The sequence below is a fragment of the Saimiri boliviensis genome, chromosome X (genome assembly GCF_048565385.1).
Source record: "Saimiri boliviensis isolate mSaiBol1 chromosome X, mSaiBol1.pri, whole genome shotgun sequence".
Lineage (NCBI taxonomy): Eukaryota > Metazoa > Chordata > Mammalia > Primates > Cebidae > Saimiri > Saimiri boliviensis.
The window spans coordinates 84,856,985-84,926,574 of NC_133470.1; the positions used below are offsets into that span (position 1 = coordinate 84,856,985).

A 69,590-nucleotide genomic window follows, 5' to 3' on the forward strand; every position below is an offset into this window, starting at 1 on the left:
GGCAGGAGAATCACTTGAACCTGGGAGGCAGGGATTGCAGCGAGCCAAGATTGTGCCACTGCACTCCAGCCTGGGTGACAGAGTGAGACTTGGTCTCAAAAAAAAAAAAAAAAAAAAAAAAGAAAATGGGGTTTTGGCAAGGGGTGGTGGCTTACGACTGTAATCCCAACACTTTGAGAGGCCGAGGCAGGTGGATCACCTGAGGTAAGGAGTTCGAGACCAGCCTGGCCAACATGGTGAAAACCCATCTCTACTAAAAATGCAAAAAATTAGCTGGTGTGGTGGCAGGCACCTGTAATCCAAGCTACTTGGGAGGCTGAGGCAGGAGAATTGCTTGAACCTGGGAGGCAGAGGTTGCAGTGAGCTGAGATTGCAGCACTGCACTCCAGCCTGGGCGACAGCAAGACTCTGTCTCAAACAACAAAGGAAAAACTAACCAACCCAAAACCATGATTCATTGATTTGAAACAATAACTGTGCTACCACTGTTTACAGGAGGCCAGGGGCATCTGAGTCACCGCATAGACTGAAGCCTGACCGCTGGCTCTTCCTTCCCAGGCCCGCCCCTCAGCGAGTTCTCCTTGTGCCATCTTTGTCCAGTTGCTCACACCACCACACTTCTCCAGGGCACAGAAATATGTATATTTCTATTTCTTTTTATAACCCAGGGCCATGTTGTAGAACTCTGCTCATGTTTCTTCTGGCTTGAGCAAAGCACCGTTGGCATATTAGATGTTCTGGGGAATTTTCCGTAGGTATCTGTAAACAAACAGCACTTCTTGCTGCCACGAGAAGGGGCTCACCCTCAGTTCCATTCCTGTTTTTCTGTTATAGATGTCTGTCCCAGGAAGCCCCGTTCACATAGATGAGCCGGTGGGACTTCCCGGGAGCTCCTGAGCGCCCGGGAAGGGGTGACTGGGAAAGGCCAGGACCCTTGTCAGCTTTCCCAGTTCTTATGCAGAGTACATATGGGAGTTGAGGTCTGGAAAAATGATTTTTAAAAAAGTTTTCCTGCCCCACAGACTCTCTTGAAGACTGTATCATGCCAGGGGCCCACGGGTCACTGTGAAGACTGGACCCTGTCACTTGACAGACCCCCGTGATGCTGGCCTGCAGGACTGTGGAGCACAGACCCTTGGGAGATACCAGAACCTCATGGGGCTGGATGGGGCAGTGAGGGGGTGCAGTAAGTGTTGACTGAGAATTGAATTCAGTCACCCCGCACTTGGTAAGCTCGTCTTGGCTTGGTCCACAGACATACATTCGGAGCAGACGCTTTGGTGAGGAAGACCAGGCGAAGAAGGTGAGTTTTTGGTTGGACGTTCTGAAGACAGGCAGGGTTATGCCCGGAGAATTGGCAGGGTCAGGGCGGAGGAGGCCCGTTTGAGGAGAGGACATCTGAGCCGAGATCTGATGGAGTGAGGAGCCAAGGCGGGCAGATATCTGAGCGAAGAACATTTAGGGGAGCAAATGTGGTGTGGCTTAGGGCCAGTCAGGTGGCCCGTGTGACTGGGGAAGGGATGGAGGAGGAGGGGCCAGAGCAGTGGTTAGGCTACCTCCTAAGGACTCATGCCTTGACTTGGATTGACATGGAGAGCCGCGGGAGGGTGACATGATCTCAATAAAAGGAGTGCTCTGGGTGCTGGGTAGAGGAAGAGAGTGAGGGTGAGGGGTTAACGGTGGAGTCAGAGGGAGCCCAGTGAGTGCCAGGAGCCCAGGGTGGCAGAGCCTCAGTGCAGGGTTGCAGGGTCCCGGAGCTAGGGATGGAGGCCGTTGCAGGGCAAGTGGCCTGGTCGGCCTCTCCTCGGAGAGGCGGTGAAAGCAGAGACTGGAAGGCAGAGAGCCTCGCCGACCTGTGGCCTAAGAGCTCTCCGGAGGCAGCCGCCGGTGGTGCAAAGGCCCTGGGGCCGGCCCAATCAGGCTGCGCGGAGGCCGGAGCTCCGGGAGGCGGCACCAGCGAGCAGAGGGCCGGGCGGTGGCGGCCGGCGCCGAGCCGGAGCGGGCCGATTACCTTACAAGGTGCCCTGCGGCGCCGCGGCCGCGTTGGGCCACTGCGTGCTCCGGCGGCCCGCGGGGGCGCGCGCGGAGGGGGCGGGGCCGGCGGGGCGCGGGCGGGGGGCTCAGCGCCGCGGCCACTGCGCGGAGCGACGCTGCGGCACCCGCTCCAGGTCCGCACCTGCTCCGGGGTGCGGGGACGCGCGAGGCGGGGGCGCACCGGGTCCGGTCCACGACCGCCGCAGCCCTGCGCGACCGCAGCACACCTGTCACGCCCGGCGCGTCCCCCACCCGCACGCGCTCCGTCCACGCAGCTCGGGACGCGGGCGGCCCAGGCAGCCAGGTCCCCCCGCTCCGCGGCTCCGAGGTCCGGGCTGCGTCTGCAGCCGCGTGGGTGGCCGTGGTCTTGGCAGGTGGCGGCGCGGGGGTCGCAGGTGCATCCCGGGCGGCTTGGTGGCTTGGGCGGCGGGTGCCTGTGGGCGCTGTGCCACGGGTGGCAGGTCTAGGCGGGGGTGGGGGCGTGGGCGCTGTGGTTGGGGGAGGGAACGGCGTGGGTGAGCATGGAGCCTTCTAGAAATCGGCCGGCTGTGTGGAGGCAGAGAGGCGGCGTCCAGGTGCTGGTCGTGTCGGGGTGCAGGGCTGGGGGGACGTGGGACGGCAGCTGTGGGCCTGGGATGTGGAGGCGTGTGTGTGGTGGCCTCGCCTCTGTGGGAGGAGATGTCTGGGGGTGTGGACCTGGATGGGGGCAGGGACGTTTGAGCGCTGCCCGAAGCTGAGGTCTGCCTGGAAAGGGGTGGAGGAGGAAGCTGCCCTGCCCGGGGCCCCCATCACCTCTCCCCTGCCTCTGCAGACATGCTGCTGCTGAAGAAACAGACGGAGGACATCAGCAGCATCTATGACATCCGAGAGCGGCTCGGCTCGTGAGTGTGCTCACATGTGTGATTGTGTGTGAATACCTGTGTGAGATGGAATGTGTGTGTGACTACGGCAGTGGGTGTGAGATGGTGTGTGTGAATATGTAGGGGTGTGTGAGTGTCTGAGTGAATGAGGTGGCATGTGTGAGTGGTGGGGGTGTGTGGCGCAGGGCCAGGCAGGGCCTCCTCATCTCCTTCACGGGGGGCCTCCCCGCTGCCCTCCCTCTCCCTCCTGCCTCTCCTCTCTTTTCCCTCATTTTCACCTTTCCCAATTCCTTCCTGCCTCCCACCGCCCGTCTCTGCCTCTGCGGCAGGGGTGCCTTCTCCGAGGTGGTGCTGGCCCAGGAGCGGGGCTCTGCACGTCTCGTGGCCCTCAAGTGCATCCCCAAGAAGGCCCTCCGGGGCAAGGAGGCCCTGGTGGAGAACGAGATCGCAGTGCTCCGTAGGTGCGCACCTCATGGGGCCCTGGGCTGGGGCATAGGTTGATGCGGGGTGAGGTGGGGGTGCAAGGACACCCTGGCTCTAGTCCAGGCCTGGCCACCAACCTTGGGGAGGCCTGGGGCAGTTCTCCTCCTCTCTCTGGGCCTGTACATCTGTGTGGCAAAGGGAGCGGGTTGATATTGATCTGTGTTTTTCCAAATGGGCTTTAGAAATCTGTCTCCCAAGGAAGGCCAAGGCTCAGCCTGGGGCTCTGCCTTCCTGGACTGGGCAGGGGTGGCATGTGGTAGGCAATGGGCACAGGGGTGAGAGGAATAAAAGAGGAAGGAGGCTTTCCCTGGGGCCCCACAGGAGCCTCCTTGCCGTTGCAGGATCAGTCATCCCAACATCGTGGCTCTGGAGGATGTACATGAGAGCCCTTCCCACCTCTACCTGGCCATGGAACTGTGAGGAAGACTTGAGCAGGCTGTGGGAGCTGGGCAGGGGCTGGGCAGTGAGTGGGGCTGAAGGCCAGGCTGAGTGCCTGGGTCAGCCAAACCCCTGGCGCCCCCAGGGTGACGGGTGGTGAGCTGTTTGACCGCATCATGGAGCGCGGCTCCTACACGGAGAAGGATGCCAGCCATCTGGTGGGTCAGGTCCTCGGCGCTGTCTCCTACCTGCACAGCCTGGGCATCGTGCACCGGGACCTCAAGGTGCCTGGCCGGGGCCTCCGAGCCCTGCTCTCCCACCTGCCCACCTGGCCCTGCCTTTGTTTCCCCGGGAACACAGCTGGGGGCTTTCTTGGACACCCTCTCCGCTAAGGCTCTGGGGAAACTGAGAGTGCCCAGTCCCCATCCTGTCCCAGCACCGGCACCGCGTCAGGACTGACCTGGCCCTTTTCCGGTGCCCATGTGTCACAGCCTGAAAACCTCCTCTATGCCACGCCCTTCGAGGACTCCAAGATCATGGTCTCCGACTTTGGGCTCTCCAAAATCCAAGCTGGCAACATGCTAGGCACTGCCTGCGGGACCCCTGGATATGTGGGTGAGGAACGGCATCCTGAGGCTTGCTGGGAGTGGGGAGCCTGGGGGATCCTAGACAGCCGGGAAGGCTGTTGTGCCCGCCGTCCCTGGGCTTGAGTGGGCCGAGCCAGCGGCACTGAGCGGCAGGGCTGCGTGTGTGCCTGTGCGTGCGTCTGTCTGTCTCTGGCCCCCAGCCCCGGAGCTCTTGGAGCAGAAACCCTACGGGAAGGCTGTAGATGTGTGGGCCCTGGGTGTCATCTCCTACATCCTGTGAGTGACCGCTGGGAAGCCTTGTCTCCTGTGTGCCTGCCCCTGCTGGGTTGGGGAGGGTGGAACAGCTGGGTGATTCATCTGTGGGTGCCAGGCTGTGTGGGTACCCCCCCTTCTATGACGAGAGCGACCCTGAGCTCTTCAGCCAGATCCTGAGGGCCAGCTATGAGTTTGACTCTCCTTTCTGGGATGACATCTCAGAATCAGGTGAGCTTGAGGCCGGCCCATGCTTGGGGGTGATGCAAGGGAGTGGGGACGCCACGGGCTGACCTGGCCTCCCTGCTCCAGCCAAAGACTTCATCCGGCACCTTCTGGAGCGAGACCCGCAGAAGAGGTTCACCTGCCAGCAGGCCCTGCAGCATCTTTGGTGAGTGGGAGCAGAGCTGTCTCAGGGCCAGGGTGACTGCACCCAAAGGGACGCCCACGCCACTGACCTTCAGCCTTTCCCCAGGATCTCTGGGGACACAGCCTTCGACAGGGACATCTTAGGCTCAGTCAGTGAGCAGATCCAGAAGAACTTTGCCCGGACGCACTGGAAGGTCAGTGTGGAGAGAGACCCAGTGCACCGCCGCACCCCACATGTAGCATGATCGCCACTGCTGTCCTCACAGTCTTGGGGCCTGGGCTTGGCCTGATCTCCCTCTCTTCTGGCAGCGAGCCTTCAATGCCACCTCATTCCTGCGCCACATCCGGAAGCTGGGCCAGAGCCCAGAGGGCGAGGGGGCCTCTGAGCAGGGCATGGCCCGCCACAGCCACTCAGGCCTCCGTGCTGGCCAGACCCCCAAGTGGTGATGCCCAGGTGCGTGTGGGTGGACCCTGCGCCCCCCAGGAGCTGGCTCCTTGGAGAGCTTAGAGGGTGGTGGCACTCCATGTGGCTAAGAACTAACTGGGGTGGCCCCCATGAGCCAGAGGGCTGAGGACAGAGGGCACAGAGGGAGGAGCCAGGGCCCCAGGAGAGGCGGAAGGACAGGGACAGCTAGTGGTGCCTGATGTTAGGCAAGGGTGTGCAGGGAGACCCTGAGAGCCTCTCAGAAGTCTGGGCCTTGATGGGGGCAGGGCTGGGGGCACAGGTCCGGCAGGTTGGCTCCTGACTACCCACTTTCCCTCTGCTTTTCCCCTTCAGGCAGATGTCAAGGCCAAGCGACTGACCCCCAGATTTCCTTCCCTTGGACGCTTTTGGTCCCCTCCCCCAACCTCTCCCCCTGGGGCTGGCCTGTGCTGGAGTTTGAATTCGAGGGTGTGGTGCATGGCGCTGGGGTGGGAATGGGGCACCCCCAAGTCTATCCCCAGGTTCTGCCCTGCCTGGGGACAGTGGCTCCCCTCTGTTGCCTCGCCCGCCCCTGCCACCACCCCACCGAAAGACGGGGAGGCGCTGGCAGGCGGGCCTCAGGGGTTGTCTTTCCTGCACGGCTGTTCTGTGCTTCGCTGAGTGTAAGTGATCCTGCTCGTGTCATGGTCGTGGCCTTCCAGCCCCCTCCAGTTTTCCCCAAACCAATAAAGACAGACAGAGCAATGGGCTCGTGGTGAGCTGGGGCCGCGGCGAGTGCGGAGGGGATCTGGTTACTTGTGGGAAGGAAACCAATGAGACCCTGCCGCCTGAACCTCTGCTCCCTCGCATCACGGCAGACAAGTTTCTGAATGCTCGGAAACTTCCTGTCCCCTCCCCTCAAAGCACCAACAAATGGCAGCCTAGCTGGGCAGCTCTGCCACCCCAGTGGTGTAACTGCCCAGCCTTGAGGTCCTGGGACAAAGTGGAGGCCGCACACGCCTGCTGGGCTGCCAGCAGGGGGCGCTGGCAGGAGGTTATGTGGCCGCTTGAGGAGTGCTGGCTCCAGACCGCCAGGGATGGGCTGCGGTGCCCCTGCCATGCACGGCTGGGCCTGGGTTGTCTCAGGCAGGTGCCCAGGGCTGGGAAGGGCTCACAGGTGCATGGAGGGGGACCAGATCCCATGACTGTCACCTTCCATCCTCCCTCCGTTCCCTTTCTTGTTAGCCAGAGGCCACCTCGTACAGAAGGGTAGGGAACCCCAGGGTGAGAGGGTGAGAGGAGTTCTTGTCCAGGATACGGCGATACCGGGGCCTTTTTCCCTTCGCCGTGCGTGGACTTTGAAACCCTCAGGCTTCAGGCTGGGGTGGACTGGTCTGGCAGCTGGGGCTCTGGGAGCAGTGGCGGCTTGGACATGACTGCTGAAGGGAAGAGCTGTGGCCCATCCTTTGCTCTGAGTGGCCCCGGCCCCTCCAGCCTCCATTCTGGAGGGGCCAGGGCTCCAGAGCCATGCGTTGCTGGGCCCCAAACCTCTGCTGGCCCCTCTAGGCCTTTCTCCCTGGGCTCCTCAGGGGAAGACCCCCAGAGCCACTCCTTGGCCCCAGCCAGAGTTCCAGGCAAGCTGGCTACCTGTCCCTCCCCTCTGAGAGTCTTGTTCCCTGCCAGCCCTCAGGGTGTGCGCCTGATGATGCCTGGCTTGATTGTCCAGAATAGTAGAGAAGACCAGTCTCCTTATTGAACTTTGGGCCCTAAAGCTAGGCAGTGAGGCCCAAACCAAGGCTGGCCTGGGTCTTGGGGCTGAAGGCTGCAGTGGTGTTCGGGCTTGGAGCCAGGGGGCCTGGCTTACACCAGGAACAGTGGGCTGGATGTGGGTGGGCAGCCTCCTCCTGCATCCCCACAGCCACTCCCAGGCCATCCTTTGCCCTAGGCTTTGGGCCCCACAGGGGACCTCAGTCAGCCGGTGCCTCAGCCTGCTCACCTCCAAGACCCGTCCCACCTCCCCTCACCTGTACTTGGGGCCCTGTTGCCTGCGGGCAGCCCTGCTGCGGGCACCCCTGCTGCGGGCTCCGCTTCCCATCTTCTCTGTGTTCACACTGGACTCACATGATACCTACTCGCTCTTGTTTTGGTCAGATGCTAACCGCGCCTCTACTCTGTGCCAGGCTCTGGGCACAACCTGGGCCTATCAGAAGAGGGGCTTGCCCTCCAGGAGGAGGGGTGGTTTTATGGGGATGATAAGAATGGTCTTCGTGGGTCTGGGAGCCGTGAGCAGGAGTGCCAGAGCCAGCCTTCTGGAAGAAACCAGCATTAGCTCAGGAACGCCAGCTCTTCCAGTCCAGGCACGTGGCCAGATAGCTTCAGCTTGGAGCTCAAGCCAGCTCTGGGCTGCCTTGACACAGGGTGCAACATAGCCTCCCGTCAGCAGGGGGAGCCACGGCCCCATCTTTAGACGTCCATTAGGCTCCCCTGGTTCCTTCAGCACCTGGGCAGACTTTCAAATCCATTCCTTCCCACCACTGCCCCCACCCCACACCCTGCAAATCCTGTCCTGGGAAAGTCCAACCTTAGGGGAGAGGTCCTGCCCCATCTGTGACAGGGGTGAGAGGGGGAGCCCCCAGGTCAAGCAGAGGCAGCATCCCTCCTTCATCCCTCCAAGACCCAACATGAGGAAGGCAGTTTGGGTCACTAGGCAGTGGGGTGGCAGGCTGGGAGAGAGAAGGGACTGGTTTAGCCAAAGGCAAAAGGTGGTGCGTATGTGAGGTGATGGCGAGGGAGCTGGGTCGGACGCGGCGAGGGCTTCTCAGGCTCAGGGCCGGTGCTGAGGCTGGTGGCAAGAGGAACAGGCCAGTCCAAGCCTGGTAGAGGAAGGAGCAGTGGGGAGCCATCGAAGGGGTTTTAGCCAGAGAGCATCCTCGTCCAGTGTGGGTTAGATGCTGAGCTGGGGCTGGCTGCTGGGAATCGGGGTGTCTGGAACCAGACCGGAATTGAGGGTGGGGGAAAGCCTGGTGGGCCTCACAAAAAGAAGATGTCTCTGCTTTTCTGGGCCACACAGGGTGAGTCACGTGCTCTGTCTTGAAGCAAACCTGTCGGAAGCAGAGTTTCAAGGGAAGCTCAACCTATGGCTCCATCCTAGGGACAGGGAGACGTGGAGGTGGTCGTAGGAGCTCTTTGGGAGTCAGGTGGTCTTGCTGATGGGCTGCAGGTGGGAAATGAAGGGGAGGATCCTGGTAGATCATGGTTCTGGCAGCAGAACATTCATCAAGAAGGGTTCAATGGGCATGACTTTGGGGGAGGAGTAATGAGATTGATTCTGGATGTGGTCAGTTCGAGGTGCCTGAGGGGCATGAAAATAGACTTACTTTTCACCCTTCTCTTTGCAAGTATATATCTAGCATCGAAACTGGTACTTCTGAAAGGCTTATCCCTTTTAATAAAAAGAACACTGATCCCTCAAGCCCAGGAGTTCGAGACTAGCCTGGGAAAGATGGCGAAAACTCATCTCTACAAAAAAAAAAAAAAAAAAAAAAAAAAAAAAAAAAGAATGCTGGTAACGGCTCTTTGTTGAAGAGGTTCAAACTTGAACCTCACCTATGAGATAGCTGCTGTCATGATAATCGTCCCCGCGGTGCACATGGCTAACAGCTTGTGCATTCTCCCACCGCCTCCTCTTGCTTGGGACATAATTGTGTGGGGAATTGAAGAAAACAAGGGGAATTCTTTCCCCACTTGTCTTTGTGAATGCAAACTTTGTGTGTCTGAAGGAAAGAGAAACTTGGGCTGGAGAAACCCATGCTGGATTTGAGTTTGGGTCTTGCAGATGGTTTGTGTTGCTTTTTTTTTTTTTTTTTTTTTTAAGAGATGGGGTCTCACTGTGCCGCCCAGGCTGGAGTGCAGTGGCTGTTCACAAGTGTGATCCCACTACTGATCAGCACACGAGTTTTGACCTACTCTGTTTCTGACCTGGGCTGGTTCGCCCCTCCGTAGGCAACCTAGTGGTCCTCTGCTCCTGGAATATTCATGCTGAACTTAGTACAGACACCTGATGGACATAGCACACTACAGCCCGGAACTCCTGGGCTCAAGGGATCCTCAGCTTCCCCAGTTGCTAGGACTACAGGTGTGAGCCACCATACCACCCGGCTTTTGTTGCCCCTGAGGTCCTCTGTGCCTCAATTTTATGTCCTGTTAAGTGAGAACCAGGGAGGTCTCTCCGCAGTGGTGGAAATGCGGCACGGGAGCTGGGCGTTACAAAGATCCCTCTGGAGCTTGGCACGTCAGGGCTGAGACAAGCATGAGCCATGTGGAGAACGAGGCAAGAGATGTAGAGAGCCTTCAGCCAGGGCGGCTGAGGTGGGATTGCTGGAAAGGTGCAGCTTGGCCAGGGACTCAATGGGGGTGGGGGATGGGGGGTTGTGAGGGAGTCAAGCATGCTGTCAGGGATCCCAGGAGAGCAGCAGGTCTGTTGAAGAGATGAAGGGACCAAGTCAGGCCCCCGGGCCGGGCAGTGGCTGATTTGGCACTATAAGCCACACGTTTCTTCCTGCCAGGCACTGTTTGGGCATGTGGTGACCGTGTTTTCCACTCCACGCCAGCTTCATCCAGGGATTCGTATTACCATCCCCAACAGCAGGTGGGCAAGATAAGAAGTATGGAGTGTTTCGGAAGCAACAAAGAACTCTGTCTGCTTGAGGGAGGTTGTGAGGGGAGGCTAGAGATCGGCCTGGAAAGTGAACTTTCTCAAGAGGGCACTGGGAGCCACTGACACTTTAAGCAGAACAAATGACAGGAACAGATTTTTGGTTTAAGAGACTCTTTCAATATTTCTCAACCCTATTATCTGCCTCCTTTTGAGAAATAGAAAAAGCTGACGCTTACTGTCACACTGGTCTTTAGAAAACAATAGCTCATGCCCAGCTCCCCGGAGAGCCTCCCTCACACCTCGTGGACATTTCCACAACTTACCTCTCCCCAGAGCCAAGTCTGGCCTCACATGGTGCTCTAAGTAGAGGCTCGACTGCTTTTTGCCAGTTTCTCCTTGTAGTTCTTTCAATTATTGCTTTATGTACTTGTAACTTATGTTATTCATTGTGTATGAGTTTAGAATTGCTGTATATTTTAAGTTGAATATTTGATCAAATGTAGTGATACACATTAATACTAGTAACGCTGTTCCCTTATAGTCTACTTGGTCTGATATTAACATAGCAACTATAAGGTTTTTTTTTTTTGTTAACCTTTTTTTTTTTTTTTTTTTTTTTGAGATGGAGTTTCGCTCTTGTTACCCAGGCTGGAATGCAATGGCGCGATCTCGGCTCACCGCAACCTCCGCCTCCTGGGTTCAGGCAATTCTCCTGCCTCAGCCTCCTGAGTAGCTGGGATTACAGGCACGCGCCACCATGCCCAGCTAATTTTTTGTATTTTTTAGTAGAGACGGGGTTTCACCGTGTTGACCAGGATGGTCTCGATCTCTCGACCTCGTGATCCACCCGCCTCGGCCTCCCAAAGTGCTGGGATTACAGGCTTGAGCCACCGTGCCCGGCCGTTAACCTTTGACTGGTATATCTTTTTCAATCCTTTTCCGTTCAATTTAAAATTTTGTTTTTATTGAGGTACAATTCACATACCACAAAAATCACCCTGTAAACGGTACAGTTCAGTGCTTTTTACTATATTTATAGTGTTTGCAGCCATCACCACTATCTAATTCCATGACATTTTTATCACCCCCCCCCAAAAAAAACTTGTCTGCATTTGCAGTAGCTCCCCATTTACACCTCCCCCAGTGCCTGGCAACCACTAATTGACTTTCTATCTGTGGATTTGCTTATTTCAATATTTCAAATAAATGTAATCATACCATACATGGGCTTTTGTGTCTGGCTTACCCTTACAATGATGTTTTCAGGGTTCATCCATATTGTAGCATGGATCAGCACTTCATTCCTTTTTATAGCTGAAGAATATTTCATTGTGTGGGTAGACCATATTTTGTTATCCATCAGTGGACAATTGCGTTGTTTCCACTTTTAGCTATTGTGAATAATGCTGCTATGAACAATTGTGTGCAAGTTTTTGCGTGGACATGTATTTTCAATTGTCTTGAGTAAATACCTAGGAGTAGAATTGCTGGGCCATATGGTAACTCCGTGTTTAACTTTTGCAGGAAATGCCAAGCTGTTTTCCAAAGCAACGGCACCATTTTATATTTCCACCGGCAATGCATGAGGGCTCCAATTTCTCTACATCCTTGTCAACACTTGTCATTGTGTGTGATTTTTAAAATAGCCGTCCCAGTGTGTGTGAAATGGTATCTTATTGTGGTTTTGATTTGTATTGCTCTAATGACCAACGATATTAAGCATCTTTTCATGTACTTATTAGTTATTTGTATATCTTATTTGGAAAAATGTTTATTCAAAAATTCTGTTCATTTTTTAATTGGATAATTTGTGGGTTTTTTTTGCATTACTTCTCATTCTTATGAGACTAAGGATAATTTGTCTTTTTATTGTTGAGTTGTAAGGGTTCTTTATGTCTTCTGGATATTAAATCCTGGATATTAGATTTGTAAACATTTTCTCTCATTCTGTGGATTATCTTTTCACTCGATAATGTCTTTTGATGCATATATATATATATGTGTGTGTGTGTATATATCTGTATCTATATCTATATATCGAGTTTCGCTCTTGTCATCCAGGCTGGAATGCAGTAGCATATGACCTTGACTCAGTACAACCTCTGCTGCCTGGGTTCAAGCTATTCTCCTGTCTCAGCCTCCCAAGTAGCTGGGATCGCAGGTGCCCACCACCATGCCCAGCTATTTTTTTTTTGTATTTTTAGTAGACATGGGGTTTCCCTATGTTGGCCAGGCTGGTCTTGAATTTCTGACCTCAGGCAATCCGCCCATCTGGGCCTCCCAAAGTTCTGGGATTACAGGTGTGAGCCACCATACCTCTCCAGAGAGTGTTGCTGTGTTAAAACAATATTGTTTTCCAATCCATGAACACAGAATATCATTCCACTTATTTTGTTCTTTAATTTTTTCAACAATGTTTTGCAGTTTTCAGTGTATACATCTCACACGTCTTTTGTTAAATTTATTTGTAAATTTTATTCTTTTTATGCTCTTATAAACAAAATTGTTTTCATAATTTCATTTTTGAATTGCTCATTAAAAGTATATAGAAATAACCATTTTTTTGGTATATTGATCTTGTATTATGTGACCTTGCTAAAGCTTTTATTAGTTCTCTTTTGCACTCTCTCTCTCTTTTTTTTGGGAGTAGGGACCAGGGTCTTGCTGTGTCACCTGGGCTAGAGGCTGGAGTGCAGTGGTACCATCGTAGCTCATAGCAGCCTAGAACTCCCGGGCTCAAGCTGGGACTACAGGAGCATACCACCATGCTTCATTCTAATTTATTTTATTTTATTTTTAGAGATGGGGTCTCACTATGCTGCCCACGCTGGTGTTGAACTGCTGGCCTCAGCCTCCCAAAGCACTGTGATTATAGGCATAAGCCACCATGCCTCGGCCTTTTTATTAGTTCAGATAGGTTTCATTTGTGTGCATTCTTTGTGATTTTCTACATGCAGCACGTGTCATCTGCAAGTAAAGAGGATTTTACTCATTCCTTTCCAATTGGGATGCTTATAATTTCCTTGTTCCCTTCCTTTTCTTTCTTTTTTCTTGTTGTTTCTCTCGCTTATTGCACTAGCAAAAACCTCCAATACTACATTAAATACAAGTGGTAAAAGAATACTTTCCTTGTTCCTAATCTTAGAGGGAAAACATTTCATCTTTCATCATTAAGTACGATGTTAGCTGTGGATTTTTCATAGATGCCCTTTATCATCTTGAGTAACTTTCATCTGTTCCTAGTTTGTAGAAAAGTATTTTTTTTTTTTTTAAACCAGGGCTTTCCTGAATGTATTTGGGCCGCCCCCGGGCAAGGGTCCTGCACGTAGTAGAAGGTGTTGGTCCTCTTGGTGGTAAATAAAGCGTGCCTTGTGCTGATGGCGCAGGAGTCTGTGGGGCAGCAGGAATTTGATCTTGGAGTTGTACGACTGCTTGATGGCCAGTGACACTTAATGGCTGCTATCTCCTCCACCTTCATGATGTGGATGGAGTGGGCCTGGGTGTGGTGCCGGGTGCCCATGTCTCAGTAGCGCTGGGTGACAGTGCCTGCGATGGTCAGGTCCTGGTATTCCCCGTACATGTTGTGGGTGCTGTTCCTGGAGTCATAGTGCACCCAGATGCCGAAGTTCTTGACCTGCAGGGGACACTTCTCAAACACCTGCCCACAGCAGACAATCTCCCCTGAAGACTTCTTCATCTTCTTTAACTGAAATACAAAGTACCAGGAGTGGAATTGCTGATGACATGATTAGGTGCAAAGATTCGCAAGCGGTAGAGGGGCAGCGTGTAGCATTTGGGGTGGGCAGGCAGCGACTCATCACCTTGTACTCTTAGTGTCCCCGAGGCCTTCATGGTGACCTCTCCATGCTCACCGCCACCCGTAAAAGGACTGTTTGTTTTTATTTTTATTTTTATTTTTATTTTTATTTTTGAGACGGAGTTTCGCTCTTGTTCCCCAGGCTGGAGTGCAATGGCGCGATCTCGGCTCACCGCAACCTCCGCCTCCTGGGCTCAGGCAATTCTCCTGCCTCAGCCTCCCGAGTAGCTGGGATTACAGGCACGCGCCCCCATGTCCAGCTGATGTTTTGTATTTTTAGTAGAGATGGGGTTTCACCATGTTGACCAGGACGGTCTCGATCTCTTGACCTCGTGATCCACCCGCCTCGGCCTCCCAAAGTGCTGGGATTACAGGCATGAGCCACCGCGCCCTTCCCTGGACTGTTTGTTTTTAAATCATGAATGGATGTTAGAGTCTGTCAAATCTTTTTATGCACCTATTGAGATGATCATGTGGTTTTGCCTTTTTTCTGTTAATGTGGTGTATTACACTGCTTTTCAGATGTTAAATCAAGCTTGTATTCTTGGTATAAATCCCAGCTGATGATGGTGTATAACCCTTATATGCTGCTAGATTTAGTTTCTAAATATTGTGTTAAAGATTTTTGCATCCATGTTCATGAGGGATATTGGTATGTGTTTTTTTCCACGTGATATCTTTGGTATAAGGGTAATACTGGGCTGATAGAATGACATGAAAAGTGTTCCTCCTCCTCTATTTTCTGAAAGAGTCTGTGAAGGATTGGTATTAATCCTTCTTTAGTTATTTGATAGAATTCAACAGTGAAGCCATCTGGCCTTGGATATTCTTTGTGAGAATATTTTCATTTACTAATTCAATTTATTTGCTTGGTATAAGTCTATTCAGATTTTTAATTTATTTTAAAGTCAGTTTTGGTCATGTATCTTTCTAGGAATTTGTCCATTTCATCTGAGTTGTCCAATTTTTTTGGCATAAAGTGGTTAAGCATTCTCTTATAATCCTTTTAATTTCTATAGGTCACTAGTAATGCCCTCCTTTTCTCTTCTTGATCTTGGTAATTTGATTCTCTTTTCTTTTCGGTCACTCTAGACAAGATCAATTTTCCTGATTTTTCAAAGTGCTGATTCTGGTTTTCATTGATTTTTCTCTATTGTTTTCTTGTTTTCAATTCCATTAGTTATCGTGCTAATCTTTATTCCTTCCTTCTACTTGCTTTGGATTTAGTATGCTCTTCTTTTTCTAGTTTGTCAAGGTAGATATGTAGGTTATTAATTTGAAATTTTTCTTTTTTTGCTGGCATTTAAAGTTGTAAGTTTCCTTCGAAGTAGTGATTTAGCTGCATTCCATAAATTTTGTTTCTTTTTTTTTTTTTTGCCTCGTCTGGTAGACAAAGGTATATAAATTTTGATATGTTATGTTTTCATTATAATTCTCTTCAGTCTTTTCTAATTTCCCTTATTTTTTCTTTGACTTGTGAGTTATTTAGAAGAGTGTTGTATAATTTCCAAGTATTTTGGATTCCCTAGGTTTCTATCTTTTTGGATTTATAATTTAATTCTGTTGTTGTCAGAGAACATATATTATTTAAATTCCTTTAAATATATCGAGACTTGTTTTATGACCTAGGTATGGTTTATCCTGGAGAATGTTCCATGTGTACTTGAAATGAATGTGTATTTGTCAGTTATTGAATGGTGTATTCTATAGGTATCAGTTAAGTCAAATATGTTGATAGTGTTGTTCAGATTTTCTATATCCTTGCTGATCTTCTGTCTAGTTCTATCAGCTATTGAAAATAGGGCATTGAAATGTCCATCTGCTATATTTGACTTTTATTTTCTTCCTGTCAATTCTATCAATTGTTGTTTCATGTATTTTTGGGCTGTGTTGTTAGATGCATATATGTTTATCATTGTTTTATCTCCTTGATGAGTCAACCCATTTATCATTTTGAAATGTCCCTTTTTTCTTTAATAATATTTTTGTTTTAAAGTTTATTTTACCTGATATTAATATAGCCACTCCAGCTCTCTTATATGATTACTGTTTCCATGATACATCTCCTTGTCTTTTTACTTTCCATCTATTTGGATCTTTGAATCTATGATTTTGTCTCTTGTAAACAATATCTAATAAGTTGAATCTTGCTTTTTTGAATCCGATTGTTGACTGGGGTGTTTAGATCATTCACATTTAATGTAACTATGGATATGGTTGGATTTACACATTTGCCAGTTTGCTGTTTGTTTCTTGTATGTCTCAGGTCTTTTTGGTTTTTCTCTTGTTTCTTGACTACCTTCTCTTGCGTTAAATATTGTTTTCGTTTTCCATTGTATTTCCTCTGTTGATTTTTTTTTTTTGAGACAGAATCTCACTCTGTCATCCAGGCTGCAGTGCAATGGCATGGTCTCAGCTCACTGCAACTTCTGCCTCCCGGGTTCAAGCGATTCTCCTGCCTCAGCCTCCCGAGTAGCTAGGATTACAGGCACCCACCATCACACCTGGCTAATTTTTGTATTTTTAGTAGACCCTACCCTCAGGTAATCTGCCTTCCTGGTCTCGAGCCCTTGACCTCAGGTAATCTGCCCGCCTCGGCCTCCCAAAGTGCTGGGATTACAGGTGGAGCCACCATGCCCGGCCAGATTTTTGTAGTTTTAGTAGAGAAGGGGTTTTACCATGTTGGCCAGGCTGGTCTGGAACTCCTGACTTCAAGTGATCCACCTGCCTCGGCCTCCCAAAGTGCTGGAATTACAGGCGTGAGCCACTGTGCCTGTAATTTTCCTCTGTTGATTTTTAATTACATAGTTTGAGTTATTTTTACATTATGAGTCTTAACTAATCACAATCCATCTCAGATGGATACTCAATTTTGGTGAAATATGGAGACTTTGCCCCAGTATGGCTACATTCTTTTGCTCTTCTTTTGTGCTAATAATGTCATATATATTACATCTGCATAGGTTATAAACCCTGAAATACAGTGTTATACCTATTTCTTTTTTTTTCTTTTTTTTTTTGAGATGGAATTTTGCTCTTGTTGCCCAGGCTTGAGTGCAACGGCGTGATCTCAGCTCACCACAATCTCCGCCTCCTGGGTTCAAGCGATTTTCCTGCCTCAACCTCCTGAGTAGCTGGGATTACAGGCATGCACCACCATGCTTGGCTAATTTTGTATTTTTAGTAGAGACGGGGTTTCTCCATGTTGGTCAAGCTGGTCTCGAACTCCCAACGTTAGGTGATCCGCCCACCTCGACCGTCCAGAGTGCTGGGATTACAGGCGTGAGCCACCGCGCTTGGCCCGTTATACCTATTTTTTTTTAATGCAATCTTATGCTTTAAAAAGAAGTTAAGAGAAGAAATGAATAAAAATATGTTGAGAGGCTTTTATATTAGCTCACTTATTAACTATTTCTTCTGCTCTCCATTTCTTACTTGGAATTCCAGTTACTAACTGGTGTCATTTCCTTTCAGCCCGAAGGACTTCCTTGAGTATTTCTTGCAAGGAGGCACACTAGCAATGAATAATGTCAGCCTTTGTTTATCTGGGAATGTCTTTTTTTAAACCTTTTTTTTTTTTTTTGAGACAGAGTCTTGCTCTGTCACCCAGACTGGAATGCAGTGGTGTGATCTCAGCTCAGCTCACTGCCTCCTAGGTTCAAGTGATTCTTGTGCCTCTGCCTCCCAAGTAGCTGGGACTGGAGGTGTAATACAGTAATTAGCCAGGCACCACCACACCTGGCTAAGTACTGTATTTTTAGTAGAGACGGAGTTTCATCATGTTGGCCAGGCTGGTCTCTAACTCTTGACCTCAGGTGATCCGCCCACCTTGGCCTCCCAAAGTATCGAGATTACAGGCGTGAGCCACCTCACCTGGCTAAACCTTAAATTTTTAAAGCATAGTTTTGCTAGATATAAAATTTGGAGGCTGGGTGCAGTGGTTCACACCTGTAATCTCAGCACTTTTGGAGGCCGAGGCAGGCAGATCATTTGAGCCCAGGAGGTTGAGACTGCGATGAGCTGAGATCACACCACTGCGCTCCAGCCTGGGTGATAGACTGAGACGCTGTCTCAAAACAATTTTTTTTTTGGTTGATAGTATTTTTTTCTTCCAACACTTTTGTTCTTCCACTCCCTTCTGGCCTCCATTGTTTCTGATGAGAAGTCAGATGTTAATTTTGTTGTGTTTCCTTTCTATATGGGTTATTTTTTCTCCTGCAATAATATTTGCAAAATTGTCTGTCTTTGGCTTTCAATCATTTAACCATGAAGTGTCTATGTGTGGCTCTCTTTGTGTTTATGTTATTTGAGGTTAACAGAATTTCTTGGATCTGATGAATCTTTTTCACCAAACATTGGAAGTGTTTAGCCATTATTTCCTCAAATATTTATTCTGCCCCTTTCTCTTTCTCCTCTTGTTCAGAGCCTCCAATTACACATATCAAAATATGTGTTCAGTTTTCAGTCTGTTCTGCTTTTATTTGTTATTAGGACAAACTGGTGACTTCCGGGCTCCTTACATGCTGGACCAGAAACTGAAACTCCTTTGGGTCTGTTTTCATTGGCCAATTTTTCTTCTCATTATAGGTCACTTTTTTTTTTTTTTTTTTTTTTTGAGACAGGGTCTTGCTCTGTCACCCAGGCTAGAGTGCACTGGTGTGATCACAGCTTACTGCAACCTCCACCTCCTGAGCTCAGGCAATCCTCCTGCTGCAGCCTCCTAAGTAGCTGGGACTATAGGTGTGCACCATCACGCCTGGCTAATTTTCTCTATTTTTTGTAGAGATGGGGTTTTGCCATGCTTCCCAGAGTGGTCTTGAACTCCTGGGCTCAAGCGATGCATACGGCTCGCATTTTTATGCCTCTTCTGCCTCAATCAGAAAGCCAGGACATAGGGCTCGCCTAGTCTGTTTTCTTTCTCTCGGGAACCACAGTCCTTCACTGGTTGCTGTCCCCCATCTGAAAACAATGGATTTCATATATTTGGCCCAGTTTCTAGCTGTTTCTGGTGAGACAGTAATTCTGAACCCTGTTATTCCCTGATGGCCATATTGACATTGAGTGACTTTACGTTTTTTTTTTTTTTTTTTAAGACAAATATGCATGTTAAATTTTTTTAGAGTAACTGGAATATAAATAGGGTGTACTACTTCCAAACTAGTAGAGGAAAATAGCAAATAATGAAGGCAAATATCCACTAATCAAAAAAAAGTCAAATAAGGGAAATAAAGAAACAGAAACATTGGAATACGTAGGAAGTATAATATAATATGTTAAAAATAGATTCAAAAAGCATTAAGCAGTGCTGCTTTTCCAGCCCTTTCTGGTCCTACCCTTTAAATGCATCTCTTGTAAACAGCTTATAGGTGGATTTTTAAAAATCCTAACTGGATAATTTAATCTACTTATTTTGCTTAATGCTTAATGTGAGGGAATAACAGGGTTCAGAATTACTGTCTCACCAGAAACAGCTAGAAACTGGGCCAAATATATGAAATCCATTGTTTTCAGATGGGGGACAGCAACCAGTGAAGGACTGTGGTTCCCGAGAGAAAGAAAACAGACTAGGTGAGCCCTATGTCCTGGCTTTCTGACTGAGGCAGAAGAGGCATAAAAAATGTGAGCCATCATGAGAAGAAAAATCACCCAATAGAAACTGACCCAGGAGAGTTTCTGTTTCTGGTCCAGTGTGTCAGGAGGCCAGAAGTCATCAGTCTGTCCTAAGAACAAGTAAAAGTGGAACACACTTAAAATCAACAACGCCTCTTAGATTTATCAGAGAATTGAAATCACTGGGCTAACTGCTGCTCCCAAAACTGGGGAGACAGGTGGGCACAGAGAATCACAACTCAGCAGTGCTGGCATAGGAACACCTGAACTGCAATTGCTGAATTGCTGGAGACTCAGTGTGGACAAGTCTGAGAGTTAAAATTCCGGGGTGGGGGCAGTCTTAGAGGGGCTCCTATACTGTTGTTAAGCTTTACCTTCAGGAGCTCAACCAGGTTCTCACAGAGAAAAATCTCATCATGCTTCTGGCAGCGGGAGGGGAAGGTGGCCATTTTGAAATATGCCCAGAGTATCCTGTTTTTTTTTTTTTTGGAGACAGAGTTTCACTCTTGTTACCCAGGCTGGAGTGCAATGGCGCGATCTCGGCTCACCGCAACCTCCACCTCCCGGGTTCAGGCAATTCTCCTGCCTCAGCCTCCCAAGTAGCTGGGATTACAGGCACGCGCCACCACGCCCAGCTAATTTTTTGTATTTTTAGTAGAGACGGGGTTTCACCATGTTGACCAGGATGGTCTCGATCTCTTGACCTCGTGATCCACCCTTCTCGGCCTCCCAAAGTGCTGGGATTACAGGCTTGAGCCACCTCGCCCGGCCAGGGTATCCTGTTCTTAACTAGGCCTGCCCTCAAGAATAACCCTTACCAGGCCCCACCTATTAGGGTTTTGCCAGAGCCTAACTGACCGAAGGGAAGGGAAGGGAAGGGAAGGGAAGGGAAATACGCAACTCAGCCTTTCGTAGCCATCCTGGCCCACCTAAGTGGGGTACAATCTGAGAAGCATTGGTGAGACTCACAGTCTAATTATAGGACTGAATGCTTTTCCTCCCTCCATATACTGCCATATCACTCTGGCCCATTTGCAGCAGGTCCTTTTGCCCCGTATGTGTCCAGCTTTTGACAAAGGAAAAAAAAAAAAAAAAAGAGACGCGACATACTAAAGGCCAAAAAACACAGTTCAAAAAGATAGAGCCAGTACCAGAAGCAGACTCAGCTATGACAGGGGTGTTGGAATGATCAGACCAGAAGTTTAATATATATATATGATTAAAATGCTAAGGGCTCTAATAGAAATAGGAGACAATGTGCAAGAACATGGCCACAATTAGTTGCAAGGGAGGATGGGAAATAAAGTTTCTGGCTGTCAAGCCATATATGCTATTAACCTTTGGACATTTTATTTCTAAGAAGGAGAAGCTGAGAATGGATATTGGGGGACACTTAGCAATCTCTTCCACAGTGTCTTTCATCAGTTTTGGTACATTCTCAGACATTGTTTATTAATATATTTTATATTCCCTATTCTCCTTTCTCTTCTAGAAATTCAACTAGATGTATGTGTGACCTATCTTATTGTCTCTCTGTGCTGCATTCTGGGTAATTTCCTTAAATTCATCTTCCAGTTCACTATTTCTTTCTTCAGCTATGTTTAATATGCTGTTTAAACTTTAAAGGCCCAATTTCGATTATCATATTTTTAGTTTCTAGGAATTCTTTTTGGTTTTCTTTCAAGGGTGCCTAGTCATTTTATGTTCTCTTTTTTTTGTTTGTTTGTTTTTTGTTTTTACAGTTTCAATACTTCCTTTTATTTCTTTAAACATATTAATTATACTTACATTCTTTGTCACATAATTTCAAAGGCCGCTATCTTTGCAGGACTGATACTTGAATTCACATGTTGAATGTTTCTATAACTCATGGTGGCTTGTTTCCTTGCACAGTTTGGGATTTAAAAAAATTACATATTTTGGAATTTTCTGTGGAAGTGCTTTGAGGCCTGTGTTTAAAGGGCATCCCTCCTTCCACAGAGGATTTGCATTTGCTTATGCTGGTCACTCTGGAGCAATGTGACCTCTGGACCACTTCATTTAGAACTTAAATAGGCCAGGTGCGGTGGCTCATTCCTGTAATCTCAGTGCTTTGGCAAGCTGAGGCACCACACCCAGCCTATTTAAGCTTTATATTGAGAACTTGTTTCTAAAATAAAAACTTAAAAATGTATTTTATTAATATTTTAAACTTTGCTATGTTTATTGGGCTGTCACAATCTAAGTTAAATCTGTATGTAAGATAGTCAAATGCAGCTTCAAGACAAATCCAGCTTCGCCAGCAACCAGATCACTGTTTCTTTTCTTTTCTTTTTTGAGACAGAGTCTTACTCTGTCACCCAGGCTGAAGTGCAGTGGAGAGATCCCAGATCACTGCAACCTCTGCCTCCTGGATTCAAGTGATTTTCATGCCTCAGCCTCCCAAGTAGCTTGGATTACAAGAACGTGCCATAATGCCCAACTCATTTTTTTTTTTTTTTTTGTATTTTTAGTAGAGAAAGGGTTTACCCATGTTGTCCAGGCTGGTCTTGAGCTCCTGACCTCAGGTGATTCACCTGCTTCGGCCTCCCAAGGTGTTGGGATTACAGGCGTGAGCCTCTGTGCCTGGCCAGACCACTGTTTCTAAGTCCCTCCGAGAGAGGTTGTGAAGTATCTACTGCTCTATGCCTAGATTGCTCTAAAAGGGCAGTTCAGCTCGTGGCTATAAGTGGGCCATGTTGCTCCCAAAGCCTCCACTGCTTTCTCAGGCCGCACTTGCTCCCACCGCCCTCAAGCCGCCCTTCCCCTCTGCTGCATCTCCGTGGTGGAGAGTCACAGCTTTAGAGACCCCGCCAGCTACAGTGTGGAGAAGGTGTTGCCAGTGTCCCAAGTTGAGGAGAGGTGCAGGTCACCTCTGTCCCTTTAGGTGGCCCGTTGGTCTTCGTGGGGCTCTTCTAGTCCCTAGCCTGGGCCTTTGCGGCCCAAATTCCACGGTCAGAGAACCACAACACTCACATGTGCCAATCTGCCACACCCCTCCCCTGTCACCCTTAGGATGCCATCCACTGGGGCGGCCCTTGGGAGGCTCTAGGTAGGACTGGGGACTGACTTGACTGGTGTCTCAGGGATCAGCTATGAGTGCTGGGTCTTCGCTCATCCACTCTGTCCACGGCAATGGACACCTATGTCGTCACTGCAGTGCTGTGACTGTCGCATTTATAATTTCTTCCCCCTCTGGGAAACCTGCTCTGAGGAGGCAGGGCTCACTGCTGCAACCTAGTCCCCAGGACAGTGTGTGGCACAGACTAGGGGTTCAAATGGAGGAACACGAAAGAGTGGCTCAAATCTTCAGCCAGCAGGCAGTACAAGCACCAGATGGGAAATGATAACATGGGGGGAGTGGGGTTGCACACACTCCTTTCTACCATGGGCAGTCCAGAGAGACCAAGAGGGCGTCCTTCCCCACCTTCCCCTAAACCCCCCAAGGTGCTCAGGAGGTAGCTTCCCTCTGCGCAGTATCTTAAATAAACTGTTTATTCAGAAGGAACAATTAAAGAAAGCAACTATGAGGTGGATTACAAAAATGAAGAAGCATAGCTCCTCTCCAGGCTCCAGGGTGAGATGGTCCTGCGCCGCCGAGACTGCCAGCCCTGGGTTGGGCGCATCCGTGGACTAGCGTGCGCGTGAGTGCCGATGTGCGCCCATGCGCACCCACCACCAGCAGGGGTGTGGACATCAGTGAATGACTTAGGCCCTTCCCCGCCCCACAAAGCAGCAAAAGTGAGGCCTTCTTCTTCCCCTCCCCCTTCCCAGATCCCGCTCTGAGACCCCGTCTCCTCCGGCGGCAGTATGACCACCCTCACTCACAAAGAGCACCAGTGATCCTGTCAAGACATCTGGGGGAAGAGGGGAAAAAAAAAAAAAAAAACAACAGCACACCAGATGTGTGGCCAGGAACTGCCCAGTGGCTCCCAGGCCATGGATGCCCTGAGAGGCCCCAGCCCTGAGAACCCCAAGCCCTTGGTGGAGAGGCAGGGAGGTGACAACACCAGTGATGGCAAACTCCTCCTCCTCCAAGTGGCCATTTGAGGACAGGGAAGGAACTGGGAGGCAGTCCCTGTGGCAACGAGGTGGCACACCCCCTTCCAGAAGAGGGAAGCACAGGGGGGCACAAGGCCCAGCCGAGCTGGCTGAGCACCCAGGGCTGGGGCCAGCGCCTGGACAGTCACCTGGAGAGGAACCCCACTCCCATCCCGCAAAGAAAAGAGTAACAGTCGCAGAAGAGGCAGGCTCAAAGCGTGGTCCTGCCGTAGGCACGTTGATTAGGACGCCAGCCCGCGTGAGGTATTGCGCTCTCCCCCCAGCCCCCTGCTCAGGCCGAGCCCTCCCACCCTCCCCTCCCTCGCCTCACGGGTGACCAGGGACACCCATGGGTGGAGGTGGGGCAGGGGCCAGCCTGCTTGCTACGGTGCCCTAGGTGGGGGCCAGCTCGAAGGCGCCATCGCTGGTGGGGGTGGTGAAGAAGGAGGGCGGGTCGGAGGTCGCGGACGCCTGCTCCCCGGTGGCCTGCTCCTGCGATCGGCGCTCCTCCAGCCGCAGGCTGCGCTCGAAGTCCAGCAACTGCCCCATGAAGTTGAAGTTGGGGGAGATGTTAGACTTCTTCCTCTTCACCAGGTCATAGGCATCGTTGAGAGAGAGGTGGAGCTTCTGCATGAGGTAGGCCACAGTGACGGTGACAGAGCGGCTGACCCCCGCTAGGCAGTGGACGAGCACCCCGCAGTTCTGAGACAAGGCTTCATCTAGGTGGAGCAGGACAGGGCCGGGGAGACCCCGAGTGCAGGTGTGTGTGAGACCGAAGCCTTCCGACGGGCCCTCAAAGTCCCCGCCCTGCCCTTGAGTCAGATGGCCACGGCCTGGAGGTTTCACTGGTGGCCTCTGGGGGCCGCCCTGAGTTCTACCTGTTCCCTGGAAGTGCCACCCTTGCTTTGGGCTCTGGGAATGGCAGCTGCACTTGGGAGGAATGATCACGAGGGGGAGGCCAGGAGCCGGCCTGCGGGCGGGGAGGTGGAGGGGGCAGAGAGGTTGCAGTTCGGAGAGGTGGGGGGGCGGAGTGGTGGAGAGATGGGGGACGGAGGGGTGGAGAGGTGGGGGACGGAGGGGTGGAGAGGTGGGGGACGGAGAGGTGGAGAGGTGGGGGACGGAGAGGTGGAGAGGTGGGGGGCGGAGAGGTGGAAAGGTGGGGACGGAGAGGTGGGAAGGTGGGTGGGGTGGACTCACCGATGAATGCAATGGCCTCCGGAAAGAACTGCGACAGGTTCTGGCTCCAGTGGTCGGAGATGGGGATCTGCTTGTAGTGAAAGTCACCATTCTTCTCGAAGAAGTTTGGGAGGTTGGGGGTGACATTGAGGATGTAGCGAATGCCCAGTTTGGCCAGGCTTTCCAAGTTGGCTGAATCCCGGGCGCTGCCCAGGTAGAGATTGGGCAGGATCTGGACAGGGAAGGATGCCCGCAGGCCCACTGTGGGGGGTGTGACACCCTCCGAATCCAGGCCACAGCTCATGGAGTCGCGGTCAGCCTCGGATTCCGCATCAGAGCAGTCGGAGCCCAGGCACAGGCTGCCCAGCCCCACCACGGGGGCTGGACTGGGCAGCGGGGCCAAGCTGGAGCTGGCACGGCCACTCAGGCTGGTCTCACACAGATGAGGGCACTCGGCCTGGAATCTGCTGAAGCCACCTGTCGGGGAGAGGTCATGGGGCCTGCTGACCTGTCCTCCTGGGCAGCCAAGTGCCTCTGTCCGGGGCTGGGGAGCTGACCCTAGACAATTCAGGGGGTTTGCAAATGTTCCCAAAGGGCACACAAAAGCCAGCAGCTTGGTGTGTCCTGGTGCCCACATGGGGCCCTAGCCACCCTCAGTGAGAACTCTTGGCCACTGCTCTGGAGAGCAAGTGTCCACTGCAGCTGCTGGGGCTGCAACAAGCTGGGCTCACGCTGAGCCACCAAAGAGGATCTTACACCCCTAGGGTCAAGCTGAGGCCGGTGTGAGGGCTTAACAGAGTCTACATGTACTGCTAGCCTCAGGGAGGACTGTGGCCATCGGTTAAAGACGAGGAAGATCCCAGATGTCAGTTCTCTGCCTGGGCGTCTTCTGAGTACCCTCAGAGATGAAGTGGAACCCCAGGATGTGAGGAGCTTGGGGGAGAATGGAACACTCCACCAGAATGGCTCTAAAGTCCCAAGAACCCAGAACCTCTGTTTACAGACACCACTCTTTTCCCCGGCTGGAAAGCTGAAACTTGATAGGTCCCTAATACAGTCCAGTGGACCTTTCTTGGCGACGGCTGGCTCTGGATTCATGAGAACCCTGTCTCTGCCCTGGGCCTGTTCAGCCTGCCTCCCCTGCCTTGATTCCCTGCCCAGCCCCCCACCCCTGCCCTGCTGCTGTCCGACCCCTGCCTCCCTCGCTTATTGCAGAGACCGGGGAGAGCCCGCACTTTGTCCTTCCCTTTTGAGCATCCTGGGAACTAGCTCAGGTCAAGCCAACTCCCCATTTTCCAGACTTAGAGACTGGGGCTTCAGAGTGAAGAACCTGCCGGAGGTCACACTCGGGGCTCCCCTCCTCTCAGAGCAGCCTGGCAGGTCATTAGGGGAGGGGGGCCTCAACCCGCTTTGGAAAACAAGAGGTAGGGCTCGCCTAAGGTCAAAGGAATCCGGAACCGCCTGGGAAGGGGGGCCCCCGCGGCACCTACCCTGGAGGTAGTAGGCCAAGTAGCCTTCCTCCCGCAGCTTCTGCAGCAGGGTACCCAGCACTGACTCGGCTTCCCACTCCTCCGTTTCAGCCTCGGCCTCCCCGCGCCGGCGCCGGCCCCCACCCTGGTCGTACAGGAGTACGGGGGCAGGCGGGGGCGGCTGGAGCGGCGGTCCCGGCAGGAGCGCGCGCACCGACAGGCTGCCCCTCCGCAGGCGGCGCAGCAGCAGCGCGGGTAGGGCCACGCTCAGCGCCCCACCGATGCGCGCGGACTCGTACAGCTCGCGGCTGCGGCAGTCCAGGAGCAGCAGCTGCGGCCGCGGGGGCGACAGCTCCCGGCGCAGCCACAGGCACGAGCGCCCCAGGCCCTCCATCGGCGCTCGGCTTCTGACACGTCGGGCCGCGGGCACTGCGGAGAGAGGGAAGGCGCAGTGTGAGCTCCCGGAGGGCCGAGGGGGCGCAGACAGGAAGCCGGCCCGGCGTCCTGAAGGCGGGAGCCCAGGGTCCCCCATCGCGAGGATTCCCAACAAGGTGCCCCAAGAAAACCCCCGAGGCAGCCGCTCAGCACAGGGAAAGGTCCTCCAGAAAAGGGTTGAGCGTCTAGCCGCCCCTTCGAGGCTCATCTTGGGGTACCCCGAGGCCGCAGCTGTGTCCCTCCATATCCCCTTTCTGCTCCTCTCTCGGCCTTCCCGCGATCGCTCCCCAAGTTCCAGCTTCCGACTTTGGTGGTGGGGGGCTGTGAGTGTAGGGGGTGCCGTTCAAGACCCAGATCTCCCCCACGGCCAGGTGGGCCAGGGGAACAGAGGCGGAGCAGAGGTGCTGGGCCTCGGCGAGTCCTCTCAGAGGTGACCTGGCCCCCGGTGCCCCATCTCCCCCCACCCTCAGGAGAGAACAAAAGGAGAGAGACCTGGAGCACGATCCGGCGGTAGGCGACCGCGCGTAGACGTTCTGGTCACGGCCACTGCCACGGCGGAACGGGGGGCGCCGTTCCGGGGCACGGAGTCCCTAGGCCCGGCCGCTAGGAGAAGGCGGGGCGGCGGTGCAGGCTCGCACGTGGAAGCCGAGCCCCGCGCGCCCGCTCAGCGGCCGCTTCCTGGCAGCTGGACCCAGCTTCCACCTTGGAGACAGCCTTGGGACGTGGAGTTACAACTCCGAGGGGCGGGCCGGGGCGGGGCTGCGGGGGCGGGCCTGGGGGCCGGTGAGCCAACGGGTGCTAGCCGAAGGAAGCAGTCGGGTGGGACCCGCGAGTAGGCTGAGCTGGGGCTTCCACCGAGGCGGGACGGGGTCGGGGCAGAGGCCAAGGGCAGGTCAGGGGCCCAGCAGGGGACCAGCTGCGGCTCCCCTGGCCGGCGCCAGCCTGGCCTCGGGAGGCAGGGGGAGGGGTGGGGACAAGAGCCCAGCCCCCCCTGCCGCAGAAGCTGCCTCCAACCCAACTCACTCGGTGATACTGGACCATCTTCTCCCCTGCCTGGATCTCAGTGGCACCACCTCTGTAATGGGCTCATAGCTACCAGCATGGCCAAACATGGGATGCCACTGAAATGGCCCAGGGAAGGAGGAAGCAGGACCAGAAACTTTCTGCAGCTTTGGCCCAGAGCTCTGCTGCAGGGCTAGACAGGCAGGGGCAGCTCCTGGGCACCTCCCACCCCAGCCCGCTTCACTCACACAGCACTGACCAAAAGCACCCAGGAGCCCTGAGCTCCCAGCCCTAAACTGAGGTACTCTGCTCTTATCACATTCCTGATCCTAAGAGTGACCCCTGGCTCCCCACTTAGCTGATCAAAGTGGAGAGAAGTAGTTTCCAGCTAAATATCTCTCACATCCACGCCTCTCTCTCCTGGCCCCTGCCCCAGTCAAGGGCTCAAATTCATCAGCTCTAGGCCAGGTCACTGTCATGTCTTGCACAACAGTCTCCTGGCCTCCGGGCCTGCAGCGACCTGCCCTCCACCTTGCCCTGCCCTGCCCAATGTCAGAATGCCATCCACTCAACCAAGGCTGGTGGCCTCCATCCTTTCCTCCATGGGCACAATAGAGAGGGCAGATCCACAGGCAGCCAGGGCACTGCACAAGGTCTCAGGTGTGGTGAGCACCGAGACAGGACACCAGGGTCAGGGGGAGGTGTCCACAACACTGGTCTAGCTAAAAGTCCCTTCTCTGCTTAAAGCCCAACAAAAACAAATAACAGTGTTGAAGGAAAATGTACAATAGATAAGATAAAGCTCATACCCAACCAAAAGGTTAAGACCCCTGTAGATAAATGGGCAAAGAACCTGAAAACACTGCATACTCAGGAAGGAGGGAATGCGGCGGCCTTACAAATATTTGGGGGAAGGTTCAACCTCAGGCGTGGAAGGAAAGCAACTCCCAAAAACAAGTAACAACGACCAGCGAGGTAACACTTCCCACCTTCTGTGCTAGAAATGTCCTCAGGTTTGAGAACACCCAGTGCTGGTAAAATTGCTGTGACATCAACGTGCTGTTCAACCGTTGCAGGGTTATATATTGGTATGGCCTTTTTGGAAATTAATCTGGCTATATCAAGAGCTGGGAAAAAATCCCAACCCTTTGACCACTTTTGGGAATCTAAGGAACTAAAGTAAAAGAAATCAAAGTTATGCACATGAGGATGGGCACTACAACACATTTCTCTAAGGAGTGGAAAATGGAACGCGCACTGCGAGTCCCACAGTGGGAATCATTACGGCCAGTCGGTCCGCAGGTCTGGCCAGAGACTCCTCTCAGGAGCCATGGAGTCAGAGGAGAAAATGTCTGAGGTCATGGGTAGGGAAGAGGGCAGGTGATGGAAAGCTGGGGGTGGGTGGGTGAGTGTGAGGGGTGCCGTTGGAGGCCTAGATATCCCGCACGGCCAGATGGAGATCACCTCTAAGGGGCTTCCAGCTTCCCCTCCCCCTCCCTTCTGCGCAGTGGGCGGCTAGCCGGGGACTCCCAGGACCCTAGCACTGGGCTGCTGTCTGGCCACATCCCCATGTCCCTCCCTGTCTCTAAGATGAGTCCTAATTCGTGCATCCAGGGGCTTTGGGCAGCTGGACTGTGCCCTTCCTTCTCCTCTTGCCCAGTGGGCATGGGCCCCAGCCCAGGCCTCCCTCCTATGCCCCCTGCCCAGGTTCTGAGATTCTGCTTCTTTCTTCAGGCCCCCTCCTCCAGACAGCCTTCCCAACTCGGAGCCAGTGGTCTCCCTCCTTTGTGCTCCCCAGTGTGGTCACTGTCCCCCTTTCTCAGTGTGTTCCTCGGGCAGGAACTTTGTCTTCTGTCTTCTACCTCCTCCTATCTCAGCCTAGCCCACAGTGGTGGAGGTGGATACTGGTGTCCAGCCCGGGGGCTGCCTCCAGGCCCATTGCAGCTGTGAGTGGGAGCTCAGAGTGGGCAGGGGTTGAAGGCACCACCGAGGTTCTGCCATGTGCCAGTCTGGTTGTGGCTAGTGGAGGTGGCACAGGGCTGTGAGCAGCAGGGAGCTGGACAGCCGTGTTCCCCCACCCCCCCCACCCCCCGCCCCAGCTCAATCTGGCTGGAGAGGTGCTTAGGCCGCTCTGGAGAGGGCTCCCTGGAGGTGAGAGGAGCTGGGCTAGGATGGGGATGAAGAGAGGCAACCTCCGAAATGGGGAAGGGAGGGGAATCCCAGGATCCCAGAGTCCCTGGCGAGGAGCTCCCTGAACCTAACTGCGGAGCCGTGCTGGCAAGCCCTCCCACCGGGAGAAAGCATTTGGGAGGGGGACATAAGGGGCTCATGAGGAGGCCATGAGGGGCTCAATCTCCAAAGTCAGAGTTCAGGGCCCACAGCGCCCACAGCGCCAGCAACAGGACAAATGGGAACCTGTTGCCGCCTCCGCACTGCAGGGCCGAGCGCAGCCAACCTCCTAACCCCCTCTCACCGGCGACCCTCTCCTGACTGCCCCCACTCAGGCCACCAGCAGCGCCAGCTCTGGGCGCCGCCGAGTCCCGCAGCCGCTCCCGGGTGGGCTGTGCCGGGGGAGGCCGCGTCGCGCGCCCGGGCCTCTCCTGGCCCCCTCCGGCGGGCGGAGCCAGGCCGCGCGCTCGCTGCTCGTCGCAGGGTGGGCGCTGCGCCCGCCTCCCCCGCCCCCGCCGGGCGTCCCGGGCCTCCGCCCGGCCGGGCCAGCGCCCCCTGGAGGCCGCGGGGAAGCCGCCGTCTGCAGGCCTCGCGAGTGCCGCGTGCGCCCTCTGGTCCCGGGGGCCTCCCGAGAGCGGCGCGGCGCGGCGCGGCGCGGCGCTGCCTTCCCACCCCGAAATGCACCGTTCCCGCCGGGCCGAGTGGCAGGATTTCGGCTGTCGCGGCCGGGTCACATGGCCAAGAGCACAAGTCCCAGCGACAGCGTGTCTGCCAAATCCAGTGTCTTTTCCATCAAATCCACTTTCTGCTGGGGATGGCTTTCTGCTTTTCCTGGTCGGTCTCCTCGCGGGACTGGGAGTTCCTCCAAGGCAGGAACGTGTGTGTGCCCGGCCCCAAGCTGGCCCCAGCCCCCAGTGCAGGGCCTGGCACGCGCCTGGCGCTCGCAGAAGAAATGCTCGTTAACAAAGAAGGCATGAATGAATGAAACCAATTGTTGCCTGAGGGAGCTGCTCCTGCTTTTCCTTCTGCCGATCACACACTCCTCCCCCACCCCGACACGCACAAGCACACGTGCACCTACAGCTCTCCCCGTAACACACACGCAGGCCGGCACCCAGACAGCGCGCGCGCGCGGACGCCAGCCCGCATGGAACCCACCTACTACGTGTTGGTCGGGCAGCTGGCGCCTCTTTGGTCCCACCTGGGCCGCCTCCATTTCAGCGGCGGGCTCTCTCCGCCTCCTCCCCGCCCCTCCCCCCGGCCCCTTGCCTCCACATCTAAGTACCCTACCTTGCACCCCAAGTGCCTTCTTTATCTCTTAGGGAAGAGGCCAAGCCAGTCGCTGGGGAGTCTCAAGGTCTGTTTAGGGAGACACCTGGGGGGCCCAAGGCTGATGAGCCGCTGCCGAAGGAGAGCCAGAGGTGCCTGGCAGGGATGCCACCAAATGCTGCAGCCTCTAGAGCCCGCGTGCCAGGTGCTGGGAGGGAGGGACTCAGAGATGTGCTGGGGGTGTCGATGGGTATTTGTGATGGGGGCCGGGTAGGGTGCTGGAGAGCGTGAATCCAGCAGGTGTGCGCGCGTGCTGGGGCGGATGAGAGTGCGCGCCGGAGATGCTGGAGGTGTGTGCCTGGGAAGTGGGGAGTGTCGGCCGCTGGGATGTGGATTTGTGATGGGATCTCGGTCCCGGTGGGTGGACTGCAGTGTCTCTGGGCTGGGAACCTGGGTGGGGTGTCTGTCATGGGATATGGAGAGTTCAAGGTGGCAAGGGCATGGTAGGGGGAGCTATGTTAGTGCAGGTATCGCAGAGATGTGTTGGAAGCGTGCGTGTGCGCCTGGGTGTGTACTGGGGCGTGGCAGGGTCTCGGTGGGTTGGCAGGAGTTGGGGACAGTGGTGAGTAGTGGCTCAGGGGCTGCTAGTGTGTGCATTACAGGGACCCGGCTCTGTGGTGCGTGGTTTGTGCGCGCGCGAGTGTGCAGCCGGTCTAAGTGGCAGCGGACACGGGAGGTGCACGGGCGGGGTGCACGGGTGTGCGGCAGCAGCACCCAATGGGTCTCCTAGGGGCGCGTGCGCCGGCTTCGTGGGGAGTGCGTTGTCAGGACTTTGGGGGTGCAGGGTGGAGGGGGGTGCACGTCGGGGGGGAGGTCAGCCAGGCCGGGTGGGGTGGGGGTGGGGTGGGGGTCCCCGGGACGTCGCGTGCTCCACTCACCTCTGCTCCGCTCGGTTCTCTGAGCCTGTTCCCTGCGTCGCGGCCGGGAAGTTTCTGAAGCTCGGGCGGCGGGAAGCGCCACACCGGAACCCCGGGCGGCGGCCTTGCCAGGAGCTGAGGGGCAGCCGCCGTCGCTGCGGAGGGAAACTCCAAATCCCGCCCCCGCCGCCGCCGCCGCCTCCGCCACCTCCTCCGCCTCCTCCCCTCCCGTCGCCGTCTTCTCCGCCCCCTGCCCAGGAGGGGCAATGTAGCTGGCGGCGCGCAGGGAGGGAGCGGGGAGGGGCCGCGGCCTTCCCGGCGTCTCCCTCCACCTCCCATGCCCCCGCCCGCCTTCCTCCCACCTGCAAGCTTCTGCCCTCTTCGCCCGTCCTGCACGACGCGCCCTGCGCTCCCCGGTCCCCAATGGCGCTACTGAGTGGGGACTTCGGAGCTTGGGCCGCCGGAGTGAGGTTGGGGGCCCTGAACTAGGCTGGGCCTGGGTTAGGGGGACGGTTTCTCCGCAGAATCTGCACTGGCACCCCAGCCAAGGGGCCCACTGAGGTCCCCAGAGCCATCTCCTGCTCCCACAGTGGAGAAGGTATAAAGTCTGGCTGACAGGGCTGCCAATTCCGCCCCCACCCCGGGTTCCCCTGCAGTGTGTCCTCTTATTCTCATGTGTCAGATTCTGGCTACTAGTAATAGCATTTGAGCCTCAGTGCCTGGAAGGGGTGGAGCCAGGATGTTGGGGGAGGGGCTGGGAGCAAGTAGGGAGCGGGTATTGTCACCAGGTCCCGTTAGCTTTCTCCTCTGTACCACAGGTCACACCCATTGGCACCAAGGACCTCGTTTTATCCTTACAGCAGTTCTGGAAGTCTGAGGAGATTGTCCCCATGTTACAGCCTGGGAAACTGAGGTCGTGGCTCCCTGGTGGTGGCACAATAGTGTGGTGGCAAAGTAGGATGGGGCTCAGGCTGGTTGAGTTCGGAAGCCTAGAACCTGAACGAGCCAGCGTGAATGCGGAAGATTGCGTGGGGAGGGGAGGGGAAGGGGAGGCAGCCATCGGAGGTGTGCACCTGGCCTCCTGCCTGCAGTGGAGGAGAGGCTGAGACCCGGCAGGAGGATGTGAGCATCAAGGGGGTGCAGGATAATGTGCGGCCAGGGAGGGCTGGGATGCCAGCAGCTCCGCTGGCTGCCTGGCTGTGTCTGCGGCAGCGCTGAATTCCCCTGAGTCATTACCCCTGGAAGAGACAAGGGCAGCAGCTTTGCCTCTGGAGCCCAGGTCCCTGCCCCATCTCTGGGTCTCCATTTCCAGGTCTGTACTTTTGGGGGGAGAGGTGGGACCATGTGATCTCCAAGGGCCCTCCTATCTGTGCACTTTCAAGTCATGGTGAGTGAGCTGGGAGGGTCCTGCTGTCGCCAGCCAGGCCTGCCCGCCCTGCTCTGGGCCCAGCTGCCCCTCTGCACCTTTTCAGCCTTGACAGCAGCAGAGTCCCTCCTGGAAGGAGGCCACTGGCCCTGCAACCGTGTCGCTGCTCTGGACGCTGGGCCTCGTGGGGCTGCACTGGGGCTCTCCCCTACAGCCTTGGGGGGCAGGCTGCCCAGGACTTGCCACGAAGGCGAGCATATGCAGCCGCCACTGCTAGACATGCTGAAGTTACGGGACCTTTCCTAAGAAATCCATATACCATAGAAGCTGTGCCCTAAAGTCAGGGGGCTGGCTTTCACATTCCCCGCTCCGCCGAGGGTGCTTCCTGTTTGGACTAGGACAGCTGTGCCCATGGCCTGGATGCTCAGCTGATCACCAAAGGCTTGGTGGGTGAGCTGACTCAGAGGAGTTTCTAGAAAGGTTGGTTAACACCCCCCCACCCCCACTGCCACCATCCCGTGCTTTAGTGACTCAGGGCTGAGAGGCTGGGGGAGAAACATTTGGATCAAATAATCCGCCCTCGTCCCTGCACAGCTCCCACTCCAGCGCTCCCAGTGTCTGCTCTCCAGGCAACCAGACCATCCGTTGCTGGAAAAGGAGCATGCAAAGGCTGGGCCTGCCCCGAGATGCCTCAGGAAATAGCGGTCCCCTCCTCATCCCCAGGGCTGGGGAAGAAAATGCAGAACACTCCCAAAGGGGACTTGAGTGAGTGAAAGTTTGCTTCACAGAACCGAGGGCACAGCTGGGCCTCTGACTCCAAAGCAGCTGGGTCCATCTGCTGCTGACGGCAGTGACGGGGCGCCCCAGCCCTTGCCCTTGCCTCTGAGCCCCTTACCCTCCATTCCACCTGAACCCCAAGGCCACTGCCATCCTTCTCGTTCCTTCCTTGGGGATGGCCATTGGGAAGTGGCCATCTTGTTTCCTGTGAGACCTCACGCCCTCCCGAACCCCAGAGGTGCTCCCCAGAGACCCTGAAAGCAGCCCCAGGAACTGGCAGCCCCGGGCGAGGTGGAGGGGCCAGGGAGCTGCGCTTTGCTTGGGGTAGAGACGTCGTTAGCCTGGCAGGGCCTCGGGTGGCTGGCCCGACTGGCGCCCTCTGACACGGAGGGCTTTGGCTGCAGGCACCTGGTCCTGTTAAGGGGCATTTTGTTCAGGTCCCGAATCTGGTCCACTGTTCAGGTGAATGAGGTTTTGGGGAGAGACTGTGGGAAAGGTGATGACTGTCAGAGCTGAAGTCCCCAGGCTACCCTGCTGTGCCGGGTCCTCCCTGCCTGTCACCCTGCATGGAACTTGGGGAGAGACTGTGGGAAAGGCGATGGCTGTCAAAGCCGAAGTCCCCAGTCTACCCTGCTGTGCCGGGTCCTCCCTGCCTGTCACCCTGCATGGAACCTGGGTCACATCTATGGGCCCCGGCGCCAGGGTGCACACACATCCAAGACTTTATTTCTGGGTAACCATTGGGTCATACGGCGGTGCCTTCTGCAGCTGAAGCCATCTGCTCACATGACAACCCCCCACCGTCCCTCCAACTCCTCCCTCTGCACCCCTCCCAGATCTGAAACGCTTCAGCCAGCATCTTCTAGACGCATCCCGCTACCAGCTGCCGTGCCTTCAGAAACACCCTACCTGTCCACAGCATCTCCCAATGGAGTCATGCCCAGACATTGAAACAAAATGGCCTATAGTGGCTCTGAAATCTCACTTGCAGAGGAGGTCAAAGGCAGGCCAGCCAGGAAGCCAAGAGCCCAGGGGTGTGAGCGGCAGGGAGAGATGGGAGGTAGGTGAGAGGGAAAGGAGGGGGCAGAGCAGAGGGCACCAGCCTGTGCAGCGATTGATTCCTGGGGGCCAAGACCTGGCGAGCCATTAACACCCCCATTCCAGGAGGGCTCAGGTTCAGGTTCAATACAATTCCCCTCCGGCCAGCTGCACAGACTCCCTCTCCTTGTCTTCTCCTCCCAAGCAGCAGTGCACGTGTGTCTGGATATACATTACAGATGATATAATCCTTTTACCGGGAGAACCAGCCGCACACACCCCTGGGCTGGACAGGGGAAGGGAGGTGAGTGGAGACAAGGACTCTCCGTCCAGACCCCATGCAGCGGGAAAGGAGGAGAGAGGGTAGCAGGTGACGTTCCTGCATGTCCCCGGAAAGAGGGGAGCCACCAGGGGTGAAACAACAGGGCTGGGGGTACTGGGGGTGCCAAGGGCGTGCCCAGACGGCCTGGCTCCCGTGCTGCAGAGCCCCCTCCCTTGCTCAGGAGGAAGGCTCACCTGCCTTTCTGGCCACACTTCAGCATCCTCCCCCCGCCCCCGACAGGAACATGCTTCTCCAGTCAGGCCGTCTCATCACAGGTAACAAGATAAGGCACGAGACAGGCAGACGTGGCTGGGCCCAGGCGGGGGCTTGTGGCGAGCACTGGCCCTGGCTCAGATGTCTGTAGGGGTGGAGAGGGGCTCCTACAGGCTGCAGGATTTTCTCATCTCACTCCTTGGGGGCCTCTGCCCCTGCGTGTTGTCATAGCACCTGTTGGCTCGTCTGGCTGCCTCCCTCTGCCACTCCCCACGTCCTCCCGGCACTGCAAGGCGCAGCCTGGGCCCAGACCCATCCCAACCCTGAGGCTGCTGAGCCCCTTGCTGCTCTGGTGTCCAGGCGCACCCAGCACCTCTCCTGCCCACCACTGCCACTAGCCCACGGCCCTGCTGCAATTGGGGTCACAGCTGGAGCCAGGGAGTCCCAGCTGACGGAGGCTGGTGCCCTCCAGGACAGGGCCTCCAGGCGGGCCACCCTTGGAAGCCATCCTGAGCAGCCCCAGGGACAGGTGAGGGTCTCCTCCTTCCCGTCACTGGCACCGTGACCCTGAGGACAAGCTATGCTGTTTGCTGTACTTCTTGTTTGCTTCTGGATGAGGACAGTGAAGTTCGGGGTTGGGGGGGGCAGCGACCAGGCAACGCGCTCTGGTCCATAGACTGGCAGCCAAGGCCCCATGGCCAGGGTGCCCCTTCACAGGGACCTGCCTTTGCCCTTGGGTGGCTCTTCCTCATAGGCTGAGGGACAGGCAGGAAGGGAGCCACTGGCCCAGGCCTCGGTCACCTGGGAAGCCACCCACCTGGCCAGAGGAAGGAAGGAGGTAGCTCCCTTCTGGTTGCAGAAGGGCACTGGACAGCGTGGGTGCGACCCAAACTGCAGAGAGGACCTGCTGCCGCGGCCAGGGTGGAGTTCCAGGCTGTGGTCCAGAGCGTGCGCACCCCAGCCCCGGTGCAGGTCTTCTGCTCTGTCACCCTCTCTTAGCCCTGCCACCCCCCGTCCCTGGGTTCTTGCTGCCCCCTCCTCATTCTCCGCCTGCAAGCCTCGCACAGGAAGGCTTGGGATATTTCTGCCAGCTCTCTGGGGAGTTCTGTCTAAATTTAGAGAGCAGCTATTACCCCTCAGTACCTGCTTCCCACATGGGTGGCTGATTTGCGTCCCGAGAGCCTCGGAGGGGAGAGCGGTGCAGATGCGGTGCCGCGTGACCTACCCACCCCTTGGAGCCAGCTCCTGGGCAGAGAGAAGGCGGAGAGGAGAGGGAAGGAGAGGAAGGTGGCAGCCATGGCCCAGGATCAACCGCATGCCCGTGGAGAGGGCCCGAGAGACGCCATAGGTGGGAAGGGGACAGCCAAGGCTCTTTGAGTGGGGTCAGGCACGCCTGGCCTTCCCAGTGGGATACTGTGGCTTCTTACTGCCCTGCCTACAAGGAGAGGGTGACCATCTTCACAGCGATCTCCCTTCCGCCACTGCACACTGCATGCCCGCTGCCATGGCAATGTCACACAGAGAAAAGGAGGGTGCACACAGGAGCTCTGGGACTTAGTCATCAGTCCTGGAAAAGGCTGAAATCACCTGGAGCAGGGCCTGAGACTCGTTCTTCACTGCCCATTGAGTTCCAGGAAGAATGGCTGTGGCTGACATGGGCTGGGACCATGAGGGTGACCCAGGGTCCAGTCTGTCAGCTTGCAAGGCTCAGCTCTCGGGACATGTGGTTGGAGAGCTGGCCAGAGCCATGAGGCCCTTGGCTGCCTGCTCTTCTCAACCCTGGAGAGGAAAGCAGGGGAGGCTGAGGATGGGATCCCTAAGACCATGAGCCTAGGGAGACTTACCAATCACAGGGCAACCAGCTTGAGACTGGCTTCCTGAAGGGGTGAGGGTCCTGTCCCTAGAGGGATCCAAGCAGAAGCTGCAGGGCTGCCAGAGGGAGGTGTCGCAGATTGCTGGCGCTAAGGCCAACTCCCTGGCATCTGAGGATGGGTCTGTTCATGGCCCTGCTCCCTGGCTGGCTGTGGTCAAGCTTGTGCTACGGTGAATGGCAGACGTTCCCTCGGAGCTCAACACAACCCCCCACGTGTGCACAGGCAGGGCAGGGAGGTCCACCTGGGGGCTCTTGGGCTGCGGTTGCTGGCAGGTGGCATCTCTGATGCATGCTCTGTTCCCTCTTCTTGCCCAAGCCAGCCAGAACCTCAAGGGCCTCAAGGGAACCACAGTGAAGGCCCTTGCTTGGCCTCTGAAGGGTCTTTTGTGTCCTCATAGTTCGGGTTGGTCCTACCTGTCGCTTGTCACTTCTCATGTTGCCTGAAGACTTGGAGTAGCAGGAGCTGGTGGTCCTCAGCACACCGCTGTCCTGTTTCTCTGAGCATGTTATTTATTCCTTGTTTTGTTGTTTTAAGGGAGGGATGAGTGTTGGGACCTCCTAGCCCACCGCCTGGCTGACGTCACTCCGATGCTCATACCCTGGCCTGTGACACCAGGTCTCTACCCCAGGCTCCTGGGCCCAGCTGTCCCCAGGCGAGTTCCCTTGGGTGACCTCCAGGCTTCTCAAACTCACAGGTTCCAGACGCAAGCCTCGGGCTCTTCTCTCGGTGACAGCCACATAGGGTCTGCCTGCGTGGGCTCTGTGGGCTACAATGGAGAGAAGCATCCAGAGGTTGTCCTCAGGAAAAGGGGACATGTAATGCCCAGAACGTCCTCTCCTTAGCCAAGCCCAGCCGTCCTCCAGGGCTCCCATTTCCGTGTCCTCTGTCCCCTGGCCACCAGCCTTGGGTCTGCCCACCCCAACCTCCCTAAAAGGCCTGACCATCTCAAAGTCGTACCGTGCCACCCCACACCTTCCAAGCCGAGAGCCCCCCCTTTGGCCTGGTGTCTCCTGAGCTGCAGCGAGTGGGTGCTGTGCATTCTCCCACCTGCCTCCCCAGCGCCCAGGCCAGCTGGCATCGCCTTCCTTGAGAGGTGGTGGCTTCCAGACGTGACTCATCTGCCTCCTGTCAAACCCCCAGGCCTCTTCCTCCACCTGCCCCTGCTTGCGTGGGCCCCCTCCTAAGGCCTCCCTCCTTGGGCCTGCCCCCTCCCGGTTATCTTCCCCCAACTCTGGCCACTTGTCCCAGTCTCTTTTTCATGCCTCTCTTCTGGGGGACAACAGTGACATCAGTGTCTCCTGGGTTCCATGTCCACAGCTCCATTCCCACGCGGATGCCCCAAAGTTCTTCTCTCCACACCCCAAACTCGGGGGGGCCCTTGATTCCTTCGCACTCTTCTTACCCCTTACATTACCAGGTTCTCCTGACCCAGACCCTGTCCCCTCTTGCCTGGACGATGGCCCCAGCCCTGCACCCATCCTCCACATCAAGGCCAGAGGAAGTGTCCTTACCCGGATGCCTGGCCACTCCTCCTCTCAGCCCCCTTCAGTGGCCCCTCGTGGCCTCAAGGACAAAGTCCAGCTCCACGGCCTTGAGCCATCTGGCTCCTGCTTGCTTCCCCGGCCTCCTCTCCCCCGCTTCCTCCAGGCCCACATTCCAGCCTGAACTTGCGCCTTGCAATTGCCAGAATAAAGCAGGATGTCGTGTGTTCCCTTGCCTTACTCCAAAGAAGGTCACACGCTGAGGCTCCAGGTGGACAGATATTTTGGGGAGACACTGTTTAGCCGACTGCAGTCCTCTCTCTGTCCCCCCACTTCACGTCCATTGCATGTGCAAAGTACGTTCGTGCGCCCACATCTTTGCCTGAGCCCTCCTGCTGTACACACTGCCCCCACATCTGCCTGGCGAGGCACTCATCTTTCTGGCCTACCCCCTGCTCCACCCGCAGTGCTGCCGCGAAAGTCCTTTCTTTCCTTCGCTAGGACCACCCAACCCAGAATGCCTGGGTCTCGCTTGCCCCGGCCCACTCCTGCCCTCGACTGCGGAGCAGGCAGGACGTTCAGAGGAGCAACATCTGTCTCCAGGGCTTTGCACCCGGCCTGGCTCTGGGATGGGGCCATAGCAATGTGTGTAGACCCCAGGAGGGAAGGAATTCAAGAGACTGAGGTCCCTGCTCTGCCGGCCCTGCGGCCCTGCGTGGCTATGTCTGTAGGTGGGGTGGGGCCTGACCCCCTGCACCCCCTCTACCCTTCCCCCAAGGAGGAAGCCGGGCTATAGCACAATCATGGGAGGGAGTGCCTGAGACGGAGGTGCGCAGGACTGGGGTATCCTCCAAAGGAGGAGGGAGGGGTGAGCACAGAGAGCAGAAATCAACCCCTCCAGGTCCTGTCCGTAGCGCAGCTGTGCTCTCCCAATGCTTTCTTGCTGGAGAGAGGGGGTATCTGTCCATAAGCACAGAGCGTAGGGGGGATGCCGCTGATAACAGATGATGATGAGAGGCTTGGGACCTGGAAGAGCAGCTGGGCACAGTCTCTGATGGGCTGTGGGGTACGCTGAGAGGGAGACATGGGGAACCCCACATTAGTGTCATGTCCTGGCCTGAGAGGGGGCCCTCCTGTCTCTGCAAGATGCCCCACTCTCTCCAGGCACCTGTTGGCCTGCAGTGGGCATGGTTCTTACGCCCCTCAGCAGGTCGGTTCTTGGCTAGGTGTTTCCTGCCTGCGCCCTCCTACCCGCTCGCCCCACAGTGCTGCAGATGCCTCAGGCCTGGGCACAGATTTCTGGTGGGTTTTTTTTTTTTTTTTGAGACAGGGTCTCTGTCACCCAGGCTGGAGGGCAGTGGATCAATCACAGCTCACTGTAGCCTCAACCCCCTGGGCTCAGGCGATCCTCCCACCTCAGCCTCCAAGGAGGTGGAACAGCACGCACGCACCACCCACCTGGCTAATTAAAACTTTTTTTTTTTTTTTTGTCAAGACAGGGTCTCCCTATGTCGTCAAGGCTGGTCTGGAACTCCTGGGCTCAAGCGATCCTCCTGCCTGGGCCTCCCAAAGCTCTGGTACTGCACTGGGTACGGGGTTCACAGTGAGCATGGCAAGCTGGCTTGGCTGTAAGCCCACATAGAGCTCCACAGCTCCACTCTGCCTGGCTAGGCTATTGGGGCCCAGAGAGGCCCGTGCCTGCAGGTGGCACTTGAAGCACACCCCACCGTCCCCTCCCTGGTCCGCCCCCCACCTTTATCTTGGTTGTGTACCATGTGGCCTCGTTCTTTCTGTGGCTTTGTCCCATCTTGGAAAGACTGGGAATTCCTGGGTGAGGCCCACGGGCCTGCTGTGGAATCAATTTCTCCTGTGCACTTGTGTGCCCCAAAGCCCGATGGCGCCGTGTGGCCCCAGGCTGCCTCTCAGCCTCCTCTCCCACTGCCCCTCACCTGCCCACCTGTCCCCACTTCTGCTCCAGGGAGCCCACTGGGTCCTCGTCGCTGCTGTCTGTCAGCCATTGTTTTTGCCAATCCCCTAGTCTAAACGCACCCTGACCTCTGTCGGAGGCCCCTTTGCAGCCCAGCCCTGGCCTGGCCATGTTCCTTTCGCCTGGTACCCGGGCACCTTTCATGGCTTCATGGTGATCCAGGTGACTGTGCGTCATCTCAGAGAGCAAACAGTGTGGCTGCCAGGGCCAGGCTGGCCACAGGCCTCCCAGTCTCCCTCAGTTGGCCGGGCCCGAGGCGCTGGCTAGGCATGTGCTAGAGGAAGAAGGGCTGGCTGCCATGTCATCACAAGGTGGTCACTGGGACACCTCTGCCTCGAATTCTGTGACCGGTCAGTTGCAGGTCTTGGTTACTGAGGAAACCAAAGCCTCATGCGAGTACTTGGTATTTGGCAGGAGGGATTTGGGCAGAGTGCCTCCATAGGGGACCAGGTGATCGGGTGCGGATCCTCCTGGGCAGGCCCAAAGACATGCGCCGAGAGCCTGGCCGCTCCCAGGGCTGCAGGCAGTGATGAAGCTGGCCCTCTCTGGAGCCAGAGCAGACGCACTGAGCCCATGCATGGCTGTGCACACACCTTCAGAGGAACTGGGGCAGCAGAATGCCTCTCAGCCATCTAGGCCGACTGGCAAGGAGGTGGCCAAGGTTGATATATATATGTGTGTGTGTGTGTGTGTGTGTATGACATATGCGTATGTATAATATATGTACATCTGGTATACACACATATACAAATGTATGTATGACATATATATATATATATATATATATATATATATATATATATATCTCAAAGAAAGGGCACAGTAGTGACAAGGCTAAGGTCTTCGAATACAGCCTTAGTGGAGAGCTTGGTGTGGACTGAGTTGCGTGCACCCCACCACACACATTGCTACAGCGAAGTCCTAACTTTGGTACCTGTGACTGTGAGCTTGGTTGGAAATAGGGCCTTTGCAGCTGCAAATAGTTAGGATGACATAACCCTGGAGTGGGGTGGGCCCCAATCCGTTACGACTGCTGTCCTTAGAACAAGTGGGGATTTGCACGCAGACACGCCCAGAGAGAATACCGCGTGGAGGTAGAGGCTAAGAGCCACAAACCTGAGAACAACAAGGATCAACCACAACCCCGCAGAAGCCAGGGGAGAGGCCTGGGGTGAACCTTTCCCTCCAGCCTGCAGAGGCACCACAGCCCTGCCGACACCTTGATCTTGAAATTCTGGCCTCCAGAACTGGGAGAGAATATTGTTTAACTCGAAAAGATCCCTGTGAAGTTGAGGGTCTTACCATTTCACAGATGAGGAGTGGAAGACTCTGAACATCTGAATGACTTGTTCAGACTAATTCAGCCAGCTGGAGGTAAACCCAGAGTTCAATTCAACTCTTCTGATGTGAAGTCTGGATCCAGGAAAAGAAATGTAAGTGCTCTAGCATCTTCCAGCTTCCTGATATATTCAGGTTTTAATATTCTCTTAAAGCTTTGGGCTCTCCAGATATTGTTCAAGTCAACCCTCTCCCATACACCAGCCTACCTCTGAGAAATTGATTCCTTTTCAGGGAGAGAACCAATCTGCCTTTCTTTTTGTGCTATAAATGTCCCCCAGGGCACTACTTTAGCTGCATCCCACAAATCGTGCTGTTTTATATTTTGTTTTAATCTATTTCAGTGTATTTTAAAAGTTTTTCCTTCAGACTTCCTATTGGACCCATGGGTTATTTAGAAGCGTGTTTACTTTCCCAGTGTTTGGAGATTTTTCTGTGATTTATGTGGAATTTGATCCTATTGTGGTCAGAGAACACACTATCATTTTAGCTCTGTTAAATTCATTGACATTTGCCTGGAATATAGTCTCTATTGGGATGTGTCCCATGCGCACGTGGAAAGAATGGTATTCTGCTGTTGGACAGAGTGTTCTAGAAATGGCGGGCAGATCCTGTTAGTAGATGGTGATGTTGAGTTCTTTTATATATTTGCTGATTTTCAGTCTAGTTGTATTGTCCATTTTTGAGAGAAGTATGTTGAAATCTCCAGCCATAATTGTGGATTTGCCTATTTCCTCTTCCAGTTCTATTAGAGTTGTTCGTTGTTGAGACAGGGTCCGGTTCTGTTGACCAGGCTGGAGTGTAGTGGGATAATCACAGCTCTCTGCAGCCTTGACCTGCCAGGCCCAGGTGGCCCTCCCACTTCAGTCTCCCAAGTAGCTGGGACCACAGGCACACATCACCACACCCGGCTAATTTTTGTATGTTTTTGTAGAGATGGGGTTTTTCCATGTCGCCCAAGCTGGTCTCCAGCTCCTGAGCCCAAGCAATCTGCCTACCTCGGACTCCCAAAGTGCTGGGTTACAGGCATGGGCTACTGTACCTAGCCCTCCAATTTTATTAGTTTTTGCTTTACATATTTTGCAGCTATGTTGTATGGTGCATATGCATTTCAGGTTGCTGTGTTTTCTTGGTGGAATGACCGTTTATCATATACATTTTTGTTGTTGAATTTTAAATATTTTTGTGCAGGTGATTTTTTTTTAAACCAGATACAGTTTTCATCATATTTGGGGCATGGCAACAGAAGAGGGTCTCAGTGAAAGAGACTCAATTCAGAGGAGGTAGTTTTGCTTTCTTTAGCTATTCTAGACCCAGACCGAGGAAGAGAAAGGACAGCCTCCACCTCCCTCTGCCCCTCACCACGGAAAAGGGATGTGACTACGAGTGAACCTTCTTACCCACCTGGAAACGCCAATATAACAGAGGCAAAACGGGGCTGGAGGTTATGACAAGAAACTTGTAACTCCAAGAAGAGGTGTTTGGTGAATTGTTTATTCTGCCCCCGACACAGAGTCATATTTAACAGGCGGTGACAGCTCATGGCTGACATTGAAACAAGGTGCTTAGTTTTTTCTCAGTTAATGGCATTTCTTTAAATCCTGGTCTACATTATGGCTTTTCCTGAGTGTGTATCCCAGTGTGTAGTAATTGATGGTTGGTGATGTTAACCGAGAGCTTATCTTTAGGGAGAAGCATGATACAGTAAGCTCCCAATCCATGCTTGTCGGAGTGAATGGACCGACCAATTCAGCTGGGCTCTGGAGATACTCTAGGTCAGGGATAGTTACTGCGGTGGTAGCTGAGGTCACAGGAGCAAGCAAGCTGCTTTTTAACAAGTAGCCCACAAGACCCACAGGTAGGACAGGACCAGGGAAAGCCACTGGGTTCTGCAGAGGAAGAGGGGAGGCCACTGAGCTGCCTCTCAAAGTAGCAGTTCACCATGTGGCTCTGGAAAGCAAGTCATAGCAGGCTGGGGGCCCAGCACGGGCAAGAGCATGGAGGCACGGGGATGCTTCCCTGCTGAGGGACCTGGAAAGAGGGTCCGTATTCCTGGTGTGCACCATGCTGCGGGGTGTGTGTGCGTGTGCTCAGGCACGTGTGCATGCAAGTGTGTAGATATTCAAGGTAGAAATGAGGCTGCATGCGGAAGAGCCTGGATGTGCATCAGGGTGGGGAGCTGTGGGGAGGGAGACAGCAGAGGCTGCACTTTCGTTCACCAGCTTGAATGACCTCCTTTCCTCCCTCAGCAGGCCTGCCCCACTAGGACCCTCTCACTGACACTCCTTAATGCCAGCTTAGCTCTTGGAGTCCCTGGGGCAGAGTGCACTTCCTCCCCTGGCTCATGCACAAATGCACTCGCATGTGTGCACAGACACAGACACAAGCAGCAGACAGGCACACACAACACAGACACACGCACAGACACACACACAGACACACACGCACAGACACACACACACACGCAGTGTACACAGACACAGACACGAACAGGCAGACAGGCACACAGACACACATACAGACACACAGACCCACAGTGTACACAGACAGACACGAACAGGCAGACAGGCACACAGACACAGACACACGCACTGACACACACACAGACACACACGCACAGACACAGTGTACATAGACACAGACACGAGCAGCAGACAGGCACACACACACACGCACAGACACACGCACAGACACACGCACAGACACACACACAGTGTACACAGACACAGACACGAACAGGCAGACAGGCACACACACACACAGACACACGCACAGACACACACACAGACACACACGCACAGACACAGTGTACACAGACACAGACACGAGCAGCAGACAGGCACACAGACACACACACAGACATACACGCACAGACACACAGACACACAGACACACAGTGTACACAGACACAGACATGAGCAGCAGACAGGCACACACATACACAGACACACGCACAGACACACACACAGACACACACGCACAGACACAGTGTACACAGGCACAGATACGAGCAGCAGACAGGCACACAGACACACACAGACACACACGCACAGACACAGTCTACACAGACACAGACACGAACAGGCAGACAGGCACACAGACACACATACAGACATACACACACAGACACACACACAGACACACAGTGTACACAGACAGACACGAACAGGCAGACAGGCACACACACACAGACACACGCACTGACACACAGACACACGCACAGACACAGTGTACATAGACACAGACACGAACAGGCAGACAGGCACACACACACAGACACACATACAGACCCAGAGACACACACACACACACAGACACACAGTGTACAGAGACAGACACGAACAGGCAGACAGGCACACAGACACACACACATAGACAGACACACATAGACACACAGTGTACACAGACACAGACATGAACAGGCAGGCAGACACACACACACAGACACACACACAGACACACAGACACACAATGTACACAGACACAGACACGAACAGGCAGACAGGCACACAGACACACACAGACACACATACAGACACACACACACAGACAGACACAGACACACAGTGTACACAGACACAGACATGAACAGGCAGACAGACACACACACACAGACACATGCGCACAGACACAGTGTACACAGACACAGACATGAACAGGCAGACAGGCACACAAACACAGAGACACATGCACAGACACACACACAGACACACGCACAGACAGTGTACACAGACACAGACACGAACAGGCAGACAGGCACACACACACACAGACACACACACAGACACAGAGACACACACACACAGACACACACACACAGACACAGTGTACACAGACACAGACACGAACAGCCAGGCACACAGACACACACACAGACATACACACACAGACACATACACAGACACACAGACACACAGTGTACACAGACACAGACACGAACAGGCAGACAGGCACACAGACACACAGACAGACAGACACACACACAGACACACAGTATACACAGACACAGACACGAGCAGCAGACAGGCACACAGACACACACACAGACACAGACACACAGTGTACACAGACACAGACACGAACAGGCAGACACACAGACACACACACAGACACACAGACACACACACACACAGTGTACACAGACACAGACACCAACAGGCAGACACACAGACACACACACGCACACAGACACACACACAGACACACACACAGATTCATACACAGACACACACACTGGCCTGCTTGGTTCACTGGCGCAGCCCTCCCCAGGCTCTCACACCGCCTCCTGCACACTCCTGCCTACAGGCACCCAGCATGTGCTCCCCTTTGGTCCTGGACCCCATTTTAGCTGGCTGCCTGGGCTAATCCCTTCCCTTGTCCCCTCTCCTTCCGCCCCCCACTCCTGGCCCTCTGTACCCTCCAGAGTGTGGGTGAGAGGGTCCTGGTGGGGCAGGCCTGCTGGGGGAGGCAGGGAGGTCCCCTGGCCACAAGCCTTCTGAGCCCGTTGCTGGCCGTACCAGTTGAGTCCTCATGGGGAGGCCCACCTCTGGACGGGTCACCTCCCAGGGCAAATAGGATGTGACTGCCTGACTTGGCCACAGGCTGACTGACCCCTTGAGGCTGTCCTCTCCCAGGATCTGGCTGTGCAGAGGGCCTCGGGCTGCAGGGTCTGCCTGCCCTGTCGCCTGCACTGGGGATCAAATGATTTTCACATGTACATGAAGCATAGAGGCCAGTGGATGTGTATGCATATGTGCACGTGGGTGTGTGTGTGTGTGCATGCGTTGTGCACATGTGTGCATGTGTGTGTGTGTGCATGTATGTGTGTTGGCAGCTCACCCCTCACCCAGCCCCTTAGGGGGTTGCTGAAGGAGAAAGGGCCAGAGCCTTCCAGAACCTCCTGAGCAGCCCACATGCCTGTGTGCTCCTGGGAGTCGCCGCAGATGTGGTGGGGCAGGGGAGCCTGGCATCAGCAATTGCTCAGGTGTTTGGCATGAGCACTTGGGTGGAGGTTCGTGGTGTGCAAAGCCATCCCTGTGAGATGCTAAGTGGGCAGCTGGGCTCCCAGGTCTGGAGCTTGTCTAGAAGTCCAGCTCGTAGGAGCGGGCAGGCCTTGGGGAGGGCTTCCTTCCTGGCACTCCCAGCCTCCTGGGCCTCTTGCCCGCCCCTTGAGGCCCCTGGCTGCAGCCCTTGCTGCCTCAGCCCTGGCCACACTGGCCCTTTACTCCGTGTTGACACACATTCCATCTCCTCTGCTTACTGTCTTGCTTTCCATGTGGGCAGATGCCTGCGGCCATGGTTGTCTGGGCCTGTCCTGTCCTTGGGACCCTACTTCCTGCATGGCGATCTTGCAAATACCTCCCACCCAAACTGACTTTGACCTAGCCTGGTGGGGGTCCAGGGGCTGATTCCTGGAGTCTGGGGCACCCCTGTGAGTCCCCAGGCTGAGAGGGTCAATGTCCAGCCCTGGCTGGTGTAGACAGGGCTCAGGTTCTGAATCCAGGTTTGCTGCCTGAGAGGCTCCATCCCTGCTGAAGTCAGAGGGGGATGCCTCTCTCAGGAGGCCCCAGGCCTCCCAATCACAGTAAGAGGAGGCAGAGGAAGGAGACAGGGCCGTGAGAGGACCTCTGGCCGGTGGCAGGCGGGTGTGTGCTCTGTCATCCTCTCTAGTTTGGGTGTGTGTTTGAAATTCCTTACAGGAAAAAACCGAAAACGTGCTAGAAGGCAGAGTGCTCTCCCCACGGAATCGTGGGCTTGTCAAGGTCCCCTTCACCTGCTCCAGGGGTGACGCTCTGGCCGCGGTGCACCCCCACCACCAATGTGTCCACTCACACGCTGCAGACAATGGCACACATGGCAGCCCCTGTGCCCCCATTTCTAGGCTTGTGTGGGACCCGCAGCCCAGGGCACACAGCCCTTCGTCCTGCAGTGGAACTGGGGCACACTCCCGGGGTCCCCGCCTGAGGCACGCACTCTCCAGACTCCCTGCAGCTTGGCTGCTCATGCTTTCCGTGTGGGCAGATGCCAGCTGCGATGGCTGGTGGGCATGCGGGCAGACGCCTTTCTGCTCACGCTGGAAATGACCCAAGGATGATGGGGGCTGCCTTCCCACGGTCGCCCCAGCCCCCACCAGGTTACTGGATGAGGTAGGTGCAAAGGTCCCCCCGCCCCCCGCCTCCACGGCCCTGGAGGACTCGGGGCTCAGCCCATTCTCTCGCGTCGGAGTGGCCTGGGCTGTCTCGGCATGACCGCAAACCGTATGGCTTCAACCAGCGGGATTGATTCTCCCAGTTGTGGAGGCTGGAGTCCGACATCCAGCGCTTCCTCCGGGGGCTCTGGGGCGGGTTCCTTCCACCCCTTCCAGCTTCTGGGGACCCCGTGCGTTCCCCGCCTCCGCCTCCACATGGCGTTCTCCGTGTCTCGCTCTCCTGTCTCTTCTAAGGGAGCCGTCCGTGGGGCCCCCTGGGAGATCTAGGTTGCCCTTATCTCCACATCCTCAATGTAATGACATCTGCAGACACCCTTTTTTTTTTTTTTTTTTTTTTTGCATGTAAGACAGTGTTCACGGGGCCAGGCGTTAAGAAGCCGATGTATCTTTCAGGGGGCACCCCACAGCGTCTCAACAGCCCAGGCCCCAGCTTGCCCAGCCAGAGCCCCGGTGAAGGGACAAGCCTGGGCACCAGGACCCACAGCCGAGGGCCACCGGGCGCCTCCCTGCCTCTGCTCTGGGAAAGGGGCACCGAAGCTGTGTCTGCACTGGGCCCCCTGGGGGCCCTGCTTCCTGCAGCCGGAGCTTCCCTGAGCGGCGTCCCGCCCTTCCTCTAAGTCCAGGATGGACGGCTTTCCTCCTGGGAGCACTGGCCTGCCGAGGGCTCCTTGTTGAGAGCCAAGTGCTCCAGGCCAGGGCCCTGGGTCACGGAAGGAAAGAAACCCCTGAGCTCTGGTTTCTCAGCCGCCAAGGGGGCGCCTGCCTCGTGCTTAGCTCCCAGCGGCCAGGGCTGGGTGGGCAAGGCTGGGACATGGGAGCACTGAGCCCTCAGTATATGAAAGAGACACTGACACCGGGTGAATCCAGAATCCTAATATCCCCGTCCTCCAGATCAGAAAGGCCTCTGCCCCCAGCCTGGCCAGCTGAGCCAGGCAAGGCAGAGGAGGCCCCCCACTCTCCTTCCACCTCCTGTGGACCACTTGGCTCCACAGTTAGCCCTGGGGGGGAGTGCTGCCTTGGCCCCTGCCCTGCTGTGCACTTGGCCCACAGACCCCTTTGGTCTGGCCTTCCTCCACTAGCTCGGTCTTTTGAGGGGCTCGCTCACTTCCTATGGATGGCTTGGCTTCACCCTGGACCTCCCTGCTGGGCAATCTGCGGGCCTGCTGCTGACCTGCCCCCAGGAGGGAGCTGCCTGTAGCCTGGCAGGTGCCCCCGGCACAGTGGGCAGGACCACGGCTCCCCTGTGACCCGGCTACCTCACTTGCCCACCCTGGGCCAAGGGGAGAATGGGAGACTGGAGCTGGGAAGCCGGACTGGGAGGGGTGGCGGGGACCCAGAGAGGAGAGGGGACCTCCCCACGCCCAGACCCCCACCTTCCTCAGCAGCCCCTCCTCACCCACCTTCACACTCCAGCTCTTTCTCCTCCCTTGGCTTTGCCAGGGACTGTCTCACCCCCTGGACTGCTGACCTGCTGGGCAGTGGCCGCTTTGCAAGTAGCTTCTGGGCCAGTGCCCGGAGGGGTGGCGCGAGAAGACTGACCTGAGGAAGAGGCTCGGCTGCAGGGTAGGGAGCGGACGGCGCTTTCCCCTGTGTCCGCCGTCTACACGTCAAAGAGGGGGAGGGCATACCAGCCATGCCTCAACAACAGTCATCCATCTCAGAGGCTGCCCGGGCCCCCCTTTGCGCCCTGCAGGAAACACCAGACCTTTTCATTCCTTCATTCAATACATATTGAAGCACCTGTGATGTGCCAATGTGCTGGGCTAGGTGCTGGTGATAGAAGAGTGAACTCGACCAAGTGGCTGTCGTCATGACACTGCCATCCTAGCTTGGGAGCCAGAAGGTTACCCAAATGAAGGTCAAGTTCTTCTAAGCCAGGGTGCACCTGGGCCCGGCATCCTCTGAGCCCCTCAGAACAAGCGTGGCTGTGGCAGGTCCCTGGCTTGGCAACTTCCTGTCCTCTGGTACCTGGGGGGCCCTGGGTGGCAGTGCCTGGCCACTGGGCTTCATGCTGATCCTGGGCTCCCTCGGCCTGGGAAGTGCTGGGGCTCTGGCCAGCCTGCAGCCTTCGGTGCGGTGGGTCTGCGCAAGAGAACCTCTGGTCCGCAGTCTACAGGCTCCACATCTCCGCCGCGGCCTTCCCTTCCCTCCTTCCTTGCTGTTAACCCACATTTGGTGTCACCTGGCTGCACCCTTCATTCCTCCTGTCCACAGTGCCAGCCGCTGTAAATGGGCTGCTGAGCCATCGCAGCCCCTTCTGCCCCTCCCGCTTACTTGAAGCCCGGGAGGAGGGTCATAGGAGAGACAAGGGAACTTCCCAAAGCGGGTAAAGGAGGAGGGGGGCTGACACCAGGTTGGAGCTGGTGACTGTCAAGTGGGACCAGGAGTCTGCCTGTCCCTCCCCGACCTTGGCTGTGTCCCCAGACTTCCTTCCGGTGGCCCAGTCCGGCCTGGCTCTTGCAGTCGGTGAGTTCCTCCTGAGCCAGTTCTGACGGGGACCTGTCCTTCAGGTCAGGGGGTGTTCCTCGTGGCTTGGTTCTGTGGGGTCCAGTCTGCCCAGCCAGGGGCCCTGGGGCTTGACTGTGGTTGGCCGCCCTCAATCCACGGACCCCAGTGCTTCAAGGCGCTTTTTCTCACCAAACGACTGTCCTGTGGCTGCCATGAGAAACGACCATGGACCCTGGGGCTTCAGACACAGCAATCTATTCCCTCACGGGTCTGGAAGCTACAAGACCTGGGCGTGTGCAGGGCTGAGTCTCTAGGGGGAACCCTTCCTGTTTCTCCCAGCTCCTGGGGGCCCCAATTTCCGCATCCATCTCCACATGGCCTCCTCTCTCTCCTGGGCCTCGGAAGGGTGCCTGTCATTGGATTCACCCCCGTCATCATGCAGGATGAGCTTATCTCGAGAGCCTTACTGTCACCACATCTCCAGAGAGTCTGTTTCCTAATGGGGTCCCACTCACAGGCTCCAGAACATGGACACATCTTTTGTGGAGCAGCACAGCATGACAGGCACCCCATTTCTGAGGACAGCAGCATGTGGGTGCTGACAGGGCAGCTGCTTTCTGCTGAAGTGTGAAAGGGCTGAGCCCTGCAGTGGAGACCCCCTCCCCCCGGCCCAGCCACCGAAGTCACATGCTCTGTCGCCCTTGCCTGCTTTGGTCTGGAGAGCTGAGGGCCCTTCTGGGGGCCCGCATGTGTCAGTGGCTGGGCTCGGGTACAGGTAGGTGCCTGAGGCGTACCTGTTTGTGACTGAGAGGAGTGGGCATTGGAGAGGCCAAGTCCTTGACCTAACCTAGCCAGAGGGGAGGGGAGGTGTCCTTGCAGAGGGGCCAACCTCGGGAGGGAGCAAACACAGGGGGCAAGGACAGGCCATCTGGAGGCTGGCAGGAAGCAGAGCTGTGGGGGCAGCAGGTCCAGTGGCGTCAGTCAGGGAACTCTGGGGCCTGACGGATGTGTGGGGGCAGGAGTGTGCCAAGCCGACGGTCTGGCCACGTCTTGGGGGCCTCCTCGAAGGCTTCCGTCAGCCCCATCCCCCAAACCTTTGCTGTTCTATCCCTTCTTATACCCGTGCTGGGAAATTATGCGGCCACATAAATGTCATTCAGCGTGGAGCCATAGAAACTGCATTTTGTTTTCCCAGGAGTTAATCATTGTCCTTTGGGTTGCTGTTTGCACGTATCACGGACTCAACCCTAGACCCCATCTGTGTGTGGAAATGTTCTCTCAAGATGTCCAAACACAGCCAGTGTTTGAGTGATTTCGTCCTGCAGAAATGCTCTCACAGCAGAGTCCCCCATGCCCCCATGCTGTCTGCCTTTCCCCTGCCCCTGGGCGAAGCTGGCATCCTGGGTCTCTCTTTGCCCTTCCCCCTCCTAAGTTGCAGCCTTCAGTTTATGGTCACTTTTCCTTTAAAAATAATGCACTGCTTGTGTGAAGTTAAAAACACACATTGAGAAAGAGCTAGACAGGATCTCAGTAGCCTTGACTGTCCGCGTGACCTTGAGCAGTCATCTCCCCTTGCGGGATCTCGCTAGCATTATCTCTGGGAGGACAGAGCCGGACTACACTTACTTATTCATTCAACAGACATTGGTTTAGTGGTGACTCTGAAGAAAACGGGTTATCATGGAAAAGTTCAAACATAAACAAAAAGAGAGTTCATGAAACCCTGAGGATCCGTCAGCTGACATCAGCATTTCAGCCATGTTTTTCATTTATAGTTTTCTTTTTTCCCTCAGACACTGGCTGCTTGAACACCTGAGGCACCACTGGAACCTGGACGTCACGTCGATGTTCAGGTGTCTCCTGTGTGCACGCACTCGAGTATGTGTGTGCGCGTCTCTGTGCAGCTTCATCACTGTGTACATTCATGTAACTGCCAGTGCAATCAAATGACAGACCAATTTCCTCACCACAAAGCCCCCTTTACAGATGTGTATTTTTGTGAGAAACTGCCAACTGCTTTTCTGAATGGCTGCCCCATTTGATATATCTACCAGCAATGGGTGAGCGCTGGTTTCTCCATACCCACTCTGGCACCTGCTATGGTTTATTTCAGCCATGGGATAGGTGTCCTATGCTACTGCACTGTGGTTTTGGTTTGTGTGTCCCTAATGGCTGGTGACACTGAGCGCTTTTGCATGTACCTCTCGATGAAGGTAAGACTTATCAGGAGATTCAGGTGTTGTCGGCCTGATCTGGCCTTTATAGAATTCTCTAGTGTCCTTTTGCCCAGTAGTTTTAGCACCTAATTCCATTATTTAGGGTTAAAAAATGGTGATTTTTTGATTCTATAATTCTTCCTGCATTTCCTGGTTGGAATTCTGTAACAAAAGAGCTTTCCCTCATCGACTGTTTGATCACCATGCGAAACAGGTGAGTCAGGAAAAGCCATGTATCCCCCTTCAGAATCACAAGGCAGTCCCCAACAACTTTGGCAAGTGGCCCGTCATTAAGCATATTCTGACTCTGGGCCAGGCGTGGTGGCTCATGCCTGTAATCCCAGCACTTTGGGAGGCTGAGGCAGGCAGATCACCTGACGTCAGGAGTTTGGCAACAGCCTAATCAACACAGTGAAACCCCGTCTCTACTAAAAACACCAAAAAATTAGCCGGGCATGGTGGCGAAAGCCTGTAATCCCAGCTACCCTAGAAGCTGAGGCAGGAGAATTGGCTGAATCTGGGAGGTGGAGGTTGCAGTGAGCCAAGATTGTGCCATTGTAATCCAGCCTGGGAGACAGAGTGAGACTTTGTCTTAAAAAAAAAAAAAATTCTGAGTCTCGCATATGTCACGCGCTTTTTTCCATGGCCAGTGGGGGTGCCTGGCTCATCTTCACTCCCTACTTTAGACATGCGTATACACATCACTCCAAGGAACCCCAGTTCCTTTTAGGGGGAAATGTATTCAGAGAGACCACACCTAGGCATTACTGAATACCATTACAGATTTCTTTGCAATTCTTTTCACTCTTTTTTTTTTTTTTTTTGAGACGGAGTTTCGCTCTTGTTACCCAGGCTGGAGTGCAATGGCGCGATCTCGGCTCACCGCAACCTCCGCCTCCTGGGTTCAGGCAATTCTCCTGCCTCAGCCTCCTGAGTAGCTGGGATTACAGGCACGCACCACCATGCCCAGCTAATTTTTGTATTTTTAGTAGAGACGGGGTTTCACCATGTTGACCAGGATGGTCTCGACCTCTCGACCTCGTGATCCACCCGCCTCGGCCTCCCAAAGTGCTGGGATTACAGGCTTGAGCCACCGCGCCCGGCCCTAATTCTTTTCACTCTTATCCCATTAGGGGCTGGGAACAGTGGCTCACGCCTGCAATCCCAGCACTTTGGGAGGCCAAGGCAGAAGGATCACTTGAGCCCAGGAGTTAAAGACCAGCCTGGGCAACAGAGTGAAGTCCCACCTCTACCAAAAATTAAACAAAAATTAGCCGTTGTGCTGGTGTGCACCTGTAGTCCCAGCCACTCAGAAGGCTGAGATAAGGGGATCACTTGAGCCCAGGATATCAAGGCTGCAGTGAGCTGTGATCACGCCACTGCACGCCAGCGTGTGTGACAAAACCCACATATATCCCACTAGGTGTGTACAATAAAAATACTGTGTTTCTTTTCTTTCTTTTTTGAGATGGAGTCTTTCTCAGTTGCCCAGGCTGGAGCACAGTGGTACAATCTTGGTTTACGACAGCCTCCGCCTCCCAAGTTCTGGTGATCCTCCTGCCTCAGTCTCCTGAGTAGCTGGGATTACAGACATGCACCACCATACCCGGCTAATTTTTGTATTTTCAGTAGAGATGGGGTTTCACCATGTTTGTCAGGCTGTTTTTGAACTCCTGACCTCAAGTAATTTATCTGCCTCAGCCTCACAAAGTGCTAGGATTACAGGCTTGAGCCACCGCTCCCGGCCAACCAAAATATTGTGTTTTCAAGATATTTGAAATACTTCTCTGTGTGATTATGTTGTCAACTTTTATATGGTTTGGTTCATCTGTTTCTCTTTGTTTTGATTCTTTCTTTTTGATTTTTTTATATCATGGAAAATGTTTTTCATTAAACAATGTATGTGCATTCATATCCCGAATTTTAATACAAAAATGGCATATTTTTGTGTGCCTCACTTTTGGGTGTATCTTGGTATGCTGGAGGCGCCCCGGGCCGCACGCTGGCTGTAGCTGCATAGTACTCTAACACGCAGGTCAGGCCCAGCTTGTTCAAACAGGCTCAGCTGATGGATGGCGGCACTGTTTCCAGTACTTTGATATTGCAAGTAATCACCTTTACTTGTCAGGTCTGTAAGATTCCTTCCCTCCCTCCCTCTCCCCTATTTGTATGCATTTTTTGGTCATCTGTGTAGCTGAACCTCAACCTATTTGATAGAGAAGAGAATCAAACAGATGTAGTCTTGTTATTATCAAGTGGGGGATAGTCACTTAATGACACACATAATAAGTAAATGTGTAATTATTGTTGCAAAAATATCTATGAAAGAAAAATACAAGGCCACCCCCTCAACAAAAAAACTGGGTGACAGAGAGAGAGAGAGAGAGAGAGAGAGAGAGAGAGAGAAAGCGATTCATGTTTGTTGAATGTATCGATTTTTCCAGTGAGAAAGCCAAGAAAGGAGCTGTTTTATGCGAGCATGCATGTCAGTTTTGTGACATTTCAAAAGGTAAAAGCTGATTTCTGTTTTCATTACAATTATAGACTAGGTGCTCTGCATGACCCTTCTGATGAAAACAACTAAATATGCTAATAAAAATATTTCAAATTCATCTCTATTTTTTTGAGACAGAGTGTGGCTCTGTTGCCAACGCTGGAGTGCAGTGGCATGATCTTGGCTCTTGCAGCCTTGACCTCCTGGGCTCAAGCGGTCCTCCCACCTCAGCCTCCTGAGTAGCTGAGACTACAGGTGTCACCACACGTGGCTAATTTCCTATAGACGGGAGTCTCACTCTGTTGCCTAGGCTGGTCTCAAATTCCTGGGCTCAACTGATCCTCCTGCCTCAGCCTCCTAATGTGCTGGGATTATAGGCATGAGCCACCATACCCATCCTTAAAATCATTTTTTCAAATGCACCAATGATATGGCATAGAAGTAAGAAATTCCCAGAGTCCAAAAATTAAGTCAAAGCAGGAACTCCAAGAGGTAACCAGAATAGTAAGGCTGTCACCATCAGGCATTTGCAGACCGTGATGACTTTGGGCTTCAGTTTTCATGGCCTCATGGATTGTGGGGACAGATGACAAAGCCCAGGATTTGCAAAATGAGAAGTCTAATAGGAACTCCTTCCACCACCATCGTCAAGATGAACTGGAAATGCTGACCACTACATCTTCATCAGATCCCTCATTTCCAAGGCTGGCATGACGGGGAGGGGAAAATATCTCCTCTTGAGTATTTGTACTCACAAGCCAGCACCGCATAACCCAGACAGGCCATAAACTCCTCAAACTGAGAATTTGGTTTAAAATACTTCTGGGCTAGGTGCGGTGGCTCATGCCTGTAATCTCGCCACTTTAGGAGGCCAAGATGGGAGGATCACTAGAGCTCAGGAGTTAAAGACCAGCCTGGACAATATAGAGAGACCCTCATCTCCACAAAACATACAAAACAAATTAGCTGGGTGTGATGGCATCTGTGGTCCCAGCTACTCTGCAGGCTGAGGCAGGAGTATCACTTGGGCTCAGGAGTTGGAGGCTGCAGTGAACCACGATCACACCCCCGCACTCCAGCCTAGGTGACAGAGTGAGACTCAGTTTCAAAAAAAAAAAAAAAAAAAAAAGGTTCTGGGTTAGAGTGTCCTGGAAAGCTATCAGAAAGCAATGTACATCCTCTCTGAAGGGATGCACTGTCAACCAGGTCTCAAGGTATTCCCACTGTGAAGATCTGAGACGGAAAATATCCAGCCAAAAAATCCGAACACACAAGTGAAAAAGGAAACCTCTCGGTAAGCACAGCTCCCACAGCCAATGACACAGCATCACATCAGTGTGCTTAATATGTTCACAGAAATTGAAGAGGGGGTTAAATATCAAAAAGGGCAGCGTTCTATGAAAACAGCCAGGAATATATGAAAATGAACCAAATTATACTTTTAAAAGTGGAAAATATGGTAATTGAATTGAAGAATTCAGTGAAGGACTTCCGCTTGTGATAACGATAAATTAGTGAATTCGTGCCTCCCTCCTGCTGAGGGCAATTAGAAAAGCTGGAAAAATAGAAAAGTCATCTGCTTGAAGCATCATAGAGCAAGAGGATGAAGACCTTCCAGGGCAGGATGCTAGGGAGGCGAGGCCAGTGTCTGCAGCTGCTCACGCCCAGAGGGTGATTGGAGATTGAGAACAGGGGGAGCACGGACTGTCCAGGACTCTTGACAGCTCCTGGGGCTAGCAGGACAGGCACGAGAACCAAGACCTGCTAATGGAGCACCCTGGCACATCTCTCTCATTTTGGTGGGGACCCTGCAGGGCTGTTCCCTAGGAGTAAAGGTGATCCAGCAACAGAAAGAGTCTCCTAGTACTTTTAGCTAGCTTTTTAGCCTCTCAATACTCAAAAAAGGATTAGGGCGACTAGCCTTAGATTGCTGGCATCCTAGAGGCTGGCACAGCTAAGTGGCATCTTCTCTGGAGGAAGATGAGATTGTCCTTGTCCTTAAGTTATCACTATAAAAGTGTTTGCAATTAAAATGTTCAGCAAACAATAAAAATAACTAGGCATATGAAGAGAGAAGGCAAAATGAATGAAAGCAGCAGAAATAGCAGACCGTGGGAAAAGACCCATAGTGGAATTATCCAATACCAACTTTAGGATAACCTACGGGAATCAAGACTGCATGGTATTGACATAGAAAAGGCTCACAGATCAATGGAATAGAATTTGAGAGTCTAGGAAAAACCCCACATATCAGTGGTCAATTGATTTTTGCCAAGCATACCAAGACCATTCAGTGGGAGAAAGAATCATCTCTTTAACAAATGGTGCTGGGGCAACTGAACATCCACATGCCAAAGAATGAAGCTGAACTTCAATCTCACACTAAACAGAAACACTCACTCAAAATGGATCAAAGACCCACATGGAAGCACCAAAACTATGAAACTCTTAGAAGAAAACGTAGGTGTAAATCTTCATGACCTTTGATCAGGCTATGGTTTCTTTTTTCTTTTCTTTTCTTTCTTTCTTTCTTTCTTTTTTTTTTGAGACAGAGTCTCACCCTGTCACCCAGGTTGGAGTGCAATGGCGCGATCTTGGCTCACTGCAACTTCCACCTACCAGTTCAAGCAATTCTCCTGCCTCCGCCTCCCAAGTAGCTGGGATTATAGGCGCGTGCCACCGTGCCTGGCTAATTTTTCATACCTTTAGTAGAAACTTGGTTTCACTACGTTGGTCAGGCTGGTCTCGAGCCTCTGACCTCATGATCCCCCCGCCTTGGCCTCCTAAAGTGCTGGGATTACAGGAGTGAGCTACGGTGCCTGGCCCGGGCAATAGTTTGTTATACATGATACCCAAAGCCCAAGAGACAAAAGATAATCTAGATAGATTGGACTTCATCAAAATTGAACACTTCTGTGCTGCAAATGTTACTATCAAGAAAGTGAAAAGACAGCTGGGTGCGGTGGCTCAGGCCTGTAATCCCAGCACTTTGGGAGGCCAAGGGGGGTGGATCACGAGGTCAAGAGATCGAGACCATCCTGGCCATGGTGAAACCCCACCTCTACTAAAATACAAAAAATTAGCCAGGCGTGGTGGCACACACCTGTAGTCTCAGGTACTCAGGAAGCTGAGGCAGCAGAATTGTTTGAATCTGAGAGGTGGAAGTTGCAGTGAGCCAAGATCGGGCCACTGCACTCCAGGACACCGTCTCCAAAAAAAAAAAAAAAAAAAGTGAAAAGACAACTCATGAATGAGACAGAAGATTTGCAAATTATATATCAGATAAGGGACTTGTATCTAAAATATATAAACAACCTCACAAAACCCCACAATAAAAAGACAAATGACCCAAGTTTTTTAGTGAGTGAAGGATTTGAATAGATATTTCTCCAAATAAGAGGTATGAGAGGCCAATGAGCACATGAAAAGATGCTTAACATCACAAGCCATCAGAGAAATGCAAATCAAAGCCACAGGAGATACCACTTCACACTTAAGACGGCTCTAATCAAAAGGATAGACAACAACAACTGTTTGCTGGGCACAGTGGCTCATACCTGCAATCCTAGACTTTGGGAGGCTAAAGTGGGCAGATCCCTGAGCCCAAGAGTTCAAGATCAGCCTGGGCAAATGGTGAAACCCCATTTCTACAAAAAATACAATAAAATTTAGCCAGGTGTGGTGGTGCATGCCTGTGGTCCCAGCTACTCTGGAGGCTGAGATGGGAGGATCACGAGCCCAGGAGGTGGAGACTGCAGTGGGCTATGATCACACCACTGCGCTACAGCTTGGGCAACATAATGAGGCTCTGTCTCTACAAAAAGTTTTAAAAAATCAGCCAGGCATGTAGTTGTGCGTCCGTGTTCCCAGCTATTGGGGAGACTGAGGTGGGAGGTTGAGGCTGCAGTGAGCTATGATCACACCACTGCAGTCCAGCTTGGGTGACAGAGCAAGACCCTGTCTCAACAACAACAAAAATACTATAATCTACAGACCTTAGAGTTTGCTAATCGTGCCAATAATAGCCTTTCTATAATGTTATTTCCAGAAAAGAAGCACCTCTGATCACACATTCTATGCAGTTGACCCGGCTTTTCTGTCTCCTGAAGTCTGGAGCAGCTCTTTGTTCTTCACGGTCTTTGACACTACAGTTTTTGAGAGCATGGGCCAGTTGTTTTGCAGAATTTCCGTGTGTTGCAGCTTGGCTGATGCTTCTTCATGATTCCATCCAGGGTTTGTACGTTCCATGGGAATAGCTCAGAAATGCTGCATCCCTCTCTGTGCTGTTGCTGATGATGGTCACTTTGATCATGTGGTTAAGGTGGCATCTTCCAGGTGTCTCTACTTTCCAGTTCCTATTATTTTCTCTCTGTGGGGAGACATTTTGAGAGTATAATCATAGTCTTTTCCTCGGCAATCTTTCACCTACTTGCTTTTCATCCATTGATTTTTTTTTTGCTTGAAACTATCATTACTACAATAGTTGCCAAATGGTGATTTCCTATTTCCGTCATTCCTTCTCCATTTGTTATTTGACTTTCTTCTGGGAGAAGGAGCTTCTTTTCTCCCCCTTTACAATCACGCGTTGCTTAATTATGGGGCTATGTTCTGAGAACTGCATTGTCAGGCGATTTCATCATTGTGCGACCATCCTAGAGTGCACATATGCAAACCTAGATGGTGTAGCTCACTGCACTCCCCGGCTATGTGGTATAGCTTATTGCTCCTGAGCTACAAACCTGCGCAGCATGATAATGTAGGTAGCTGTAACACAGTGGGAAGTATTTGTGTATCTAAACCTAGAAAAGGTTCAGTCAAAATGCAGTATAGGCTGGGCATGGTGGCTCACACCTATAATCTTAGCACTTTGGGAGGCTGAGGCAGGAGGATCACTTGATCCTAGGAGTTTGAGAACAGCCTGGCCGACATAGTGAGACCCCATCTTACTATGTTGTCAATATGTAAGCAGGTATGTATGTAACATGTATGTATTTTATGTATGTTAACATACAAAAAAGTTTAAAAATAGCCAGGCTTGGCGGCAATTGCCAGCTACCAGGGAGGCTGATGTGAGAGGATTGCTTGAGGCTGGGAGGTCGAGGTGACCTGAGGTCATGCCACTGCACTCTAGCCTGGGCCACAGAGTGAGACTCCATCGCCCCATCCCTCCCCAAAATTACAGTATTATAATCTTTTTTTTTTAGATGGAGTCTTGCTCTCTTGCCCAGGCTGGAGTGCAGTAGTGCAATCTTGGCTCACTGCAACCTCTGCATCCTGGGTTCAAGCAATTCTCCTGCCTCGGCCTCCTGAGTAGCTGGGATTACAGGCGTGCACCACCATGGCCAGCTAATCTTTGTATTTTTAGTAGAGACAGGATTTCACCATGTTGGTCAGGCTGGTCTTGAACTGCTGACCTCGTGATCTGCCCACCTTGGCCTCCCAAAGTGCTGGGATTACAGGCGTGAGCCACCGCGCCCGGCCTACAGTATTATAATCTTACGGGACCACTGTAATATGTGCAGTTTGTTTTTGACCCCAGTGTCTATTCAGTATATGACTATAGTTATTTCTTTTTATCATCGTGGACCTGGGGGTTTCTTACTTTCTGGGAGAACAGGATGTTCTAGGTTCATCTTGACTTTCCCTGGTCTCCATTTCTGGAATCAGCCATTTCTCCTAGATTTCCTGATTTATTTTGAGTGGATAATGACACTTAGAAGTTTACTAGGAAGTTATACACACACAGAGAATACGTACATATATGCAGATATATGTATGTGCAGTCCCCTTTCTTTTTCTTGCTTTCTTATTTCTTTTGCTATCTATCTATCTATCTATCTATCTATCTATCTATCTATCTATCTACCTACCTACCTACCTACCTACCTACCTATCCATCCATCCACCGTGAGTTCATACTGACCCATTCAATTCCAACCCAATCGCATCAGGTCCATTCTAGTCTTCCTCCCATTTGCTGGTTGGAAACTTCTTTCCCTCTTGCTGAGAAAGTTGGCTCCCATTATCTGCAATATATTTATGTATTTGCTCAATCCTAGGATACTTGGAAAGTAGTTTCAGAAGCATCAACTCATGTCTCTGCAAAGAAGAAAACTACTCTGTAGATTTCCAGGTTTGTCTGGAGTTCTTTTTGTCTTTCACCCGTGGGCATATAGTCCCATATTGCATTCAGGTTGCTTGCCGAGTTTTTTTTTTTTTCATATTTTTTTTGATTGCATTTTAGGTTTTGGGGTACATGTGAAGAACATGCAAGATTGTTGCATAGGTACACACATGGCAGTGTGGTTTGCTGCCTTCTGTCCCCTCACCTGTATCTGTCATTTCTCCCCATGCTATCTCTTCCCACCTCCCCACCCCCCGTCCCTCCCCCATTTCCCCCCAACGGACCCCAGTGTGTAGTGCTCCCCTCCCTGTGTCCATGTGTTCTCATTGTTCAACACCTGCCTATGAGTGAGAATATGCGGTGTTTGATTTTCTGCTCTTGTGTCAGTTTGCTGAGAATGATGGTTTCCAGGTTCATCCATGTCCCTACAAAGGACGTGAACTCATCGTTTTTGATGGCTGTGTAATATTCCATGGTGTATATGTGCCACATTTTCCCTATCCAGTCTATCATCGTTGGGCATTTGAGTTGGTTCCAGGTCTTTGCTATTGTAAACAGTCTTCCCGAGTTTTCTTCTCTTTCAAGGTGGTTGTGTTATTATTTGATATATGGTTGGCTTCACTTGTTTCCATTTGTATTTCCCATGAGGATCTATTTCCGCTTCCTTGTGACTTGATCTGTTGTAGGTACTTTGAGGTTCAAATGCTGTCTTCTTATTAATGCTGAGGATATGGGTTTTGGGTGGTTTTATTTGTGCTTGCTTTTTAAAAGTGATTTTGGTTTGGAAGCTCTGTTGAGAATTCCAGATTTACGGGGCTGTCATTACCTTAGATATCCAGGATTCTCAGAAAAATCAATGTTTTGAGCATGCCAATGCTTCCCAATTTGAGTTTTAGATTGAATGCAATTGTAATCTAAATGCCATTTTGTAACTGGAGCTTGACAAGGTGGTTCTTAAATCTATATGGAAGAGCAAATGGCATCGCTAAGACACTCGTAGAGGAGGAGGAGGAGGTGGGTGGAGTTGCCTCGGCAGATTCTAAGAACTATTATAAAGGTGCCATATTTAAGGTAGTGTGAACCGGGCACAGTGGCTCATGCCTGGAATCCTGGCACTTTGCAAGGCTGAGGCAGGAGGATCACTTGAGCCCAGGAGTTTGACACCAGCCTGGGCAATACATGGTGAGACCCCGTCTCTACAGTAAGTACAAAAAATTGGCTGAGCATGGCGGCAGGTACCTGTGGTCCCAGCTACTCAGGGAACTGAGATGGGAGGATCACCTGAGCACAGGAGGTCGAGGCTGTGGTGAGCCAAGATTGTGCCATTGCACTCTAGCTTGGGTGACAGAATGACACCCCCTGTCTCAAAACAAACAAACAAACAGCAGCAACAACAACAACAACAAAAGCCTCGATGTATGACAAAGCTGGCACTGCTAGCCAGTGGGGGAAGGAGATGTTCAATAAATAATGCTGGATAATTGGTGATCCATATGGAAAATAAGGTCTGACAACATCAAGGGTTGGCAAGGCTGCGAAAGCACTAGAAAGCTTGCACACTACAGAAGGGCTTATGGATTGGTACAACCACTCGAGAAAACAATTTGTCATTGCCTAGCAAAGTTGCAGCTGTACATTTATGATGGCACAGGGATTTCCCCTGGATATGCTCACTAGTGAATCCTGTGCTGGGCATCAAGACTCTGGTAACAGCCCAAAAAAGGGGAACAATTCCCCTGTCCACTGAGCAGACAATGCAGAGATGAGTTGTAGTTCAAGCCCACAACAGAACAAAACTCTTGCAGGAAGAATGGGTTATAGCTCTTAGTCTCAGGAATACCACGTTCAATGGAAAAGCAGGTTATAGAACAATACAGATAGTACGATTCCATTTATATAAAGCTCAAAACAGTCCAAACTAAAAAGCACATTGTTTAGGGATGCAAAGGTGGTGAAACTATAAAGAAATACACAGGAGTGGTAAATACAAAATTCCAGAAGGAGGTCACCTCTGAAGTAGGGATGGGGGACGTGGGGGCGATGCGAAGGGTCACCCAAGGTCCTTCAAAGGGCACGTGACCTTTCTCTCTTCTAAGCTGGTGGCGAGTACACAGAGGTTCACTGTGTCACTCTTTTTTTTTTTTTTTTTGCACATATTTTGTAAATATCCTTTTGTGCCTACTCAGTATCTACCAGACCATTTTTTTAAAAGGTGAGAGTTCTGCTGAATTCCATATGGGCAGGAACCACAATCCTTTCATGGCTGAGAAACCTCAGCAGTCTTCACTGGGCCCTGATGACTCTTGCAGGTAACAGATGAGGGGAGAAATTAGGTCCCAGGATGGTCTCTGACCCCTGCCCTCTCCGGTCACAGCAGCTGGTACCCACTGGTAGGGCTGTGTTTGTGGCTAAAATGTCAAAGTGCTTCTGCACCCATTGAATTGCAGCTGCCCCTGAACCAATCTCTCCTTTGGCCCCCCCGCCCCCACAGCTCCTCCTGATCCAGAGCTAGCAGCTCATTCTGGGGACAGCAGTGGCCCTTGGAGAACCTGCACCAGCCCCTCAGCGGCCTCTGTACCCGGGCCACCGTGGAGTTAAGTATTGGGAACATTCACACTGTGTCCCTAGGGTCCCAGCACCCACATTTTGGGAGGAGAGAAGACTCCAGGTGGTGTCCACCCAGCAGCTCTGTGTGCAGCCTTGTCCACCCACAGCCAGTTTGCCTCATGGCCAGGTCACCTCCAAACCTGAATTTGGAATTCAAATGAAGGAGTTTATTTTTACCTTTTATTCAACCGTGGCTGTAGCTTAATCAGTTCTCTAACGATCAATTGTTCTGATTTTAAGAAATCAAGCACTTCGAGACCAATTCACTGAAGGCCCTTCTGTCTCTGCAAAAGGATTGCTTCTCAGTTGGGTTGGGGTGGCTTCCTCTCCTGGGGGCGCTTTTTCTTCTCCTTTCTTCCAAAGTAGACAGTCTGGCTGCCGGGGCCTTTTGCACAGGGTTGCCCATTTGCCCGTGGGCTGGCGTTGCCCCCTCTAGCCCAGCTCTGTGAGGGGAGAGGAGAGCGAGGCAGCGTGGCCCTGCACACTCTCTCTAAGGCAGAAAGAAAGACTGCATCAGGACCCATAAAATCAACCCCAAACAAGCTTAGGAAAAGGCCTCTATGCAAAAGGCCAGAAAGTCCTTAAGTATTCCAGAGTAAACAAAGGACAAGGACAAGATGTCCCAAAGGCGTAAGTGCCCTCCTGGCTTGTCTCGGCCTCTGACCCAGGCAAGAATCACGCTTCCCTCAGGTGGGCCGGTGGGGAGGCCAGCCTTACTCACTCCCACAGGAACACGGAAGCAGTTTGCCCTTAGGGGAATGCCAACAAGCTGGGGGAAACTAAGGCTCTGAAAGAGCTGTGGACACAGCCCGCAGTCCCCGGAGGCTGTGGGGAGAGCTGGGTGTGTCCCCCTGGGGACGGGGCACATGCTGGATTCCTGAGCAGGCACCTGCCTGTCCACCCACTGAGGTTTCTGAAGGCCGGACACATGCTGGGCCCGGCAGGACCAAGGACAGTCTTCCCCCAGCTGCCTTCTGTCCCGAGGGCACAAGGTGTGGGGGCCAGAGATCTGACGGGGACCCGTAGACACTGGTGGAGCCCAGAAAGGACAGGGCTTCCCAACCCCAAAGGGGCTTTAGCCCTAGCAAGGAGGGGGCTGAGCCTCTGAAAAGGGTGACCACATTGGCAGGCAAAGATGGGGCCTCTCTCACCTTGGCACGAGTTTTCTGCCTGCCCTCGGCTGAGGAGGGGGGCGGAAGGGAGGGAAGGAGGTCAGGCCACCTCCTCTCCATTCCAGTCCATTCCAGCCCCAACGATGGGGAGGGGAGTTTTCCCCTGGGATGTGAGTCTGGGCTGAATTTTAATAACTGAAAAGGACCAGAAAAGTTAACAATCGGGGTGGGGGAGGTGCAAGAACACAGTGACTGGCGTAAACAAGCCGTGTCATGAGTTCCATCAACAGGAACGGGCTGGAATGGCCAGCAGGGCCCCAGGAAGTGCTGGAGGGGCTTCAGGCCCAGGTGTGATCAACTCCCTCACAGGCTATGGTGCCCAAGGTGGAGCCAGGTCTCCAGGGTGCCTCGTGACCCTGTCCCCTCCGGATAGAGCAGAGCAGGAAGCAGCTGAGCAGGGAGCAGTTGAGCAAGGACAGGAGTTTGAGGACATTTCCCACTCACTGAGGCTGGGAGGCCAGGCAGGGAGAAGCACCGGGCTGTGAGGGGTCCTTGGGAAGACTGGGGCCAACGGCGCCCCTGCAGACAGGTGCTAACGCCAGCATTTGTCCACCCAGCCTGAGTGGCCGCCCTTCGAGGCCTTTAGATCCATGGCCTTTTCTCCGTGTCAGGCGGGTCTCCAGGGCAGTCTGTCCCCTTCCTCGCGTGTCGGGCCGCTGCACACCCGCGGCAGCAGCATCGCGTCGCGGCAAATGGCTGCCACGCAACAGGCTGCCTGGTGTCTCAGCGGAAACCATGGCAACGGGAAGCAGGGAGGATATTCCCGTCACCCATTGGAAAGGGCAGCCTATTTCTGGGACTCGAGCCCAGTTCTTCACTAGTTGTGTATTTTGCGGTGAATTTCGATGCTGGAGACACGGCGTGGAGGGTGCGTGGCTGAGGCGGGGCGGTGGTGTGACCGCCCTCCACCCCAACCCCGGCCCCGGCTGAGAGCCCGCTCCCGGCCCAGCCCCGCCCATCAGACCCCTTACCAGCCACACGAGGGGAGGGCGGGCGCTTTGGGGAGCACTGGCGGGGGGGGCCTGCTTCCCGTCTCCAGCAGACGGGACCTTTTGGAGCCCCTTGGCCGGAGACTGCCTGGGGCTCCCGGCAGCGGGGGGATAGGGTGGGGGTGGCGAGCCTAGTTCGCGGGACTCAGCGCGGAGCGAGCCCCCGCCGTGCGTGCACACGAGCTCGCGCACCTCCCCGCACGCGCACGCTGGAGCGCAGTGGCTTTTAGTGTGGACGGCTCTGCCCCCTAGCGGCAGCTGCGATCAGCACGCGAGGCTCCTTCCCGTTGGACAGGAAGGAAAAGGGGTCCACAGAGAGAACCTCAGGCTGGGCTTGGGGCGGAAGATCTCAGGAGGGGCTCGCGGAGGCCCGCTGCCCGGGCAGCTCCTTTTCACCCGCCACCCTCGCCCTGGATGACCTCAGTCCCTTTTATGTCTGTCCAGGCCTTTCCCTTTGGGAACAATCCCCAGGAAGACATGGGCCCTCAAACTCCACATGTCACAATTGAGCTCATCTTCTTCTTCCCACACCTGCTCCTCATTTCGGAGACTGGCACCTTCACCCACCCGGTTGCCCAAACGTGGGAGAGCTCTTTGATAGCTCCTCTTCCTCCTCCCCAACATCCACCTCCTCACAGATCCTGGGGATGCTCCATCCCAAATAGCTTTGAAATAATCCACTTCTGGTAGGCAGCATTTTGGCCTCCATGACCTTCAGCCCCGTGAAGGTCATGCCGAGTCCCCGAAATGCATCAGGGTATTACATCACCCCTGTGAGTATGTTACATTACACGGCCAAAGGGACTGTGCAGATGTGATTTGCGTTACTCATCAGTTCACCTTAACATAGGGAGATGAGCTCATACAAGCAGAGCTTCACTGGCCGAGCCCAGAAGCGGAAGTCAGAAACATGCAAAGATGATGCGAAGAGCTCTTGACACCACTGACGGCTGGAAGGTGAAAGCAGGCCCTACAGCGCCAAGCAACTGAATGAGCCCAGTCCAGCTGACACCTTTTTGTTGGGTAGTCTTTATTTTGAGTTATCATAGATTCACAGGAAGCTCCGAAGACAGAGCAGGGAGTCCCATGTACCCTTCACGCCGTTCCCCGATTTAAAGTATACATGCTAGGCATGGCGCCTCATGCCTACAATCCCAGCATTTTGAGAGGCCATGGTGTGTGGATCACTCGAGTCCAGGAGTTCGACACCAGCCTGGCCAACATGGCAAAACCCTGCCTTGACAAAAAAAGTTTTAAGTGTACAATGCAATACTTAAACAAATATTCATAGAGCTATGTAACCATCACCGTGATCTCATTCCAGAATGTTTTCATCACCTCCACCAGGAACCCTGTATCAACTAAGCACTGACTCCTCATTCTGCCCTCATTCCTGGCAACCGCTCACCTTCCTTTCTATGGATTGGCCTGTTCCAATCGGTCATAGAAATGGACTCATATAATTTTGTGGCCTTTTGTGTCTGGCTTCTTTGTCTTGGCATTATGTTTTCAAGGTTCATCCATATGGCAGCATGGACCAGTGTTTCTTTGCTTCTGAGGGCTGAATAATATTCTATTGCCTGGATGTGCCACATTCTATTCATCTATTGATGGACATTTCAGTTGTTTCTGCTTTTTGACTGTTATGAATAAGTCTGCTATGAACATTCATGCACACGATCTGGTGTGGGCATATGCTTTCACTTCTTTTGGGTGTATAGCTAGGAGTGGAATTGCTAGGTCACATGGTTACTTTATGTTTAGCCTTTGCAGGAACTGCCAGACTGTTTTCCCAAATGGCTATAACCATTTAACATCTTACAAGCAAGGTGTGAGGGTTCTAATTTCTCCATAGCTCCTCCAAACAGACACTTGTTATTTTCTATCTTAATGTTATTATAGTCATCCTAACAGGTGTGAATTGATCTCATTCTACTTTTTTGGTTTTTTTTGTTTGTTTGTTTTTTGAGACAGATTCTCACTTTGTCTGTTGTTGCCCAGGCTGGTGTGCAGTGCCATGATTTCAGCTCACTGCGACCTGCGCCTCCCAGGTTCAAGAGATTCTCCTGGCTCACCCTCCCAAATAGCTAGGATTACAGGCACCTGCCACCACGCCCGGCTAATTTTTGTATTTTTAGTAGAGACAGCATTTCACCATGTTGGCCAGGCTGATGTTGAACACCTGACCTCAGGTGATCGGCCTGCCTCGGCCTCTCAAAGTGCTGGGATTACAGGCGTGAGCTGTGCTGGCTTCATTCTAGTTTTGATCTGCAATCCGCGTCACTAGTGACTAGTGATGTTGACCAGTTTTTCATATGCTCATGGCACATTTGCGTATGGTCTTTTCAGAAATGTCCATTTAGATCTTTTACCCAAGTTTTTTTCTTTTCCAGCAAATGAATACTTTATTAACATGGTAAGTTTCCTTTTTAAACACAGTAGGGTTTTGACCTCAAATATTTGTCAGGTTTGCTACTCAAAGGAACTTACAGCTGAACAATGCATGAACCTTGAAGATGCTTTCTGCAGTCCAGTGGAAGGGCCAACGCACAGTTCCACATTCTAACCCCCCAGCCCCTCAAGGGCCTTTGCAAATCTCTTTCATTTTATGCCAAGTCCCCAAAATGCATCAGGGTATTGATCAACCTCACCCTCCATTGTAGGTTCCACAGCAGATAAAGCTGAATTAGGTTGTCCAAACTCACCAGACGGGTTACATCAGATAGTGAACCATGTAAAATGGAAATTTTGAACAAAATGCATCTCTCCTCCTTTGGTCTCTCACGGAAATTAAAGTTCCCAAATACAGATAATGCTATCCATTCTCCAGCTCTTCTCCAGATTCATGAGTCCCAGCCAGGTCGGCCCATGCACACTCCCCATCGAAGTCCGGTCCTTTCTTCAGTAGTTGCCGCATGCAATCATATTCTAGAATGATTGCGGCTCGTTCTGCACCTCCAGAGCTGGAGAACTCTAACTGTGAGCCTCAT

At 53.4% G+C, this 69,590-nt stretch overlaps 2 protein-coding genes and 1 pseudogene across 5 annotated transcripts; 1 reads left to right on the forward strand and 2 right to left on the reverse strand.

The window, feature by feature from the left end:
- The first annotated feature begins 1,576 nt into the window (after positions 1-1,576).
- Positions 1,577-6,131, forward strand: PNCK (pregnancy up-regulated nonubiquitous CaM kinase). 3 transcript variants are annotated; one of them, XM_003943877.3, is made up of 12 exons: positions 1,577-2,019; positions 2,846-2,915; positions 3,224-3,355; positions 3,719-3,793; positions 3,901-4,039; positions 4,247-4,370; positions 4,543-4,618; positions 4,713-4,825; positions 4,907-4,985; positions 5,070-5,157; positions 5,273-5,417; positions 5,742-6,131. In XM_003943877.3, exons 1-11 carry the CDS (start codon positions 1,764-1,766, stop codon positions 5,408-5,410), a joined length of 1,290 nt encoding a protein of 429 aa, XP_003943926.2. In that variant the 5' UTR covers positions 1,577-1,763; the 3' UTR covers positions 5,411-5,417; positions 5,742-6,131. The 3 variants fall into 3 exon arrangements, with proteins under 3 accessions (XP_003943926.2, XP_039320100.1, XP_010330074.1); XM_039464166.2 differs by lacking the exon at positions 1,577-2,019 and adding an exon at positions 2,081-2,429; XM_010331772.3 differs by lacking the exon at positions 1,577-2,019 and adding an exon at positions 2,513-2,609.
- A 2,364-nt stretch (positions 6,132-8,495) lies between these two features.
- On the reverse strand, positions 8,496-13,875 carry LOC101051061 (large ribosomal subunit protein eL20 pseudogene; annotated as a pseudogene).
- Positions 13,876-22,945: 9,070 nt separating this feature from the next.
- On the reverse strand, positions 22,946-32,121 carry DUSP9 (dual specificity phosphatase 9). Of its 2 annotated transcripts, none has more exons than XM_039464168.2 (4): positions 31,968-32,121; positions 26,176-26,583; positions 24,707-25,162; positions 22,946-24,228 (listed from the first exon to the last, which is right to left on the reverse strand). In XM_039464168.2, exons 2-4 carry the CDS (start codon positions 26,546-26,548, stop codon positions 23,903-23,905), a joined length of 1,155 nt encoding a protein of 384 aa, XP_039320102.1. In that variant the 5' UTR covers positions 26,549-26,583; positions 31,968-32,121; the 3' UTR covers positions 22,946-23,902. The 2 variants fall into 2 exon arrangements, with proteins under 2 accessions (XP_039320102.1, XP_010330073.1); XM_010331771.3 differs by lacking the exon at positions 31,968-32,121 and adding an exon at positions 27,082-30,910.
- Between the last annotated feature and the right edge of the window lie 37,469 nt (positions 32,122-69,590).

Excerpts from the sequence above, each read along its gene's own strand:
- PNCK (XM_003943877.3), top strand. The coding sequence starts at position 1,764 with ATGGAGGCCGTTGCAGGGCAAGTGGCCTGGTCGGCCTCTCCTCGGAGA. Across the intron at positions 2,020-2,845 it reads CGGGCCGATTACCTTACAAG|ACATGCTGCTGCTGAAGAAA; the intron begins GTGCCCTGCGGC and ends CTGCCTCTGCAG. Across the intron at positions 3,356-3,718 it reads GAGATCGCAGTGCTCCGTAG|GATCAGTCATCCCAACATCG; the intron begins GTGCGCACCTCA and ends TTGCCGTTGCAG.
- DUSP9 (XM_039464168.2), bottom strand. The coding sequence starts at position 26,548 with ATGGAGGGCCTGGGGCGCTCGTGCCTGTGGCTGCGCCGGGAGCTGTCG. Across the intron at positions 25,163-26,175 it reads CTTGGCCTACTACCTCCAGG|GTGGCTTCAGCAGATTCCAG; the intron begins GTAGGTGCCGCG and ends TCTCCCCGACAG. Across the intron at positions 24,229-24,706 it reads GGAGGCCATTGCATTCATCG|ATGAAGCCTTGTCTCAGAAC; the intron begins GTGAGTCCACCC and ends TGCTCCACCTAG.